The following is a 72,089-nucleotide window of genomic DNA, read 5'->3' on the forward strand; positions in this document are numbered from 1 at the left end:
GAACATAGTCTACACATGGCAGCCATCTGATCATCTTGTCCTTCAGTGGCTGGTGGTGTTCAAAGATGGTGGTGTTCCCATGGTTGTCATGCACACGTCCCTGTACATGTAAATCCTGCTGAGAGGATTTATACTTCTGTCCTTGTGGACTTGGATTGTCCCAGGGTGGCTTTGGACAACTCCACTACCTGGGATGCAGTCTTTCCTTCTTCTTGTCAAGTAGTCATCTTGTCCACTCAACTATTTAAGGGAAAAGCCTTGATGGCCCAGTTGACATGGCCACAGAGGGGTCAACGTGGCCAATAGCTCTGGCAATGTTGGTCTTGTGGGTATTGGCAGGTTCATAAGGTCCGATCAGGTGGTGTCTCTCCTTTCACAACCCTTCCAGATTTATTCTACTTGGATGCTGAGTCACAGCCATTCAGTTAAAAGAGTTGATTGGAATGTTCATCACTTACCCTTTTATACCCACCACACGGTGAAGGATGAACCACTAACAGTTCATCTCATTGGCTATCAATGGCAGCAGTATAAATGAAGTTGCTCTAGAATTTTCCTGCCTCCTGAAAGGTTTCCCTTGTTTCCAGGTCATACACCCTGACCTACCATGGACTCTCCAGAAGGAGAGGAGTCACCTCTTCAACCATTTTCTCACTTGCTCTCTTGGCCTGGCCCCCCCTTAGAATTCAAAGTGAAAATATGGGAAATATACACATCACATATATGCAGTGTTTTCCCCATATATAAGAATAAAACCGCCACACTGCTTTCCAAAGTGGTTGCACAAGTTTGCATTCCCACCAGCAACGGATGAGGGTACCCCTTACTCCATAACCTCTCCAGCAAAGGCTATCATTGGTGTTTTTGATTTTAGCCATTCTGACAGGTGTAAGATGATATCTCAAAGTTGTTTTGATTTGCATTTCCCTGATCACTAAGGAGGTTGGGCATGACCTTAAGTGCCTTTTGGGCATTTGTACTTCTTCTGTTGAGAATTCTCTGTTCAGTTCAGTGCCCCATTTTTTAATTGGCTTAATTAGCATTTTAAAGTCTAGTTTCTGCCCTAACCTACAGCCATACTGATGAATATCTTGCATATCAACATAGAACCTTCATCTGGCGATGGATGGAGATAGAGACAGAGACCCACATTGGAGCACTGGAATGAGCTCCCAAGGTCCCAATGAGGAGCAGAAGGAGGGAGAACATGAGCAAGGAAGTCAGAACCGTGAGGGGTGCACCCACCCACTGAGACAGTGGGGTTGATCTATTAGGGAGCTCACCAAGGCCAGCTGGACTGGGACTGAAAAAGCATGGGATAAAACCAGACTCTCTGAACATGGTGGACAATGAGGGCTGATGAGAAGCCAAGGACAATGGCACCGGGTTTTGATCCTACTTCATGGGAGCCTAGCCAGTTTGGATGCTCACCTTCCTAGACCTGGATGGAGCGGGGAGGACCTTGGACTTTCCACAGGGCAGGGAACCCTGACTGCTCTTTGGACTGGAGAGGGAGGGGGAGAGGAGAGGGGGGAGGGGGAGAGGAGAGGGAGGAGGAGGTGGGAAATGGGAGGCTGGGAGGAGGCAGAAATTTTTTTTCAATAAAAAAAATAAATAAAAATAATAAAAGTATGTATTTTCCAAAAAATGGAATCAAAGAAGTGAATATAAAGCAGACGCAGAAAGACAAGTTTCAAAGGTTGAAGCGTTAATACTCATCTTGAGCATTGAAGGCCCATCTTCAAAGTCACACTGTAACTCAATATGTGTTGTACTGTAACTGCAATATCACAAGAAGTTTTACAAACTTGAGATAAAATAGTGCACGTTATGCCTCACACCTTTGGTGCTTTTCTGTCTTCCTAGCTTTCCCACCTCCAGAGGGTCTTTCCCCACCCATCAGCTGACTGACTTCTGGTAATCCGCACAGGGTATGTACTGACTCCTCACCAGTGCCGAGTGGGTTCTCTGGTCATTGTCTTGTCTCAGCCTTAGAACCCGGGGGTGGGTCGGTCTTAGAGACTAAGCCTTTTAAGTGACCCTGTTTCTCAGCAGCAGCAAAGGCTCTCTGATGACTTGGTCCACTACTGTGTCCTGTCCACATGCTGGGTTACAAAATTTTATGTTTTTCCTCGGCCTTCATGTGGTTCCTTCATGGAAACGGGACAGTGCTGCGTTTTTCATCCGAATGCTAGAGACACATTTAATTGCAGTCCTGTTTCATATCCCCAGACATATGCTGAACACCTAGACATCTGTGGAAAAGGCTATGCGGGGTGCAAGCTCCCCCTTGGAACTGTGGTTCCCAACAATTTTGCATTCTTATTTAGAGCACACACTGCCTTTAGCACTTAGAAAACTCTTTAGTCATTTTCTTTGTATTTATGAAAATATCTCCATGGAGGGAAGAGCTTAGACATGTTCACATCTGCTGTGAAAACCTGTCCCCTGAGCACAAGAGCCCTAACTCTCTTGATCAGAGTGTCTAAGAAGTCTGCAAAAGACTCTTATGATACCCTTTAAGAGAACATTTTCTTATAGAAGCAGTGGCTGGGGAGGGTCATTAGACCCTCACCCATGATTCCAGCCACTCTCTCTGTCCTCATACAGTCTCTCTGTAATTCTGGCAGTTGGCACCAGGTCCTTCGAGGTGCTAGATTATACATGGGGTGAACAGTTACATATATACAGTAAGGGGGAAGTCTTCATCCATGATTTGGGAGAGCATTTTGGTAACACAGCTGCTTTCTAAGTAACCTTGTTAGTAACCCCTCGCCTCTACTCCTGTAAATGAGCCAGATACACTCACTGGTCAGTCAACGTGGACTCTGTAAAATCGTTTCTCTTTTCTTTCATTCCTCCCGTTTGTGGGGTGTGTAGATGCTTGTTCATGTCTCACACAGAAAATTGAACACAACATTCCACGTGTCCTTCATGATCGTCTCCTTTAGTGTTCAAGCTAATGGTTTCTCCAGTCATCTCCTGTAGAGACATCTCTTTTGATGTTTCTTCTCTTTTCACCTTTCCTTCCCCGAGGCACACGGATTAATCATGAGCCAAATACAATATGTTAGTTAGTTTCTATTGGTGGGATAAAGGCCATGAACAAAAATAATTCGAGGAGGAAAAGGTTTGTTTGGCTTACGTATTCCGAGTCACAGTTCATTGGGGAAGTGAAGGCAAGAACTCCTGGTAGGAACCCTAAAGCAGGAACTGAAGCGGAAGTCATATATGAGTGCCGCTTCCTATCTTGTTCCCCATGGGGTGCTCAGCTTGCTTTCTTATACAACCCAAGATGATTAGCCCAGGGGTAGCCCCACCCATAGTGGGCTGGTCCCTCCTACATCCATCATTAATTAAGAAAATATCCTATACAGATATGAAAGCAAGGAAAGAGATATCTTGATTGAGGTAGCCATTATGGGGTTAGCAAGAAACCTGGCTCCAGAAAAATTCTCAGGAATCCACAAGGATGACCACAGCTAAGACCCTAATCAACAGAGGAGAGGGTGCCTGTACTGGCCTTGCCCTGTCGTCAGACTGATGATTATCTTAAACATCACTATAGAACCTTTGTCCTACAACAGATGGAAACAGAGGCAGTGACCCACATCAGAGCACCAGACTGAGCTTCTAGTTGAAGAGTAGAAGGAATGAGAATATGAGCAAAGAGGACAAGACCATGAAGGGTTCATCCACTGAAACAGTCTTCTTGAGCTAATTGAAGCTCACCAACTCCAGCTGGACTGGGAAGGAACAAGCATAGGACCAAACTAGTCCCTCTGGATGTTGTATGGCTGACAGTTGTATGGCTGGGGCAGACTGAGGGGCCACTGGCAATGGCAGTGGGATTTATCTCTAATGCGTGTACTGACTTTTTGGGATCCTCTTCTCTTTGGATGTATACCTTGCTCAGCATAGATGTAGTAGGGAGGACCTTGGACTCTCCACAAAGCAAAGTGCCTTACCCTCTCTTAGGATTAGAGGGGGATGGGGTGGGAGGGTGTGTGGAGGGAATGGGAGGAGGAGATGGAGTGGGAATATGGATTGGTATTTTTTTAAATATTTATTTATTTACTACGTATACAATATTCTGTCATGCCTGCAGGCCAGAAGAGGGCACCAGACCCCATTACAGATGGTTGTGAGCCACCATGTGGTTGCTGGGAATTGAACTCAGGACCTTTGAAAGAGCAAGCAATGCTTTTAACCTCTGAGCCATCTCTCCAGCCCTGGATTGCTATTTTTTTTAAAAAAAAAAATCTAATAATAATAAAAAAGAAAATGCGCTATAAACTTGCCTATAGGCAATCTCAACCAGGTTGGACACTGACCCAATTTTGATTTCCAAAACATTTTATTTTTACAAGATGAAGCAGCAAGGATCCTCTTTAATGCATTTGTACAAAATAACATACAGTTGTATAACCTCAAAGATAAGAAGCCTTGTTTCTCTTCAGAATCATCCGTGGTATACCCCTTTCTTGGCTCCAGGTTCTCAAACATGGCTGGAACTCCCGATCAGAGCTCAGCATGCTCTCTGTGCATTGCCCTCTCTGCTGCCTCCTTGGCCCTGAGTTCAGTCCAAAAAACCACTTCCACGTCTTTCAGTCTGTGGGCTGCCTGGATCGAGGTGCCAAGCTTCATGTAGCCTTCCTTCTGATCATATTCTGGCCAATGGGGCAGCCCTCTTCCATTAGGGTTCCTGTGAACAGAATTTGAAAAAAAAAAAAAAAGAAATTCAACAAAGCAACTGAGCTGTCCCCATGATGCCCCAAGATTGGCGAGGATGCCTTGGTTTCTATCTGCCGAGAGCCTCCCTCCACACCTGTGCCCTTCTCCACCTCCGGGGACAGCTGTGCATGTTTAGAAATTTCCTCCTATTATTTAGAACTTCACTCTCCTCTGAGACCTCATGTATTGAAGGCTGATGCTCCGCTAGTGGTTCTGTACGGCTAATGGAGGAATTAAGAGGTGTCCCTACTTGGAAGAGGCGGGTCCCCGACAGCCTGCTTTGCACCACTTGGGCCTCCACCCCTCCATCTCACTGCTTCCTGACTGCCAAGAAAATGAGGTCTGGTTCCCACTTAATATCCCTTCTCCACCACATTCCTCTTAGTCACAGGCTCAAAGGGAAAATCTCCAAGAGCCCCAATAAAATCTTCATCGGCTAAGTTGACGAACCTCAGGTATTTTGCTTCAGCAATTGAAAGATGACAACACAAAATTATTACTTATGAGTATTACTAAGGAGTGGAGCTTTGTGTGCTTAACTCAACGACGTGGCAGAGCTTTGTGTGCTTAACTCAACGACGTGGCTCTGAAGAATTTTTTCCACTCATTTGTGGAGGAGTTTGGAAATGTTTGGAGTGGGCTGCAGGGAATGCAGACTGCAGTGAGTGAGGCATATGGGGAGTTCCAGCAGGCTCCACTAGGAACAAGAGAAGCGAAGCCCATGATGGCTCAGATGAGAAGGAAGCCTCTAAAGGGGGTCTGGGTTAGAGTCCATTCGTTCTCCAGTTGGGTAACAAATTTGCCTATATTTGTCTGGTCTGATATTTTATGGGGACCTGAGTTTAATGATGATAAAGCATTTATTGGTAATGGAAATTCAAGGGTAGCATAGCATACAGGGTAGTATAGAGGGTTTTTGTTTCATTTTGTTTCATTTTAAATCATATTTACAATGAGATTCAGAAGCAAAAACTATAGCATGAGGATTAAAAAAACTCAATCTTGCCAAAAACTAAAATTAAAACCATGAAAAACAGCCCACTCAGCACCACGACAAAGGATGTGAGTTAGCTTGAGTACAAGGAGAATGTGAACGGTAGAGAGTACTTCATTAGGAGAAGCCATCGTTCACGCCCCAGATCCATACGAAAGCTGCCTAGAGGTTTACATCTCAGGAGTTCGTCCGAGCACGAAGTTCAGAGACTTGAAATAACTGAAAAGCCTCTCTGGTTTCACCCTAGTCCTGACTCTTCAGCCATCTTTGCCCTTGCCTTTCTCTTTGTCATTCATACTTGAGCTCTTTCTTGGCTTCCAGAGCACAACCATCATAGGCAGAAGGCTGTAAAGGTATAAGCTTGTTCCAAGGATGTTGCTTTGAGAAAGTATTGCTAGATGCCCCTGCCTACAGGGTGCCCTGAAGAATAAATGCTCTGGTATTTGTGTCCTTATCCAGACACTCAGAGGCTATAGCAGCTGATGGCTCATAGAGCCGGGTGACATCTGAAGCAGAGGTAAATCTTGGTGCTATCTGTGTGGGTGTGGTTTTGCAGGCATGAAGAATACAAGGGCAATGGGGTCAAGGCTTCTACAAAGATTGCAAATGAAAGAACTGGAGGTCAGTGTGTGTGTGTGTGTGTGTGTGTGTGTGTGTGTGTGTAAGGTTTGAACCCCTGCTGAGGACGATAAAAGCATGAGGCTTCACTCTGAGAGTGATGCTGATGTTGCCATGGAGACTACTAGTTAGAAGTGCCAGAACCCGGACCTCTTCCCTAGGATCTGTTTAAGACATGAGCACAACCCCCACGTGGGAGGCCCTTGGGGCTGAAGGAAGCAAGACTTTGGGGAAAGGACTTCTAGGCCTTTCAGAACCCAAACCAACCAACAGATTTCTGGTTGCTTGACTTGGAGCCTTAGGGATTAAGCCTATTGTGCTTGATCAACAGGTGAAAGTGCACCTGGCGCATGGTGGGAACTCAAGAAGGGAAAAGTAGTTGGAGGAAGTTGATCCTGAGGGACATGCCCCATGAGTTCTGTGACCTACTTTTTTCCTCTCTTTCCTGCCTGACTGCCAGCCAGCGAGATGGAGAAAGGAAGGGATTTAGCTATCACCTTATCCCACCATGTTCCAGACTGACAACCAACCAGAACAAGTAGGTCAAATGACCAACAATTGAACCCTCTGAATCTGTGAGTCAACCTGAATACCACCCCCATTACGCTGAACCATCTCAGAAGTCCCCTCCCAGCTACAAACCTGATTACTCTGTCTTTGTTAAGAGAGTCACAGGGACTGGAGGTTGACCACACAAACACTAGAAAACACTCCTCCCAACCAATATAGCAACATCACACTCAGACCCGTCCCATCTTTGCCACCGGCCTCACCCATTGCGAGCAAAGTTGGCCCAGAATTTCATCACCGTCTTGCTGAGATTGGTCTCCTCTTCTGAGGCGCCATCTGTGGGGAAGAAAGAATAAGCTTCAGCTGCTCACTGAGTGGCTTCTGAGTTTAGCAGCTGCACCACAGAAGTGACGGTATTAGAAATTCAAAGTCTTGACCCTTACCAAGTTAAAAATCTATCCTTTAAGAATAAGATGGTTAAGAGACTTGAACTTAGAGTGGCTCCCAGGTGCCCAAGGCGATGTCCCCAGTTAGTCCCTTGGGAAGCTGAGGATAGGGAACCTGAAATGACCCTATCCTATAGGAATACTGACGAATATCTTGCATATCACCATAAAACCTTCATCTGGTGATAGATGGAGATAGAGACAGAGACCCACACTGGAGCACTGGAATGAGCTCCCAAGGTCCCAATGAGGAGCAGAAGGAGGGAGAACACGAGCAAGGATGTCAGGACCACGAGGGGTGCACTCACCCACTGAGACAGTGGGGTTGATCTATTAGGGAGCTCACCAAGGCCAGCTGGACTGTGACTGAAAAAGCATGGGATAAAACCGGACTCTCTGATCATGGCGAACAATGAGGGCTGATGAGAAGCCAAGGACAATGGCACGGGGTTTTGATCCTACTTCATGTTCTGGCTTGGTGAGAGCCTAGCCGTTTGGATGCTCACCTTCCTAGACATGGACGGAGGGGGGAGGACCTTGGACTTTCCACAGGGCAGGGAACCCTGACTGCTCTTTGGACTGGAGAGGGAGGGGGAGAGGAGAGGGGGGAGGGGGAGAAGGGTGGGAGGAGGGGGAGGGAAATGGGAGGCTGGGAGGAGGCGGAAACTTTTTTTTTCCTTTTCTCAATAAAAAAATAAAAAAAATTAAAAAAAGAATAAGATGGTTAATAATCTACACTTCAAGTTAGTAATCGCTTTCCATACGCTGGCTTCCTTAGTCACCTGTGCTCATATGGCTGATCCAAACACAACTCTGCGCAGGCTATCAAGCCAGGGCCCAAATCCGGGCCTCTGATTGCCAAGGCCACAGGCAGCAGCAAAGAGACATTACCTTTTAAAAACGGAGATCCAAATACTGAGAAGAGTTCATCACCGTGGTCTCCTATCACTGCCTTGGGTCTCATGTTTGATACAAAGCTTGGGCGATACTCAAACTCATACATGTAGGTGGGAGCCCCAGCATCTGCGGAGACATGGATTCGGATAGAGTTCCCTCTGCCCACTATACACTACTGTGTGGAGCTAAGGCTTCAAACTGCATGGAGGTTCCAGTTAGGGGAGAAACATTTCAGGGAAGGGCTTTCTCAGGGCTGCACAACTAGCCGACTTGGAATAAAGGCAGTAAAAGCCGCAGATACACATACAAATGAACAAGGATCTCTTTTATTTCAAGTTTGTGTTTCATACCCCGCTTCCTCCTTGCTCAGAGAGTATTAAGTTCTTAAGATGGCGAGATGGCACCAAAGAGAGGTGAGTTAAGGGAGAAAGAACTTGTCTCCAGCCCACCCTCCTCTCCTCTGCTTTCTTTCTCACCACCAGCATGTCCTGTCCATGTATGAAGATGCCAGTTCTTTTGCTGACAGAACCATGTGGCTGCCAACTATTGCTTCTTATGGTCCATCCCGTTCCATTCTCCCAACCTTGGAAATGCCGCCCTTTGCAGCATTCACAAGGAGGAGGGGAGACAGTCCTACAGCAGAGGCAAAAGTGCCAGGTCCCATAGCAGGAAAGTGGGGAGATTTTGGAGCCTTGACTCTATGTATATAGTGAGAAATTTGAAAAAAAAAAATATGAAAAAAGGAAAAAATGCTTAGCTGTAAGAAAGTGTCTTCTATATCACAGCATAATCCTTTGCATCTCCACACATTTGTGATCATCGTATGTACATTTCATGCACTACTATCATTGTTCACAGATTAAGTTACAGATTCACAAGTTAAAACGTTATTTATATTGTTGTGTGTATGTGTGGTGGTTGTATGTGGGTGTACATGTGCCACCTCGTATGTGAAGGACAGTGGATGATTCTGATTTGAATTAATGGGAGCCGTAGAATTCAAACTCATTTGTGCAACAAATGTTTTGCCCACTGAGTCCCTGCAAAGGCTTAAAGTGATTTACAGCATAGGGCGGACAATAATCTGTCTCATTTCCTCTCACAGAGTTCATCCCTGCGACCACAGGGGCGGTTCACCTGAGCAGTGGAAATCACCGAGGGAAAAGTACGTGACTTTGGTCTGTGCTCCAATCCTGTGAGCAACACAGGGAAACAAATGGGATGTCAGCCAACCTAAGGGTTCCTCATGCCAAGGAAAATCACGAGCAATGCATACAGACAATGCACGGGCTGGGAAAATGTTTGTAAGCTGTACCTGTGATGAGTGTCTATTTAAATGTATACATAAGGGCTGGCAAGAAGGTTCAGCAGTTCAAGCTAGTTGCTGTCAAGCCCCATGACTGTATTCAATCCCTAGAGGCCATATGGGGACAGGGGAACACCCACTCCCACAATTGTCCTCTGACCTCCACAGGCATGCTATGGCATGTGTGCACCTGTACAAGCACACGTAGAAAAAAAAGTGAAGAATGCGTATAAGGAGCTCAAACACTGTCTAGTGACAAACAGACAAACAGATAAATACAAAATAATCAATAAAACAAGAAAGGCGAAGAGGGCCCAGCAGACATTTCTTAAAAGAAGACTTACAGGCTCAGATTGAAGAAGGCGCAGGGAACACGTGACGTTGTCACCTAGACCAGCTCAGGGGTGAGTCAGTGGAACAGCCTAGGCCCTATGAGGTTGAGAAAGCCTGGACCAGTGCTGAGCTACATGGGAACCCAACGCTGCCAGACTCAGAGCTCTTGTCAGCACCCAGAGGACACAGATTGGTTACACAGACCTATGAAGCCTACCAGGTTTCTGTCCTACCTGAGAAAGCTGATATAAAAAACATTCCTATTGGTGGGATGAATCGTTCTCTTCCCCCAGTGAGGGAGAAATCGGTCCAGTCTTCAGGTTATTTGTGCATGGTGTGTGTGCATGTATGTGTGTGTGTGCACGCATGTGTGCACAAAAGCCCAGGTGTGTGGTGTTTGCTTGTTTCTTACCTGACTTTTTTGAGTTGGGTTTGATTAGTTTTATTTCACTTTTTATCCTTGCCGTTTTTTTTTTTTTACATTCATCGTTAAGCACTATGTTATGCCTTCTGTCTCACCAGAATAGGTCTTCTTGCCTGTCCCTCAGTTTATAGCCACAAACCCTCCCATCCTTCACTTCCGTATCCAGTGTAGTCTCCTCCCACCTCCCATATTTCTATCTCGTATACCCCCGCCTGACTCATGTGTCCCTCCCTTTCCCATTCACCATTCCTCCTTTTAGTCAAGAGTTAACAATGGTATCCTTTACATAATTCGCAAGCCACACCTTTCCTCAACCAGTCCCCAGCCCATGGCCTCTGAATCTAAATGGGAATAAAAGAGCTAGGTATTGGGGTCTCCAATAGCTCGGCTAATGTGTGATATTGGAAATGACAATTCAATGCCCCAAGTTAAAGCTCGTGGGAAGCTTCATGGATAATCCAGATCACAAGGAAGACAGAGTATCAGGGTTTGAAGACAAGCTAGAGGAACCGAAACACTCAGTTAAGATCAATAATAAATTTTCAAAAATTCCATAAACAGACCTGGGGCATGGATGGATGGAGATCCTGAGAGTTTGGGGGCTTCAAGAAAAGAGAAGATCTATGAATTATAAAAATAAGGAAAAGATTTCCATGCACAGAGTACAGAAAATATTTTCAATAAAAACATAGAAGGAATATCCGAGGTCTAGAGAAAGAGGTGCCTGTCCATGTACAGGAGTCCTAGAGGACACCAAATTGAGGGAATGCTAAAGGAGCCCTTCACGCCCTATTCTAGTTAAAACACTAAAAAAAAAAAATAAATAAAGGGGAGTGGAAGATGCCAGAGAGAAGCCAGGTAACACATAAAGGGAGGCCAGGGGGGGTCTTATAGCTGATTACTTAACAGAATCTTTTCAATTCAAAAGAGCTTGGAAAGGTGTTTGTCCAGTTCTGAAAGACCAGAATTGCAAATTCAACTATCATCTCTTTTTTTTATGGTAATAAAAATAAGTCTTTTTTTCTTTTTCTTTTTTTTTCTGTTTATTTATTTATTAAAGATTTCTGTCTCTTCCCCGCCACCGCCTCCCATTTCCCTCCCCCTCCCCCAACTAAGTCCCCCTCCCTTGTTAGCCCAAAGAGCTATCAGGGTTCCCTGCCCTGTGGGAAGTCCAAGGACCACCCACCTCCATCCTGGCCTGGGTCTGAAAAAGCCTAGGATAAAACCGGACTCGCTGAACATAGCGAACAATGAGGACTACTGAGAACTCAAGAACAAGGGCAATGGGTTTTTGATCCTACTGCACGTACTGGCTTTGTGGAAGCCTAGGCAGTTTGGATGCTCACCAACTATCATCTCTTAAAGGGGAACCAGAACCTTTCTACTACGAAAGCAGGCTAAAGGAGCAAACAAGCACTGAACTACTTCCGCAAAGGGCCCTTGGAGGAGTACTTAAGACCGAAGAGAACGATAAACACATCGACGAGGCCCCTGGGAAAAAACGATAGCAGCACAGTCAGCAAATGCAGAACAAAGCAGGATCACAGATCCAGCGGTGAGCAGCGATACACACTGTGATAGTAGCACTTTTGCTCCTTGTTATCAAAGCAAAAAGATGGCACTAGCAGATGGTTTAAGAAAGCAAGATCCCCATGGTAGAGGGTAGAAGAGGATGGGAGAGGAAGGGAGGGGAGCAGAGAAAAATGTATAGCTCAATAAAATCAATTTTAAAAAGCAAGATCCACCTTTTTGCTGCCTCCAGGAAAACCCACCTCCTGTCAAGACAGACAGTACTTCCGGGTAAAAGCGTGGGGGAGAAAAACATTTTAAGCAACTGGAACCAGGAAAGCAAAAAGCATAGCTATTCTGCTATCAGACAAAATAGACTTCAAACCGAAGTGAAGCAAAGAGAGAAAAAACAGGTCATACTGATGAGGGACAGTCTACTAGGAGGACGTTTCTGTTCTAAGCATTTGTGTCCAAAACAAGTGCACCCAGTTCCTAAAACAAATTCTATTAGATCTAAGCTAATAGGCAACTTTAATACCCCACTCTCACTGATGGACAGGTCATCTGGAAAAAGGAATATCAGACAGAGACATATTAGAGTCAAATGAAATCAGAAATAGATCAACAAGACACTCAGAGGCATTCTACCCAAACACTTCAGAAAAAAAATTCTTGGCAGTTTGCGGAATTTTTACTAAATAGCATATAGATATGGATGCAAATCAAGTACCCATAAATGTAAGAAAGTTGAAGTAACTTACTGTATATCTCCTAACAGTGGAATAAATCTAGGAATCAAAAGCAAGAAAAACTCCAGAGAATGCACAAACCTGCAGAAGTTAAACCACACACTAATTAATGGTGTTGAAGAACTCCAGGAAAATTTAAAAAAATTCCTAGAACTGAATAAATAGATGAGGCCACAATATACCAGTGCCTGCTGGATAAAATGAAGACAGTCCTAAGAGGAAAGTCCTTAAGCTTTCTCAGTGCCTACATTAAACAATCAGAGGAGGGACTGTCTTGCTGCACACACCTGATGACCTGCGTTCAATCTCTAGACCCCATGTAAGGTGGAAGCAAAGAACTCTTTGTCCTGTGGCCTACATAAGCACATCATGGCTGTGTACCTACACCCACGCTACTAAGTCCTGCCTCTTTCCATTTTGGTCCTTAGCATGATCTGCTATTGTCAACCTCCCAAGATTTCCCAATGACCCCTCTTCCCATAGTGGGATTCTAGTTCCACTTGCCACCATACCTTCAGCAAGAGAGCATCTGCAACAGAAACTGCTGGTGCCTTTTAATGGTTATTCTCAACTGTCACCTCAGTTAAACTAAGATATACCTTGATTTGTCAGGGACATCTTTGGGTTTATTTGTGAAGTCATTTATAGAAACAGTTATATCATGAGGGCTCTGATCTACTAAATGATTTAATCAATTGACCAATTCAAAATTCTAACACAGCCCTGGGAGGTGGCAGAATTATGGAAGGTGGAGCCTGTTTTTGAAAGGCGTTTCCAGGTGACAAGGACCTGGTGGCTATTATATACCTTAGACAATTTCTGTCGCTACTCTACGTGGTTTTATTGCTTCCTTGTCCCTATGATGTCACAAGCTCCTCTATACTCTCCTGACATCACAGACTGAATCCTCAGAGACTCTAAGCCAAAGCAGACCTTTGTTTCTTAGGTGGTGTGTGTCAGGCTCTCTGTTACAGCACTGAGCAAAGTTACTCTGAAAGTTACTTAACTGTAGCCCTTGTTCTAGGGCAGGCCAGCCTGGCAGCCACTGCAGTACCATTAACTCTTGCTCCCCTTTCCCATCCTGGTTGTTAGACACAGCTCTGTTCATGCTCGCAGTAGATAAAGGTGCCACAAGGCTAACAATATCTTAGAGAAGTGTTCAGTTAATTTGATGTGGCTCCTGGTGGGTTAATGCACAGCTCCCTTGACTCTCGGAAAAGAAAGCCCTAAGACGTTCCTTGTTCCCTAAAGTTCCTTGTTCTGCAGTTGTAGCTAAGACAGACACATGCTAGGCAGCTCTCCAGATTAGCGACCATCTTTTCTCTGCGTCACTTTCTTACCTGCCAATGGTGTTTTCTGGGATTCTTTTCTAAGTTAAACTGCATGTGCACCCTTTTCTCATAGATCCTTACTAGTAGAAAAGGCAAAACAACCTTGCAGGTCATATGGTATCAATTTTGCGTCTTGGTCTCAACAGATTTCATTGCTATCTATATCAAGAGGTGGGCAGGCCAGAGACCTAGCAGGTGAACTTATATCCACCCCCCCATCCAACACCTGGAACTCACCTCTGTGGCCACGAGACACCATCACTGATGGGATGTTGAATATCACATCTGCAAATATGTCTAGGAACGTGTTTTTCTTTTTGGCAGGGTCGTCTGTCCGTTCTAAATACTTATCAGTAGCCACTTGAATCAGATTCTCAGGAATTTTCTGAAATGAATCAGAAAGTGACCATCCAACCAGGTGAGAATGAGGACTTCTACAGTCAGTTAAGAAGGCTTCTCTGATTCTAAACTACTTTAATGCTCACCGAACCCTCCTCGTGTTGCTCACAGGAGACTGGAATAAACAAACTATCTAGATTCGCTTTCTCTTTAAAAATGTTGTTGATTAACTTTTTAAAATTATTTTAATTAATTATTCTGTGGGTTCGGGTATCCAAGTCATATATTATTACTGTCCCACTGGCTTTGGCAGAAGAGACCCATGTGCATTAAGAGACCTCATAGATTAAAAACTGTTCTCCAGTGAATGCTCTCTTCAGCTGTCCCTACAGAAAAAAAAGTGTCATCTTTTTTCTTGCTCCTGGTCTTTTAGAGAAAAGTAATTTCTTGGTGTTTTCCCCTATTCTCTGGGGAAAAGGCATTTATATCCTCACAATGAAGTTCAGAATTAACATGTCTTAAAAAATGAAATGAAAAACAATATGGGTCATATGATTTGCTAGTTAGTAATTTTTCTTTAAATTTACAGAGTCTACACTATCAATTAACCTATAAACAACAGCATCCCATGAGTCATAACAAACAAAGAACAAAAATTCTCTTTTTTGGTGTTTTAAAACAGGTTTTCTCTAAATAACAGTTCTGGTTGTCCTAGAAGTTGCTTTGAGACAAGGCTTGAATCGAACTCACAGAGATCTACTTGCCCCTGCCTCCTGAGTGCTGGAATTAAGGGTGCCACATCCAGCGCTAAACCCCTCCAAATTTTTTAACTGACTTGGTGTCCACCTATCTTATTTGTATCCTAAGAACTCCATGAGGAAGTCTTGTGCCTCCAGGCCCGAGCTGCACTGGTCTTTGTTTCTGATGATCTCCATGGTCTTGGTGTTGCTGGCTTTAAATAAATCTTTTCCTCTAAAACTTATTCTGAACTCGATGGGATTTTGATGGGAGAGTCACAAGTATGGGTTCAGCATACTGGGACGGTAAAGTGGAAAAATCAAAACCATAGGAACTTAAACTTGGGTTTTCCACCATCAACTTAGTCTGCTATTAGAGAAGGTCCCCAACCTTCTTTCTTTCTCAACTATTTCCCATGATCCCCTACAGCCTTACAAGTATTGGGTAGAACTGCCACAAGAGGGATTTGGCCGTCTTCTGGTCCAGTTTGTTTTCAGAGAGTTGATGCCCCATAAGCTGTTAAACAGATGATTAAGCATTAATAATCATGGAGAAGTAACAAAAGCAAAAAAAAAAAAAAAAAAAGGCCAATGAAGCAAACCTAAATGGAATAAGGTAGAATATGGGGGGACTTGGCAGACATGGGAGTTTAAGGGTTTGAGGAATAAATTTAACAAAACCCATGGGCACATATGAATGAATACAAGCAACACAGAGAGGGCCCTTGAAGGTGTTGATCACATCAAGATCACATGTTCCTTTAGGCAGTGAGGGAGCATTTACACTGTGGTCATATAGAAATCAAGCGCTCAGGGATGCTGGGCACAGGCCACACACTCCCAGAGTCGGGTGGCAGGGGAAACAACACTTAGCATTATGTCTGTGTGTCTGCATTCCTGTGATGCTCTGTGAAGTCCGCATGAAAGCTGAAGAACTCTGGGATGTGCTTACCACATCCAAGTTTGTACTCAGAGCAATGGTCTGGCTTTAGTGTGTCTTCAAGTACTGAAAGCCACATCCCAGGCTGATACCAGGGCCCTAAAATGTCTGCTTGAGAGAGCTCCGCACTGCCAATAGAAAGTTTGGTGGTGGGCATACAGGAGCCTGAGCCCCTCTTGAGTAGTTTCTTTAGAAAGCCTGCAATCACTGATGGCTCCTCTGCCCCACGTGATGTAAACTGGCACTCTAAAGGGCCTCACCAGGGACTCTCAGTGCAAATTTACTTGGAAAGTTTTAGGTTTCTTTGAAATATAGTTAATCTGGGTGCATAATCCTTGATCAGGGCAGGGAGGAAGATGCTCGATCCCCTCTGGAGTGCATGTAAGCGGTCTATACATTCTCACCATTGGAAGGATCCAGCCAAACTCTTGCTTGTTGGTGCCCACCATGTAGGGGACAGTGTTGAAGCTCTTCTCAGCCAGGATCTCTTCTGGAGTCTTTGGCAGGAACACTCCATCAACCACAGTAGGGAGGAAGGGATAGGTCTAGAGAAGACAGAAGGGTAGCCTCTGCTGTCTTCCTGCCCTGTTACATCCAGTGCCCTCTCTGGCTGTCTAACGGCTTGGCCAGCACAAGGACTCCTGTGTCTATGGCCACAGAAACCCAGTGTCTTAACAGGACTAAGTCTAGGACCTCTAAGGGGCTGGCACTGGCCAGATGATGGTGGTAGAAAGATAAGGAGGCCAATTTTTCATCCCAAGCAGAATATATACTGCACAGAAATGTGTGTCAAAGGTCAGGCTAGATATTGAATCTAAAATACCCATTTATATGCTAGCTTGGGTTAATTATTATAGATAAGATTATAAAGTTGCTGAAAGCATTGAACTAGCAAAGGACGAGGCATTTTTTTCCAAGGGGAGTTTGAGAATTAGTTCCTGGGAGCCTCTGGTCACAATTTTTTATCATTCACCTTTTATGAGTCAGTTTCTATTTAGTGACACCTTATGTAATCTCCTGTCTTATAATTATTAGGTAAAAATTGAATTCAATTATGAAAAAGCACTGTTTGGGGAAAGGCTTAACATGCTTCTGATCCTAGTTCAGGTGAGTATGCATTTGCTTTCTGTCTCACAGTCCTGCTTTCTACTATGCCCTTCTTTTCCTTTCCCATCCTCCCTAATCTGAACCACACCCAAGACCGCTCTCCAGAAGGACGCCCCTTCTCCCCCATCTCCTGAAAGGAATGCAAATCTCTGTTTTCTCTTTTGGATGCACGGTGATGTTGCCTCATTGATACTGAATTCAAGACCAAAAACACAACAAACTAAAGCAGAAGGGAGCTCATCGACCACATGTGTTTTCTCTGGAATGTGCCTCATGTCCACCTGTGCTTGGGGACATGGGGCAGCTCTTCATCAGTATGCTGGAAGAGCAGCTTAATCAGAGAAATTAATATAAACAGCAAATAACCGTCAAGATGTCACATTGCAAACATCATGAAGAGGTCACTTCTGAATATGGGAGAGGAGTCAAGAAGATCGAGTATTGCCTCGATTTGACTTAGATGGGGACCTGGGCATGATGTGACTTGAGCTTCTTGCTGCCCAGAACATGTGGTAAAAAAAGACCCAGCTGTGTCAAAAGGGTTGAATCGGGATTGCAAGTACATTTTAGCATGTGACTTCACGAGCAGAGAATCTATGACCAATGAAGGTAGATTGCCTGTATAAAACCTAAACCAATCCAAACCTCAGTGCTATGGGATACAAAGTCAGTGTTTAGAAGTCATTAGCTCTTTTCTCAAGATGTCTAAACTGAGACCTCATTCACTATTCAAAGAAAAGTATCACAAGTATGGAGCCATAATCAAATAGGCTGACAAAATAGAATCTGTCCTGGGCTTAACTGCTGCTGCCTTAGAAAAGCTGGGCTATGCAGAAGGCTCCGTGGAGAACTGCTCATCTGAAGGAAGATACACTGGGACACACGGAGCTTGTCATTTTCCATCTGAAGCAGGATTGGAACAATGACACTCTATATATAAGTAAAGAAAAGGCAGCATTTCCACAGGGGGAAGGGTTCTGAGCTAAGTCATGATGGTCACAGACGCCTGGGCTTGGAGCCTGCTCTGGGGCAGGGTTAGAGGTCAGAGGGCAGAGAACTTTTTCTCTCTAATATGTGGCCCATCTCTGATATTCAAAAATGTCTTCAGGTACTAGTTCCACGAAGGAAAGGTGTTTGTCTTTACTCAGCATCTGTAATTCAAAACACCAAGATTCTTATCTCTTTTGGGTCTCTAAGCAAAGTCAAGTTTTTATCAGAAGGAAGATGATATATTCTAATATGTGTTCACAGGAATAGGTCTGGTAACCTCATGAGGAATCAGAGTGAATAGAGGCCCTCAGCATCCTCCCCGCAAGCATTCTGGCTTCGTGCAACAGGTTTTGCAGCGGCTCTTCCCCTGTCTGCAACACTGTCTCCAAATTTCCTAACATCTGGCTTTCTTCCTAATCAAGACATTTTGTGTTGTCTGGATATATCAAACTAATAGCTAACTCTGTCCCCATCTCCAAAGTTATCCTCTAACTCTTTGTCTGACTACAATCTGACCCACCCCATATTTTATCTGACCTTCTGTTGTTTTCTCCCAGATCCTGGAATGGAAGAATCAAAAAAAAAGAAGAAGAAGAAGAAGAAGAAGAAGAAGAAGAAGAAGAAGAAGAAGAAGAAGAAGAAGAAGAAGAAGAAGAAGAAGAAGAAGAAGAAGAAGAAGAAGAAGAAGAAGAAGAAGAAGAAGAAGAAGAAGAAGAAGAAGAAGAAGAAGAAGGAAAGAAAGAAAGAAAGAAAAGGCACCGTGCAGCATCTGTGCCACTGCTATGCCCCAGCTGTTAAATCATCTCTTTCCAAAATGGTAAAATTTGGATGGGTGGCAAAGTCTCATTTGATCCTTACAGGGTTTTCAGGAAATCCAGTAGAAAGCCCAGAACAAGACTGTAGAGATCACACAGCTAATATCACTAAATGCCAACCCCTGCTGAGAGGTAGGGAAGAGGGAGGAGAGGGAACACACTGTTGTGGATACTAGATACTAGAAGGAGACTTCACTGGGGGTCAGACCTCTGGTCTTCCTCCCTCCCCTCTCAGGGTACACAAGGAATGACTATAATATAACAATGGAGATTTTGCATTCACAGTTAATTGGAGCCAAACACTGTTAAGACTCAACATTTGTTATTGTAGGGAAGAAAAGTTCCTTACCTCTTTTGGGTTTCCAAGTAAGTCCAGTTTTAAAAGTTTCTATAAAGATAAAGGCAGAAGATGTGTTAAAGGCCTTCCTTGTACAAAAGTTGGTCATTTGGACTGTGCCTCCAAGGTACCAGGATTCTCTCACCCGCAGATCTTCCCTGCCTGTGCTATCTGGGAATGAGCATAGTGTGGAACATGGTGAGGGACATCAGAAGCAAGTGGGAAAAGCCATTGGACCCCAAATCAGGACTGGTGGGGCCCTGGAGAGGATGTCTGCTGCCAGTGCCTGTGTTATTCTTCTCCCTCTTCCCATACTTGTTCCTTCTGGTAACATCGCCTCAAGTTTCCGCAAGAAAACAGTGGGATGATGGGAAAGTCATGGTAGGAAGTGGGTGATCTCAAGAGAGCTGGGGTTGGATGTGAGATGGATGAGAAGGACAGGTTGTTTCTCTCTCCCTCATTTCCCAATTCAAGATTTCAGATATTTGTGTGTAAGACCATGTCCCTGAATGTAGAGCCATTCAAGAATGCCTATAGATAGGGTGGTGTCCATGCAAGAGAGTCCTACACATCCATTGCGACATTTGGGAAAGAGATGGTTCCTAAGCAAATAAAATATAAGGTTAGAGTTTTATTATCTTTCCCTTCACTAAGAGACATAATTATCTGGATAGAAGATAATAAAGAACGGAGAGCTGAGACGTAGAGACAGGCAGATTCTCAGTGATGTCTTTGTAAACTCTGGTACCAGCCATGTCTTAAAGTCTCTATCCAGAACAGCTCAGTTACCTGAAGATTCTGTTACAACCATCCTTCTTTTCTAATCTAGAATCCTTGCACCAGAAAATCCTGATGCCCACAAGCTCGATGGCACTCCTCTAGCCCACTCTTTTCTCTGCTGTGGTCACCAAGATTGTGTGGTCATAATGCCAAGGCAGAGAAGCATAGGAAATAGTTTAACAACCTGTGACTTTGCTTGGCTTGGGCTATGGATGCATGCCTCTTCTAACTCCATGCACATGGCAACCTAGGGTTCTCACTTACAGGTACTTGGTGCGTACACTTCTCATCTAACAACATAACTGCAATTGATTGGCAGCCTAGGACCCCCACCTTCATTAAACTGGCTGCAGACATATACCACTCAAAACAACAGAATGCATCTTTTCTATCCCTAACCACTATAAAATCTGCTCTCTTGTGGACAACTTCTATTCAAGCATATATCTCGATATAGAAAGTAGGGGTTGATTGGGCCTGAATTAGTTTTTGGTGCATATGCAATAAGATGAACTGTGCCCTTTGAGTTAACTTTTAGTAGAAACTTTCTGTGTGTCATCTTATGCTCAAACATTCTGGGCATGAATATAATAAAAGTCACATGCTTCATGGGATGGGACATGCACTGTAACAAATGGCATACATAGTCTAAGCCTACCAATCAAAACGGGGAAGCACCCACACTATGTCTCTTAGCAACTGACCTCTTTCTTTTGGTTCTCATGAAAGAAAGTCCCAAACATCCTGTGGAACCCTTAAGTACACTCACTGATGGGGTTCATTGTCACTCTTGACAATGTATTTCTTTCTGATCTACGTTACTCTTTCACCTTTGAAAAATTCCCTTTCTTGCTACTATGAAATCTGTGAGGGGCCGCATTTCAATTCTTTGAATAAGAGTCTAATAACTTGGACACAGCCATACAGATCTCAACAACTGGTAAGACTACTACGCTGTGGTATCCCCTCCATGGAGAAGTATCTGAGAAGACTGCTACCGTGTATGACATGCCTCTATCAGTGAAGGGAATGCTGTGTATATGTTTGAGCATGTGTGCATATATGCTGGAGCAATGGATAATCACAGGAGCGCTTCCTTAAGATCTCAGATCATCTTGAGGTGTCCTTGAATTTTAGGCCTCCTGGGTTTTCCTAAGTCAACATCTATTTCTGAATAGTTTGGCTCTCTTGTATCACACAGATAATGTTTGAAATATTTTCTTTCTTCTAGTATTAGAATATAGCTATCTAAATTTTTTGAACATCTTTTCTTCTTTTTATGAACTTCATGACCAAAGTAACCAAGGCCATATTTATTCAAACCATGGAGAAACAGGGAAAGACCTGCCAGGGTTTGCCCAGGAGTACCTGGAAGGTCCATTGTCCAGACAGAGAGGCCAAGAGCTCAGGTGATTCCTGTGCTTATTTATATTAGCATTCCCCAACCGGGGTGGTAGTTCTTATGACCTTGCATGCTATTTTTCTCTGGATGTTTGTTCTGCTATGTTTTCTTATGATGGAATATTCCCATGACTGCTCATAAGTCCTCAAATGTCCCTTCTCCAAGAACTATTCCCTATAATTCTATTCAATTATTGTCTCTCTTTACTGTCACTTTGATCTCACTTAGTACATATCTTTGAATTGCTGTGAATAGTTCTGTGTAAGATGGAACAATGTCCCACTTTTGTCTGCGTTATTTCCACATACATTGGATGAATGGATGGATGATGGCTTGGCAGGTGATAGGTAGTTTAATTGGTTGATGTGTAGGCTAGTTGATACAATTAGGACTGGAAAATATTGGGAAAAATATAGATATAAGTTGGCTGAATGGTTCATAGATTATAAAACACTGAAAAGTCAATTAATGAAAAATTAGAAATATATTACTAACTTTTGATTAAAGAATACTAACATATAGGTTGAGCTAAAGGATGAATTGATTGAAAATCGATGAACAAATGGGGAGATAGATGACTATCTTAATATTCTATTGAGGCAGAATAAGAAATTCTAGAAAATTGGGCTAGAAAATTATAAATTAGTTTCTGTATCAAATAATATTGTGATATGACATACTTCCAAAAAACATGCTTAATACTCTAAGCCCCATGAATTCAGGAGGGTGTTTACTTGCAGATCCTAAGATACACCCAAAAGCAAAAATGTTCAAAAAGTGAGCTTCCCCATGCTTGGAGGGCTGTCATACAAATTTTTATCATGCTATTATTGGAATACCTTTAGCATATGAGTTATTTAATAATAAGAAAGGGAAACTGAAACTCACAACTAGGATCTGAGAACAACAGATTTGAAAGGCAAGGAACTGTTCCGTGCAGTTTGTCCAGGACAAGAGGACAGCTGAGCAGATGAAGATTAGAGTCAAGCACATAGAGTGATGGCCACTGGATTGTAGAATGGATATACTTACCATTCTTTGTGAGGTCTCCATGAGTTCTTCCTCTGTCTTCTGGCGCAAACAATGGACCATAACAGCTGATGTGGTCGTTTCACATCCAGAAAGATTAGCAACCAGCTGCCAAAGATCACAGAAATATACACAATCCTCCAGGATTTCAGGGCTTCTGAGGAGATCATTTGTTGTGGAGGTTTCAAATATTGCTTCCTTCTCTTCTCAAATAGTTGGCTGTAGGTATGTCATAGAATCTCTTTTTGCCTCAGTTTTTCCACACGCAGGTGAGGATGATGACTGTGCCTATGTTTAAGGAGATCTGACGTATATGATGTGACGTCCATCCCAAGACTCATGCAGGATCTCAGGGATCCACACAGTATTATTCACACAAAGGGGCCTTGGACCCTGCACAGTGTGGTGCAGACGGGGTCATAGCAGTCTGCCCATTCTCACTTCAGGCATCCACTGAGCATTTAAGATGAACCCCATGGAAAGGAAAATCCCCGAGGACCCCAGAAAAGCAAAGGACACAGATGCTGTTCAGAGTGGTACGTACCTCAGCAATGGGCTTGACATTTTCTGTAAACAGAGCAGCAGTGAGGGCCACACCACTCTGGGAAATGGCCCTGTGGAAGAGGTTCTTGGCCAGAGGAGAAAGCACCTGGAAGGGGAGAGAAGAAGAGGAGGATATATGCTTGCCAAGGTGGTCAGTTACTCTTTAATGTGTCCTCCAGCTGCTCCTCTGCCCTGGCCATTCCTCTGTGGACATGGCAGATGACATGTCTCCTGGTCTGCTTCCCTGACATCTCTTTGGTTTGATATCCCCAAGAGAACATCAGTGGGATGGAAAAGAGACCAGAGTAAGAGACGGAGCAAGAATCACATGGCAGGTGCTCAAAAGAACACCTGGAAAGACGGCTTGTTAACTCTGCCACAGAGCCTGTCCTGTCATTTCTATTTGTCAGAATATATCTTGAGAATAAGATCGTGGAGGCCTGCAAAAAAAATTTTTAAAGTGCTTATTCTTTGTCATAGTAAAACTTGGAAACAACTCAAGATCCTAATATTACAATATTTGGCAGTAAGGATTTATTTTTACCAGGAAATATTATGCAATTATAAAAGATATTACTGAAGAAACATTTTACAGGTAGGGAAATGTTTATGTTGTATTACATATTAAAATTTATTTAGGGTAAAATAATGAAAGACCAAGTGTAGATATATATTTCAAAGGAAAAGAAAAAGGGAGAGCGATTATACATGAAATAGAAAAAAAGAGAGATTATGCATGTATGGAAGAAGTCAGATAGATAATATAGACAGCTAAATAAAATTGTGGGTTAAGATTAGAGAAATAAAAATAAAAATAGTACAGTAATAATCCCTAGGTAGCAGGGAGATCAACAACATTCTTCTTTGCGTTAATCTGTATTCTCTCTTTTCTTTGCTTATGCATCTCCCCTTCCGAGTATGAAAACAATATATGTTTGAAAAATAGAGAAAATACATTAATATTAACTTCCTACTCAGCCCCAAGGCAGTTTCTTACAGCTCACAGAACATTCTGTATATTCTCTAGATATCACTCTGGCTCAGTCTCACACACCAAGGCAATTCACAGCCCCTGTCTGTACCTGTGACCCATGTCTCTGCTCCATCCTTCCCCATTCTACCTAGCCCTCCACTCTCACACCTACTTCCCCAGGACATCCAGGTTCTTCACAGTTGGCTGCCTCCCTCTTGGACATGCAAAGATGTCAGAAGACCTCAAGGGAAGCTCCACACTATTTTTGGACCTTAAGTTTTCTTTGTGAGTAGATCTGGCTGGAAGCCAAATAAGGACACCTGATCTAACTCATGCTGGAACTCACACTCCTATTTGTACTTTTTACCATCATTACATTCCAGAAAAAGTTATATGTGTGAGTATGTAGAAACTGAAAGTTCTTGAGTCCCAGTATATGAAACTAAGCAAGTGTGTGTGTGTGTGTGTGTGTGTGTGTGTGTGTGTGTGTGAGAGAGAGAGAGAGAGAGAGAGAGAGAGAGAGAGAGAGAGACAGGATTCCCCTGTGTATGCTGTGTATACCATTGGTTAATAAAGAAACTTCCTTGAGCTTATAGCAGAGAAGGGCACAGCTAGGTAGGGAAAACTAAACTGAGTGCTGGGAGAAAGAAGGTGGAGTCAGAGAGAAGCCATGTAGTCCCACTGGAAACAGACCCCAGAACTTTACCCAGTAAGCCACAGCCTCGTGTGATACACAGATTAATAGAAATGGGTTAAATTAAGATGTAAGACTTCACTAATAAGAAGCTAGAGCTAATGGGCCAAGCAGTGATTTAATTAATACAGTTTCTGTGTGGTTATTTTGAGAGTCTGGGTGGCCAGGAAACAAACAAGTGGTCTCCAACAATGTGTGTGTGTGCATGTGCGTGTGTGTGTGTGTGTGCATGCGTGCGTGTGTGTATGTGTGTGTGTAGAAACTGAAAGTTCTTGAGTCTATGCTTGAGCTTCCCCAGGTAAAGGGCCATTGGACCTTAGGTCTCTGCCATCTGATGATGTGTTGTGAGTACATTTTGTAAGCCAAGATGCTCATGCCTGGATTGGACAGTGAATGGTTTTCAGGAGGTGCAGACACATAAACCCAGGGACACTTACAAGAGCAGAGACACAGAAACCTCCTGCTGACCCTCCAAAGATGGTTACAGAGCCTGGGTTGCCTCCAAAGTTGGCAATGTTGTCCTGGACCCAGCGCAGTGCAGCCACCTGGTCCAAGTGACCCCAGTTGCCCTTGCTGTGTTCATCTCCTGTGCTGCAAGAGAACAGATTAGTGTTTAGGCAGAGATGTCATGGCAAAGCCTCGCAAGGATCTCAAAACCTCAAACGGGCTGGGGACTGCACACTTCAGTCCTGACACAGAAGTCTAACTGGATCTCACTTGTCAACACCGCTCTATGTGGGGTTCTACGCTTGTCTTCCAGCAGCTCTGTACCAAGGGACCAGCGTGCATCCAGCACTGCTCTGAGCTAGAGCACAGCTGGGAAGAAACCTCAAATCTCTGAGTACTTTCAGCTCACACTGCAGGCCACGAACCGGTAGCTGAAGAGAGAATGATTCCACAGAGAAAAAAGAAAATCAGGCAAACACCATGGCAGATGTGGCCTGAGAAGTTCATGTTTTATTTCTTTTCACTGGGAAAGGCCTCTTTGAGACACTGGGTTGGGTGGAGACCTGAATAAAATGAGGACAGAAGCCTTGGGACTATCCAAGGAGTGGAGTTAGACTTAGAAGAAGCAGCAGGAGCAAAGATTCCAGGGTGGGGGACAATAGTGTAGACACGGCTGCTGTGAGCCTTGGAAAGTGCCTTTGTGTCATTGTAAGGGACATGGACACACTGCTAAGAGACAGCACAGGCCTTCCTGTCTCAGAGAACACTCCAAGCAAAACGACTGTCATATTAAAATGTCAGGTATATAATAATAAATTATTCTAATAATTATCCCTGCCACAGAAGCAGAGCTTTGATTAGATTGCAACAGAGGGTTGCAATGGGCTGCAGAGACCCAGAACTTTGGTTAAAGTTGTGGCAGAGGGTCGCAGTCACTGTACAGACTCAGAACTTTGATTACAGTTGCAGGAGAGGGTCACGGTGGCTGCAGAGACCCAGAGCTCTGATTAGAGCAGCAGCAGAGGTTGCAGTCTCTGCACAGACCCAGAGTTTGATTAGAGTGGCAGCAGAGGTTGCAGTCACTGCACAGACCCAGAGCTCTGGTTAGAGCGGCAGCAGAGGTCACAGTGGTTGCTGTGGCCTGGAGAAGAGCCGTTCGCCAGTTCACTGCTAGGATTTTGGTCTCTACTGTAATATGGAATTATTTATCTGTGAAAGAACATGTGATTGATAAGATCAAAGACAAGGTGATTATGTCACATAGGGCACAACTTTAAGAGGGATCTGTAGAGAACTCATGGGATCTAGTTTATCAAAGGAACTTTGTGATAAAAATAGCAAGATCTGGACTGGAGCAATGGCTCAGTGCATAACAGCAATCGCTACTTCTGTCAAGTATCCAGTGTCAATTCCCAGCACACAGTGGCATCTCATAATCAACCATAACTCCAGTTCCAGGGATCTGAAGCCCTCTTCTGGCCTCTGTAGGCATAGCTTACTTGGTTTACAAACATACATGTAGGCAAAACATGCATATGCGTGAAATAAAAATGAACACATCTTTAAATTTTTTTTTAAATAACCAGATCTCCCCTACCCCTAGCTTTCCACCTCGCCATGTGGTCTTTTCATGAACATTCTGTTCTTCTACAATGTTTTATTTTTCATCTAAGGGCCATCAACAGTAGGTTGGTTGATGAAGCTAGCCAATCTCCCACTTTCAGCCCCTCAAAGTTTGTGTTAAATAAAACTTTTCCGTAATTAACTCGCTTTGAGTATTTTGTGTTATTAACAGGAAATAGTCAATGGAATGGCTAATGTGTAGACTAGAAAGTACAGTATCTTACCTGAAGAATCCCCAAATGCCAAGGCGATACTGAATGGAAACCACCACCACATTTTCGTGGGCAGAGAGGGCCAGTCCGTCATAGGTGGATGCTCCACCCACTACCAGTGTGCCTCCATGGATCCACACCATCACCTAGACAAGAGCATAACCAAGTTTGCAGTCCATAGCTTCAGTGCAGAGAGCCCGCTTTCAGTGCTGCTGGGGAGTCGGGTCATAGGTAGCAGACTTGGGAACACAGTGAGTATTGTTTGGTTTGGTCATCAGCCTCTGTTTTGCTCGCTATGGCTGTCATGAGAATGGCAGCAATGCCCAGCAAGGCTATAACATGTATCTCTCTATTTCAAACTCTCTCAGCTCCTGCCCAGAAGGTAGTGTAACTCAGTACTCCCTGTATTTCTCATTTCTCAAATGCTCCCAAGAGTCTCCAACTGAGAGCATCATTATGGGAACAGTTCAAAGGTAAATATTGATTCCCTCACCCCCAGTGAGGTCTCATCGCTCTGTGCCTCAGTGAAGATGAAAGTGTCAGCTTTTATATTTCTGCTTCATCTCATCCCAGGTAACTCCTCGGTGCTGTAGTAGACTTTCCCACAGGTAAGTGATTTTTCTGATGAGACACATACTATCCTGATGGCGCTCCTTCCTAATGTGCCTCTTTATGCACACCCAAATCCCCCTGCCAATCCCATCTCATACTTGCTTTCTCTAGAAAGCCTTCTTTAGCATTATCTCTGTGCCGACTATATACCAGCCCCTCTAATAGACTTGAAGTTAAGAGGAGGTATAATTCATATTTTTTTTTATTTAAAGAATACATCAGTAAGGGAAGAAATGAGAGCATGAAAATAATATCCAGATAATAGTAATGAAAACCAAAATTAGCACACAGATCCAGAATTGTCCTACACACTAGAAATAACCTACCCACACGGCAGGGAAAGTATTTTCCTATGTGACAGCTAAGAAGTGTTCCTCTTTGCCGAGAGATCACAGAAAACAGAGGTAGAGGCAAAGCTTCCACCTGGCCCCAACCCCTGGATGCCGAGTTGCCCGGCCCCTGCTCATGGCTGCAGTGCAGTGAGCTCACGGTGAGCCAGGCCCCAGACTGTCCCGCAGGGCTGCCTAGTGTGTCAGCACGGCTGCGAGCACTCAGGAGATGCAGCTTTTGAGTCATCCAGCTCTCACAGGACAGTTCCCACGTGAGGAAACAGGCTGAGGTTAGAAACAGCTCTGCTCTCTCATCCTCTGAGAAGCACAGACCCTGTGGCTCTAAAACCCATGTCCGCAGCTGGAGGATCTCCCAGGATATCTTCTGTCATGGTGCCCTCAAGCCTGTCTCCTCCCCTGGGCATCCCTGCCACCTCAGGAGAGGCTGAGTCAATGCCATCTAAGAGTGAAGGCTGAGCCAAAGGACGGTGGACAATGATGTGCTGAAGAGGGTATGATGTCACCGCAGACACGAGGGCAAGGTCCTGAAACACAGGGCTTGAGTTTCTCCTTTCTCTAACCCCATGTCCGACCATCGTGTTTGGGGCTACTCAGTGCACTGTAGAAGATAGGGATGTGTGAGGCTAAGGTTTATTCTCGTCTCCCCATGACTGCTGAGCACATGTAGTACTTAATTTTAACACATAAATCTACAAATTATCCCCCATGCCAGGGCTCCACACCAAAGGGCTTCTGGGAAATTTGTTGGTTGTTGCCCTTTTACAACCAAAGGGCCACCTTCCTTTCCATCTCCAGACATCAGATGCCCACCCACCCCCAACCCTGTGATCTGCGCCTGGCAGCCTATCCCATCTCTGGCACTGTGTTTCCATGTGAAATGACCCACTTGGTCATCAGACCATGCCAAAGATGGCTAGACAAGGAAATGAGCTACACAGGTTCTGCCTATGCGAGAGAAAGGGCTGATGGGATTGGCTCAGTGGTCTCATTTCTCATTCCCTCATGGGACAGTGAAAGCCATTACCTGGCGACGGAAGTTTTTACATTTGTCACACACGGCCTGAGAATAAATGTGACACATGCCCTCCCTCCCAGACCCTGTCTAGAAGCACAGGTATGATGTGCAGATCACACATGGCCCGAGAATAAAGGTGATACTCCCTTCTCTCCCACAGCCTCAGTTTCTCTAACCACAGAGAGATTTAGGTTGCTGAATTTCCTCTGAGAGTCCTTTTCAATTTCCCCTTTTAAAGAATGATCTCTTAGTCTTTCTGGGGATCAGAGTCTAACCTAATAATGAAAACAAACATTCTTTTCCTTCTATTTGTGTGAGAAAACTTGGAAATTGAAGATGTACATTCCAAATGTACCGTGATCTCCACTGAAATCTAATGTCACTGGTAAAATCCGAGGTCACACTGTGGAAAAGAAAACTGTGGTTCTGGAATCAGCCCTGGCCTGTGAACCACTGCTATAGGCTGCCGTCGTCCCTTTCTGGTTGCCTAGAAGAGCTGGAAGCTGGAACTCAGCTCTCTGGTCCAGCGGTCCCCACACTTACTGGCAGCTGGCTGTTCTTTGTCAAGTCGGCAGGAGTGTATATATTCAGATAGAGACAGTCTTCAGAAAACTGTAGAGGGATGTTCTCCTTTCTGTTGGTGAAAAGTTCTGAGAGCGCCTGTCCTCCAACTGCATCTTGGGAGCACCTGGGAGGGGAGAGAGAATATCTAAGGTTCCACTAGATTGAAGTTTGGACATATTACCCCAGAGTTGACCTGGTACTTGGAATTTTGAGCATATAACTGAAGTTATTCACATGGGACTGGAGTCATTGTCAGGGGTAAGAGAGTCTTTAATAGGTTCCTGGTGGGTCTTCTGAGATGCTAGATTCTCCCAAGACTGCAGAAGCAGCACTTTGTATCTCTCCCTTCCTGGAGCCTTTGAGGTGGACCATGGAGACACTCAGATGCTGACTGCCCTAGACTGTGGAGTTCCCCGCACTGTCTGGACAAGGCTTGCTCACTGGGTTGTGAGATGCCAATGTAGGTAAACATACTCTTTCTTTGTAATCTTTCATGAAACAGGAAAATGACCTGCAGTGACAGACAGCCTGTTACAAGTCAGGAAAGCTATCTTTGGGGGACACCACAGGAAGACATCCTTCTGGTTCTGTCTCTACTGCAGATATACTGGGCAATCTTGGCTAAATTGTTTGCTCTGGCTTTAGCCTGCATGGCCAGGTGAAGCGAGTGCTGTCTCTAAGCACCTCACCATCTGGCCTGCTAAAGGTTCTTTCATCTTCCTTTCCCGGCAATAACCATCGTGGGCTGCCCTGATCAAGGGTCCCACAGTCCAGTGTAGAGTAGAGTTGGTAGCAATAATTGAGTTCTGTGGAGTTCTAGGCCCTGAAAAACATCGCCTTGAGCAGGAAGTCATTCAAGACGCTCATCAGCCCCAAGTGTCCACTATCCTGTTTCCCAGATGGTGTCAGGCTTCCGGTTTGTTAAATAGAAACTGGAGGTGCTTTGATTTAGAAATTTTACTTCTTGAACTTATTCCCAATTCCCATGATTGTGTGCAATGATTTGGTCACCGCAAACATGTCACAGTGTTGTTAAACTGTCAAGAACATTAAAAGAACTTAACCCAAATAAAATATTAGGGGTATAAAGTCTAGTTTAATATCTAGTTAATATATCCTCTAAACATTGATTGCTACATTTATAGTGCAGAATAATGTCGATGTTATAAATGTTATCCAAATTTCCTGTCTTTTTAATCCCTGTATAAAGAAGGACAAACACAAACAAAAGACTGGAAATACAACCTCAAACGCTAGCAGTAATTCTGTGTAGCTGACTTGTACATGATATTTAACTTTCTTTACATTTATTTCTTTGTTCGCCCCTGACTTCAGTTTTCAGTATTTATGTCTTATATTTGCAATCAGAATGGAAAAAATAGCAAATAATATTTTTAGAAGAAATGAATACAATGATAAGGAGGCAGCCAGGAGTGGAATCTTGGAAAACCTCAAAACTAACTCGCTGAGGGCACAAATACTGTCTGCACTGACATATTTAGGAAGCTGTCTGGACTCCGTGGGCTTCTCCACTTGGTTCCTACATTGACTGAGGAACACTAACTACTGCACAGCTCTGACTAGGTGGCTGTGCAGACTTGGGTGTGAGAACTTGCCGTCACCCTCACTCTTCACCCATACAGCCCCGCCCACCCACTCTCAAGCAACACCAAGGGTCTAGACAGGAGAATAAGGTACCTTACTTCATCCCCTCTACTTTGAAAGAAGCCTACCCCAGTGGCTTACATAGGAGGGTAGGAGGTGGTGTTCTTCACAAAGCTCCAGGGCTCTGCAGGCTGTGGTGGAGCAAACCTCAGGGAGCCAAGAGGAGGCTTGGCAAAGGGGACTCCCAGGAAGATGGCCACAGGCTGTGCAAATCCTTTTAAACTGACGTACTTCCCCAGGACTTTGCCATGAACAGTGTTCACCACAGGTGGTGAGGACGGGTGCCCTGTTGGACAAAAGAAAATGGGAACACATTGGTAAGGAAAAGGCAGACCTGCATTCCTGGTGAGTTTGTCACTTTAGGACTGATGGCATTGATAAAATCATCTGAACCCTTCTGGAACACACCTTTAATCCTAGCACTTGAGAGGCAGGACAGATAGATCTCTGTGAATTCAAGGCCAGCATGGTCTACAGAGAGAGGGAGTTTCAGGACAGCCAGAGCTACACTAAGAAACCAAGTCTTAAAAAAAATCATCCAGCCGAAGTCACTGCAGAAGGAGAGAAAGAGAGGGCATGAATATGAGCTTTGGCTTCCACTAGAAACATCCACCTATTGGGGTCCTGGTGCAGAGCTGCAGACTGGGTGCGATGATGGACTACGGTGGTCCCTGCCCGCAGGAGGGCTCACCTGGTAGGAGGGCAGCAGACACTGTACTTACTGCTGAGTGCATGAGGTTGTGTCCTGAGATGGCAGAGGAAGTGAGGCCTCCTGATTGGTGATGGGAGAGCTGTGACTTAGAGCGTGGGGATGAGTGAAAAGGGGAAGGGGGTGGGGGTGGGGCTGATAGAACAGGAAGGAGAAGGGTGGGTTTTCTATGCCTGCCCTCAGGAGGGGCCCATGGGAGAGAAAGATAACCAGAGAAAGTGTCTGCCGGGGAAGGCCCTGAATGACCAGAAAATGGGTTTTAATTAGAGGACAAATAAACAGCAGAAATAGTTCTGCGGTAAAGCAGACAATAAGCTTCTAGAATATTCTTTTTATGGTTCTGAGCACACTCTTCCAGAGGGGAGGGACTGGACATCAAACCATCTCTCCCACTGTCTCTTTTCTTGTAGAAGAGACAGTTTCGACAGCTTCCTCACCTCTCCTATTTCTACCCATTGTGGGACCTGAACAAACCAGGCTGGTCTTTTCTTACACGACTGGTGAACTTACAGACACTTGATCATGGCCACTCTGATTCTTCTCTCATCTAACCTCAAGGTTTTCAGTTTGTCAGAACAACCCGTATTGGACAGGCCCTCTTCTTTTATTCTTAATCTGTTTTCCTTTGAATAGATATGTCCAAACAGCCTCTACCTTAGAATATTCTGGAAGGCCATGGAGAATGGGCGAGAGGCTGACAAGCATCTCCAGCAGTTCAAAGAGGTGAAGGAGGGTAGAGTCTGAACAGAAAGAGCCTGGGGCCCGTGTTAGCTTGGCAATGTCCTTCTACCCTGAAGTGGTTAGAAACAGATCAGCCAGGGTCAAATGCCTCGTGTCAAGTGGAAACACAACAACGACACCAACATCATGCAGTTATGTATTTAAAAATTATGTGCTATACAACATGTATGTATATCATGTATGTATGTAATACAACATGCATTACTGAACACTTGCTGTGTGCCGAGCACCGTCAGTCTCCTTACACAGTTCCTCAAAGAAGCCTTGCCAGCTGCCTACTCAACACGTGAGCAGGGAAGATTTCAACATGTACCCATCACCTAAAGATGACAATGGGATAGTTTTGCAGGGTAGCCAGCAGCGAGGGAAGGTTCCACTTGGAATTTCTGTCTGTTCTTACTCTGCCCTGCCTTTTGGTTCAAACCTTGCACTGTTACACAGACAGAAGAAGATATGAATCTAGACAGAGCTTTCAGGGTTCTGACAGCCGAGCACTGGGCTAGACTCCAGAGTCAAAAATAGACTTGGGCATTTGCAACATTAGGGAGTTGCATTCCCAGGTTGCCTCAATCTTTCCTCCATGTAGGGACACAGGCATATGCCAAGGCCCCTCATTCACCTCAGTACTGACGGTGGATTTTACTTTCTATATCTGTTGCTTTGGTGCATGAGGCTCTGCATATCCTGAGGGACCTGTGACCCCCAGGGTCTAAGTAATACTGGTCCCACCCCAGTTTCATCCTTTATCTAAGTGTCTTGCCTAGGTCACCCCACCTGTCCTGGTCTCCAAGATCTAAACACCAAAAACCTGAGGACAGTCATATAATTCCCAGACCCCTGAAGAGCTCCAGGTCGCCATCTCTAGGCCAGCTAACTCCTCCTCTCTTCTTTCCAAGTGAAACTATAGTGATTGTCCTTGCTCTTGTCCCTCCACTGCCCTGGTTCTGACTGACCCACTGTTTCCTCTTCTATACCATCCCTGTGATCTGTCCCTGTCTCTTGGGAGCTTGAGGGACAAAATCTTCATTTCAATAGTCTGATGTAATCGAGGCAAAATTTCTGCTAATGCATTAAGTTTTTACTCAATCTTTTTGCATATCTCTTGACCTAACCTCTTGCCTATCTCTAGAACTAGGGCATCCTAAATGATGTAGAAACAACCACAAACAACCTCCTATTTTGTCCTCAGTGAAGAGGAGGCCCTGGCATCTCTACTGTAGAGGGGGGTCATCTGGACACTGCACCATCTAGGCACCTCCAAGTTAAGGACATAGACTTGGAGTTGGATATAGACATGGAGTTGTTGACTGAGACTCAGTCTTGTGTCTAGCTCCTGTATTTATATTTCCAACATTTTGCTCAGCCTCTCTATGACCTGCATGCAGACTGACTGAGAACCCCAGGGAAACAGACTAACCTTTCTCCAACCTTCCTGTGCCAGCTGCCTGCAGCTGGATAGTCAGTAGCTGTCCTCCCCCAGGTCTCTGAGTGACTAAGGTTCTTTGGACTTCACAGCACCACTTCAGGAAAGCAAAAAAAATCACCACGCAACCAGGACTATTTTGTCCTTGCCCTGCAAACGTCATCGTGCCCAGAACAAAGACTGAGAATGTACACCCAGACATTGTAATCTGGAAGAACTTACCCCAAGCTGTGCAAGCAGCAAGAGAAAGCCAGGCCAGAGGGTAGAGCCACATTGTGGACGGACAGGACCCCGCAGGTCTGTGAGGTATCTGCTGCTCTAGCAATGCTTCTACTGTGGACCCTGGGACCTGCCTCCTTAAGTTTTCATCAACCAGGCCAGTTATGTAACCTAAGATGACACAATAGCTCTCCTCTTCCAAAGAGCTCCCTGGGTGTCAGTTGGGACCTCCAAGCCACACCCACTAGGAGTTTAACCTCTTTTATCTGGTCCATATCCAATACTCAGATTGCAAACAGCCGGACTCCAACCCAACTGCTTCTTATGTACGTGGTTCTCCCTCAATGTTCTCGCTCTCACCTCAATGAGCCTTGGACTCCTAAAACACAGCAGCAGGCATGTGCCTGCAGGTAGGGGGATGTTTTGGTCTGAGGTCCTTATACGAAGCAAAAAAATTGTTAGAACATCCTGACACTACTCAGCTGGGAAGTGAGGACACATTGCTCAGTCTCCCTGGACTGGCATTTCCTAGAATCCATGCTCTCAAGTTTGGAAGGAATCTCACCCTCCAACAACCTTCAGTATCTTTGCAGGATTCGCGCCAAGTGACCTGGCCCACCACATGGCACCTTCAGGGTCAAGGAAATCTACCCTTGGGAACAAGGCCCTTTGAACACAATGTTCATACAGTGAATGAGCTCCATTGATCACAATCCTTGCCTCTAAGAGTCTATGTATATATGGTTTCTTCAAACATTTGCCAAGTTGCTTGGCCTCTCCTTTCATAGGAATGCACAGCAGCAGGTGGTGGTAGTTGGTGCATCTCTAGAGTTGCTGGCTCTGGCCTGTTTCAAGAACGTCCATCGCTTTTCATGCTTTCATGTCTGGGTATGTCTTTTCATCTTATTGTTGTGTATTTGGTGTATTTTACTTAGCCATTTATTTTTAAGTCTTTGAGATACATCGCTAGGTTGTTTGTGTTTCCATTTTCATTTGATTTTAAGAATCTTTAATTCCTTAAAAATTAGAAAATTTCAACTGATTCATTTTGGAAAAAAGTTTATGAACTGATAAAATAATAGATACTCTATAGATCCGTGGGGGACTATCCTGTAAATTTAAATCCATTGACGCATATCTATGTCTTTCTAAAATGCAAGTGGTCATGACAGAACTCCTTTGTTGTGAGTCCCGTAAGTCGTGTTTCCATTTTCATTTCACTTAAGGAATTTTGTAATCTGCTCCCTCTTCCCTCTGTTTCTTTAATGAATCATTGTCCATTGCAAATTATATTGTGCAGTCCTCATTATTCATACTTGTCTGATTTCTTTACAGTTTCATTCTCTATGCTCTGACACAGTGAAAGAAGTTATTGCAACTTCCATATTCATATTTGTACATGTTTTATGGCTTGCTAAGACTTTATTGTCTAAAATGGGACCTGTTTGGAAATCATTCCATAAGATGATGAAATGATTGTGGATTTTGCATCTGTTATGAAATATTCTGTAAATTTCTGTGGGGTTTGTATGATGTGCTGGGTAATTTAATTCTAATATTTATTGCCTTTTTTATTTTGATGATCTCCCTATTGGTGAGAGGAGGGTATTGAAATCACCTATTGTGTTTGTGCTGGATATTACTGCTATTGTGTTGGTTCCCTAACATTTTATGAATTTGCAATCATTGTATTTTGGAATGGGTTTGTGTATTTACCAACATGTCTTTTCTGACTCGTTTTGTTATAAAGTCTGTTGAGTCAGGTATGATTATAGCTTCTCTTGCTTGCTTTCAGATTCGATTTGTTTGGATGTCCTTTCCCCTCTGTTTGTGGAAGTTTTTCATGGTGAGGTGAGTTTCTTGCAAGTAACAAATGGTGAGTGCACCTTTAGCAATCTAATCAGCTAATCTGTGTCTTTTATTGGAGAAATTAAACTGTTTACATTCTTTGGTTTTTAGCAGTCCGCACTAGTTCTGCTGTCTATTGTTCTCTTCTAGTTGTTTTGAATGGGTTATGCCTGCCTCTTTCTCTTCTGGTTTCCAGAGCTTTGGCTACTTACTGATTTAACAATGCTCGGTTTTTCATGATCTTTATTTGCTTATTTTCTCTGTCCTTGTGACTTAGTCTTTCTTCTCTTGCCATGGCTGGTTTTTATCTTCTCTAATGCTAGCTCTTTTCTTAGAGGCAAAACATTTCAGTCAATGAACAAAATAGCCCTACCTGCAGAAGTATCCAAAACTATCCTATGTGAAGAAGTCTCCAAATGAGCCTAATGACAGAAGTATCCAAAAATGACTCGATGTGCAGAAGTATCTAACTAGAGAATGTATAAGCTCAAAGCAATATTAGGCTTGCTGTAGAGTTACAATAGAAGAAAGAAGTTATAAATCTATAATTGTTACATATGAAAAATCATAGTAGAATTAAACTAAATTAGAAAGATGAAAAGTGTTATATGACACAAATTAGCAAAAGAGAAACAAGAACACACACACACACACCGGGTGGAAGGAGAGATGCTGGATAGCAGGTAGACAGAAGCCAGTTGATATATGCATGCAGAAATTAATAAAATAATTGTGGGAATACGACAGAAATACAAGTCACAATGTCCTCCTTGGATTTATCTGCACTTTTCCTTATCTCTAAGGTAGAAAAATCCCTCTAAACATTCAGCTGCTGAACCAACACATTTGAAAATATGGTGATGAGGTGACACTCTGACCAATTTCAGGGAGTTGGAAGACCACTCGTGACGCTTAGAAGTTTCCATAGATTCCCTCGGTGCCTTCTGCTTCTCATCTCCACACCAAGAAGACTCCCCAGGCCATCAGAACATGTCTGTGAACTACATTCTCTGTCCTGCCTCTCCCTGTGGCAATGTCTGTCCATCCTTCCTCCCAGCCATCTCTCCTTTCCCACCTGGGCCCTCAGTCCCAGATACTGCTGACCTTCTTATTGATTTTTCAGAGCCATGAAACCATCTCAGAAGACCCCCTGACAGCTCCCAGTGCTCCAGTTCCCTCCGTGAAGGTCTAGCCTGGAGCCAAACAGTGAACCTACTCTGCCGCATGCACACCCTTCCCCTTACCGCCTGCGGTTTATTCCCAACACTCCTTGCCAGCACTGGATTCTACCCTAGTGTGAAAGAGAAAGAGAATCCAATTAAGTGAGAAGAGAGATAATACACAGCAGGAACTTTTTATGGTGCGACATAAAGTACCTCCCAGGGGCCAAGGAGGGTTTGGCTTTAGTGTTCCACTGTCTAATGCTGAGAAATAAAAGAATCAACCTGAATCCAGATACTGAAAGCTAAGTTCCCACGGCTATCCTGACTGATCTCCAAGGGACCTTAGCAGCTGCTATCACGCCTGGATAAGGCCTGGTGCCGGAACACTTAGAAGAACAGAGACACTTTCACCTCCTGCTGACTCTCCAAAGACTGTCCCAGAGCCTGGGTCTCCTCCAAAGATGACAATGTTGTCCTGGACCCAGTGTAGTGCAGCCACCTGGTCCAAATGACCCCAGTTCCCCAGGCTGTGTTTATCTCCTGTGCTGCAAGGAAACAGGGTGAAGGTAGATACATCCTGGCTGAACTCTCAGAGCGAGGGAGAGGCGGGGGCTCTTAAAGAGTGAAACAAGCTGAGTCCTGAATTCCCGACACATGTCTTCACCACCTCACATCTCTCTAGAAATGTTCTGTCCGGGACTCTCCGCTCATCTTCCAGAAACTGTGTAGCCTAAGAGTTAGAGAGGAAACACGACAGACAAACCCTTCAACTTCTGAGTGTATTCAGTTCACACTGCAGAACACAGGAAACAGGAGCAAAGAAATTTTAGTATCAAGTGATGAAAGGGATTTGAAGACTAAACCAGCTTACAAAAGATGTAGGCATGGGGACTGCAGGTGATATTTTCCTATTGCAGGACCAAGAGAGGCGTCTTGGAAAAAAGGGCGCATGAATAAGTACCTAAACAAAATGAGCATGGAAGTTTATGAATATCATAAAATATTATTCCTGTTAAAAGAAGCAGCAGGTGTAAAGACCTCTGGGAACAGAAGTGTGAGGGTAGCTAGTAGCAGACACAGGCAGAGCAGGTGCTGTGAGCCTTGGTAAGTTCTTTATCGTTAAAAGTGAGTGGGAGCTGTCTGCAGAAACAAGATATGATTCAGCCTGTGTCTCTCACAGCGCTCTGGCTGCTCTGTAGAAAATAAGTGTCTTAAAAGTAACAGGTTTATTAAAACAAAGCAGAACAGTGGCTATAACAATAATCCAGTCCAAACTGTAAGACTCTGGTTAGAGTGGAGCAGGGAGCAGATGAGAAGGGGACAGAGTTTATTTGGAAGGTGGAGTCAAAAGGACTGGCAGGTTGATTATATAGATGTTGATTGTAACAACAACAACAAAAAAATAGGCGTCTCAAACCATCCCACGGCTTTTATGTTGAGCGAACGAGGTGGAATGGGCAGCACCTGCTCAGCAGTTGCAGGAAAAGGAGGGAGGTTTTGTTCTGTTCTCTCTGCCTGAAATAGCAGAAGCTTGGCATGACTCAATCTACCTCTGAGAGCATGGTCACCACTCACCTAAACAGGCTTTGAAACTGTTACGTAAGTTTAGGACAGTAGAGAGAACAACGCACAAATCTGCCCAGAAGCAAGTGTAGCGAGTGGAGAATTAATTGACAGGTGAGGTCCATTACTGAAGGGCCAGGATGCATTGTGAAGGAGCCTAGCAGAGGCCTCTAAGATGCAAGCCATTACTGGAGCAGGGTCCTGGCATCTTTGACCTGGAAGATGTTACAGTTTGGATGTGCACATGTGAAAGGATTATGGAGCAACAGATCCTGTAAAATGTGAGGTCCTGGGAAATGTCCTTAAGACACTGGGTCCTCTGCCCTTGCGGGTGTTGAGCTCACTGGGCTAAGGTTAGTTCCCTAGTGAGCCAGTTATGAAAACAGCAAGATTTCCCAACTCCCCCCTCGAGCTTGGTGTCTCATCATGCAATCTCTTCTGCTTGTTGCAGATTCCACGTTTGTCCCTCTGCCATGCTGATCTCACTAAGGGCCCTCACCAGACCACAAACAGAAGAAAGAAATGTATCCTGCTTGCTAGCCTCTTAAATCCTAAACTCAATAAATATTTTTCTTATAAATATCACAAAATCTGGTGTTCTGATATAGAATCAGAAAACAGACTATTGTGGGGCTAGTGTGTTAAAAAAAAAAAAAGTTCAAAACTACCTGAAGAATCCCCAGATGCTCAGACGGTATTGAAGGACCACCACGACCACGTTTTTCATGGGTAGACAGGCCAGTCCATCATAGCTGGATGCTCCACCCAACACTAGTCCACCTCCATGAATCCACACCATCACCTGGAAAGGACACAGCAACCCAGGTTATCTGAATCCTCCACAGCAGTTGTCTCGTTTGGTTGCCTATATATAGGCACAGAAGCACCTAGCAAGGCTGTAGTAGGCAGCCTTTCCTCGCCAGTTCCCTCAGCCGGGGTGAGTCATCTTGCTCATCACTTTTCACCTATCTTCCAGCACTCATGGGCCCTGTCTTCACAGGGCTCCTTAAACTGAAATCATCACCATGGAAACATCCAAGGCCAGTGGTGTCATGCTCACGCAATACTCCATCCTTTTCCTGTCAGTGTTTATGTGAACGGCTCATGTTTAGCTTTCTCAGACTCGATGTCTGACTGTGCCTATGGTGACACCGAGTGCCACAATAGGATGAACGAGTGACAGTCCCACCCTGTGCCTCTACCTTAGACCCAATAAAAGGTCTCTCTCCTTTCTCCTCTTCCCTTCCTCCTGACTTCCTCCCCTACCCCATCGTCTTCTTAATTTCCTTCTCCTCCTTCTCTTCCTCCCCCTTTCTGAGATAAGTGTATGAATGTTTTAAAGGACAATGTAACCATGGATGGCCTGGTGCTTGTTTGTAAAGTAGAAAAAGTAGAAAACTAGGACCAAACCCAACATCCAAGCACATTTTCAGCTAATACATTAGTTTGTGTTTTAGGGGAAACATCTACCTTCATTTCTCAACCAATTCTTGTGATCCCTCAAACTCTTACAAGAATGGAGGGAAGTGGCCATCTTCTGGTCCATTTGTGTCCCCCCCAACACAGAAAACCCATAAACTGTTAAAAGTATTTAACATGCCCTGCCCAGTACCATCAGGACCAGGAAGGTGATGGGCACCCAAAAGCCTGCCTGGGGCCACCTGCCCTGGGTGAGCAGAAGAAACCACAGGAGCCATCACTGTGAGCAAACACGTGGTGGGGGATGGGAGAGAGGGGCAGAGTGGTTCAGGTGCTGTGGAGGAGAAGACAGGGAGGAACAAGTGCTGTAGGAATCTAGCAGAGCCACTGTATCTAGGTGGAACACCGGAGTGAACAGCTGGTTTCTAGAAGCACTTTGAAGAGTCATTGTGGAAAACAGTGACTGTTCCCTATGATTTGTAGATTTATTGTTTTCTGAGCAAGCGTTACAACCTTTGCATGACTTTGGTCCCAAGATGACTTTGGTCACACCTGAAGCTCTTGGATTATTGTGCACTGCAAATGGCACACAGTAAGGAAAAAAGAAGCAGGGGTGTGTGGTGCTTTCCTTCAGAGAGACATACGAATTAGCATAGGGAGCTTGGTATAATTGACCTGGAAAGCAACTTGGTGTAACAATCAATAAATACACCTTTGTATGGCTGTTCTAGGTTCAGTTCATCAGAGGCCTGATTATCACTGGCGGCTATGGTGTTATCCAGGACTGGGCTACAGGTCCATGCCTCTGCTGTAGCTGCAGGCTGTGTTGATGTCTGTGACTTCTGTTACCCTCAAGGGCTGTGAAGATGTCAGGGGTCTGGGCCTCCAGATGTGGCCGTGTGGTAATTAAGGTTCATGCCACCACAGGGGCTGTGCCAATCTGAGTGGGCTGTGTTGCTACCCAGAGCAATGGTTTTGTCTGTGTCTGATCTGCTGTGGAGGGCCATGTTTGGGTCTGTGGCCCCACTATAACTAGGGTCTGTGTTGATGTCCACGGCTCCTGTTACCACTCAAGGCTGTGCACATGCCCGGGGTCTGGGCTGGCAGCTGAGGCCATGTTTGTGCCTGAGGGTCATACTGCCACCAGGGCCATCATACAGATTGGGGTGACCTGTGCTGCCACCCAGAGCCATGTGGATCTCCAAGTTTGAGCTGTGGCCAGGGGAATGTCTGGATCCATGGTCCTACATAGCCAGGGTCTGAGGAGAGTTGTCCCCTCCACCAGAGAGCTGACCTCGCCACACAGGCCCTGGGATAGTGACCCCCATAAGTCTCCATGACTTGACTTGATATGCAGGATATTCTAGAGGAGTTTCAGTGAGGATCCAGTATTGATGGTGTATCAGACCAGAGGCCTTGAACCTGACCAACAGCACATTACACAATGAACACTCACAAGAGAAGCTGTTTGGACAAACGTGTCTACTGCATGACACACAGCAGCTCCCAGTGCCGCTAAGATGAATGAAGAGGAAACGGAGAGGTGGGAAAGATGAAGGCATGAAGTGGGGTTTTAGTGGTTTTAAAGTTAATATTCTTAATTTTATTCCTTATTGCTATTTTATTTTTAATATTTCCCTTTGGAGGATCACTACAAGGGTGAAGAGCAGATCTGGAGAGGCTGGAAAATGTGTGTGATTATGGCGCATGAGATGAAATTCCCAAAGAATCAATAAAATTATGTTAAAAATCATTAAATATCTGTGAATTATGCTGAGATATCAAGAAGAAACAAATAGCCAGGCAACCAAATCAGTGCAGAAGGAAATTTCTTTCTATCTATCAGGTGTGAGACTGAATGTTTGAAAAAAAAAAAACAGTCAATAAAATGGATGTGCTTAGATCTAGAAACTTAGGTGGTAAAGAGTCCAGTTCAACCTGCCACTGTAGGAGGGCACCTGAGATTCACCAAGAGGAGTGGGAGCCACTCATCCGAGCAGGATACATGCTGGCCACACAGTGAAGACACCTGTGCCCTCGGGGGTGAGCTCTGAGCATGAGGATTTCCCACACAGTGGTATAAATGTTTCCCCGAGTAGAGGAAGTGACCATTGAGTATTGCTCACCGCTATGATACTCTGGAGGCAGAGGTTCCCCGCTGACTTCTTCACCTCATGATCCCACCCACACCCTCGGAGCTGCAATCCTGCAGTTTCCTTAGGACAAGTCAGGCTATTGCCCCTTCCTGCCTCTTCCTGCCTCTTCTCTCGTCTTCCCTTCGGAGGAGAGTGGAGCAGAGCAGTCAGTGGCTTTTCCCAGAGCAGAGCAAAGGCTCTCACTGGAGCAGAATTGTTAATGCTTTCCTCCCAGGCTGGAACAAAGCTCTAACACTTCCGCTGGGAAAGCTGTCCCTTCAGAGTTGCCCTTAATCCCGCAGCTCCTCTATGTCCGCAGAGCTCTCAGGACCCCATTCCCAACCCTTTGCTGTGGGTGAGACCCCTCCTCCTGGAGCTCAGTTTTTGTCCTCACCTTCCAGTCTCTACAAAAGCTCTGATACCAGGCCCCGAGTATCTCCACTGGCTTAGCCAGGTTAAGCGCCTGACCCTAGGAGAGTGTGGGGACAACCTACTGAAAGACTTGGTCATTCCTGAGTACTACACCCACAACTACAGTCTGCAGTGACATTTTCCTTCTCTCTCATCCATGAGACTGATTCTTCCATACCCCCTCTTTTCCCCTTGGATGCTTCTTAGAAAACCTGTAGCCTCTACACCTGGCACCTGACCTGAAGGGTCCTAAATTTATTTACTTTTGTAATCAAATTTGGCTTCAATAACCATTAGATAATCAATTCAAAGGGCCACGTAATAGCACCTTAGATCCTAATATTATGGGACCTTTACAAATACTGTGAGTGATCTGTGCAAATGGAAAGAAATTCCCCATTTCTAATTTCTCATCCCTCAGCTCCAAGTGCTGTTTGTTTTTGTCTAGTCTCCGCACCAAACACCATGTAAATGTCGGGTCTTTCAATTAAACAAGGACAGATCTGTAAGTTTGTTGCTAAGTGGGTTCAGGAGCCAGACACAGCAGGAACTGAAGGAAGCAAAGGGGGAGGCCAGTTGTATCAGGCACACACCCTATACTAGCTCTTCACAGTCTGGCGCATCTCTCAGCTCTCTCCCCAAGTGTCCACTGTCTACAGCCAGAGCTGAACTCCTCCTAGCTGTGAGGCCCAAACCAGATGATTCTCCCTCTCTTTTCAACCACACTCACAAGCCTCCCCCTCATGCACCGCAACCCACAGTCTCTTCTCTTTTTCTCCAGCCTCTCTGGTTTCCCTTTCTCCCTTCTCAGTTACAGGCTGCCCATCCAGTCAGTGCTGAGGTGGTCCCTGACAGCCCATCCTTGCTAGGGATCAGTTTGTAACTTGCCTCCTCGCTGGTCTTCAAAGGGTGGCACTTCAAACAGTAAATTATGAAAAAACCCAAGAGGTTATCCAGGACAAACATGAAAATCCAGTGCAATTCCTAGACTGCCTTACAAAAGCGCTCTTACACTATGCCAAACCTGGATCCTTAGACTCCATACAGAAAACAACTCCTTGTGACCTACTTATCCCAGAGTTTCCCAAATATTAGGTCCAAACTTAAACATCTATGGAAAGGACCGCTGACTCCACAGATAGAAGTCTGATCTGTGGCCTTCAAGATGTACCACCGAGGAGATAAAAAAAAAAAAAAGCCCCAAAACAAAAATACCTGTTAGTGAAACCCTTTTAAGAATGAATCTTCTGAGACCTTTTCTTTCCCCTTTCCCTTGGAACTACCTGATCTATCTCTCCTAACACCCTCCTGGGCCTATCTGTCGACATGTTCCTGGCCTCCCAGGAGCTGCCTACTAAGTCCTGCAGCTTCTTTTAGCCCTCGGGATCTCTGTGACCTAGTCCTTCCTGTCTCTCAGCTGCACCTGGAAGTCTCAGAGACTCTCTGTGTCCTCCTGGGCTTCTCTCTTGCCTCTCAGTTGCCACTTGGACCTAACAGAAACTGCCTCCAGCAGAGTTCATTTTGTGATTCTTCCTCTCTTCCTCCATTGATTTGGGTTTATTAAAGCCTCACTCTCTTACTACAAACAGAAGAGAGAGGTGGTCTTTGTCTCTTCCTTGGGGAGGAATATTGCTTCTATGCTAAGCAGTAAGGTGTAGTAAAAGACTAGATCTGGCAACTCCAGCTGGATCTTCAAAAACATAAGAAACAGCTTGATACCTCTAGTCTGTGGCGCATTGACAGTCCAATATGGAATTGGAAAGACCCCAGCTTAGCTGCTGTAATGCCATTGTGCAAGGCTTTCACACAAACAACTGTAAGTTCAAGGTAAAGTCGGTACTCCTAGGTGGCTAAAACAGGATATCTGTGGTCAGACACCATGCCTAGGAGGGGAATGAACAGTTCTGGGAAAAACTACATGTACCCTAGATAGGACCAAGTCAGCTACTATCATATCTTCATGTCCCCGAGGAACTTGTCCCATAAATGAACCCATTGCCCCATTCGAACTGACCAATGAGATCCCTGTAACCATGCATTGCTTCTGTATGCCTGTTTTTGCCACCCTTTTCCTATAAAAAGACCTTCTCCCAGCCTGCAGATGCTCAAGTCCTCCGAAAGGACTTTGCCACCCACCGGTACCTGTGCCCACCCAATAAACCTCTTGCTAATTGCAGCCAGTGGTCTCGACTGTTCCTTGGGTTAGGGGTCTCCTCCTGAGGGAAGGACCACTCTGAGGGTCTTTCAGGTACTACCCTCATTAAACCCCTTTCTCCTCCCTTTCTTAATCACACTGGTTGCACTGTGCCTTATAAACTTCTTGTCTAGATTCCTTCAACAACAGATTCAAAAATTTACTCATCAGACTTTTAATCAGTTGCTATTACAGGATTACTGGCTCCTAGCTACAGAGCCAGAGACCAGCGACTCCCAAATATACCATGATGGTGAAGATCAAATTTGCCCAAAAGGGCTTTGCCGCCCTGATTCAACACTAAGTAGTCTAACAATGACATTGCTCCTCTTTCCCACGACATAATTGTTTATCAATAATAAACAACCAAAAGGGGGGAATGTGAGCCCCTCAAGTCACATGACCTCCAACTGCCAGGTTCCACCCACAGGACACTCTAACTGCCTTAACTGTTGAACCTAGTCCCCACGACACAGAGTAAGAAACCCAATCTCTGAACATGAAATCCCACCAATCTCCACCCTGGAAAGCTCTACCCTCTCCCCAGGAAACTCTGTATAAGCCCCGTGTCCTGTTCAGATTGCTGCTGTTTCTCAATTTCAAGCCTTGGCAGTCGGCCTTCTGGTTTTTCCTATTCCAAAAAATGTCTTGTGTGAGGTCTGTTGTGTGATGTTACTTTGAATAATTCATTGGCTTCTGACTGCCAGGAAACCTTTCCATCCAAGCTTTAATGCTTACAGTGAGGGCAGGCTTTGAAGTTTCCTATGCCCAGGATACTGCCCAGTGTCTCAGTTGACTCCCTGTTACCTGCAAGATGTCCAACTCTCAGCTGCGTCTCCAGCACCACGTCTGCCTACACGCTACCATGCTCCCTGCCGTGATGATAATGGACTGAAGCCCTGAAACTGTGAGTTGCTGTTTTTCAGCAGCAGAAATTTTAGCTAAGACGAATGTCTTTTAGAAACTGTCATTTGTGTATGGATCATCGCTGTCTCCTCTTTATCCAGAGGCAAACATTTGCCCCCAGGGACAAATACCTCTTCTCCCTCTCTTTTGACCACCTCTTCCTCTCTCCCTTATTCCCTTCCCTTTCTCCCTTGTCTTTTATCTCCTACCTTCAGTACCGTGAACTCTGGTCAGTATGTGAATAATCTAGTTAGACACCAGCTCAGCTTCTGCATGTTTAGTGACAGAAGTGTGACCTCCAGAAACAAGACATTAACATCAGGTTGTGTGAGCAACAAGAGCCTTGGCAATAGCCTATTCTATTGGGCGGTGTCCATGAGTCCCTTTTATAATAACTCAACAGGCTGTAACCTGTTCCTGGAACTGGAGGTTTAATTTGGTGGCACAAGATGCCTACTTGAAGCCTTCTCTCCCCTGTTAATTTTTGTCTCCATGTGGGTTCCTTTCACATATGTATAGGAAGCTCCTAAGGTAGTCAGTTCCCATAGAGTTGTTCAAAGGAACTTTTTATTTTCCATTTCTGATATTTCTTTTCTTTTTAAATTGATTTTTATTGAGCTCTATTTTTTTTCTGCTTCTCTCTGCCTCTCCCCTCCCTTCTTCAACCCTCACCAAAGGACCTTTAGTGTTGGTTGTGCCTCTCCATTTTCCCTCCTTTACCTTTCTGTCCCACCCCCCTTTCTTTAAACCATCCATTTCTAGTTTTCCTTTATAGCTTCATAACACTATTTCCTTTCCTTGAGAGATACTCTGCTCCCTTTTGGTCCCTTAGTAGGTACCAAACCTCTGTGGTTATTCAGATTGTAGTTCCCATATCAGAACCTTAAAAGGGAACATCCTTAAAAGAGAAAACATACCATCTTTGTCCACATGTGCTGAGCGCTGTAGGCTTTTGTGACTGGAGTCTGACATGGGCATGCGCAGAGCACACAGGGTGCAGTCACTGAGAACCATGTGTGCTCACAGCACATCACTATGCCCATGGAACTGGGCTGCTAAGGATGAAGCAGAGTTCAGCTCACACTGAACCAAGGAGCTGCCCTGGTAGGATGTTCATTTGGATCAGTGAGGAGACTTAACCAGTCTTTTGATTATTTACTGTTGGGCTTGGGAGGATGAAGGTGCAGGTGGCTAAAGGGGAAGGCAGGGAGGGCCAGGAGGGCCTGTGGAGCCTTGAGGCTCAACATGCAAGAGGACCTTGATTACGATGCCCATACTATTAGAGCCCCTCAGTGGGCTCACTGGAACAGCTGCCTGTGGCCCACATGCTTGGGTGCTTGTATCATAAAAGTCAGGAATTTCCCCTCTTCACAGGGCGGCCAGTGTGGGCGATGTGGCTTCTGTTGCGAGACTCATCAACTTCAATCAATATTGAACTAATATGACAGGAGTGCCAGGTAATGGGGCCTGGGGAGGGGAGAGGGGTGGGATGGCCAGGAGGGGCAGGAGGGGCAGGAGGGGCAGAAACTCTTGGGGACAGCCAGGGTCTGCCAGGGAGAAACACACCCTTTCAGAGCTGCCTGAGGGAAGGCAGAGGTCATGCTTAAGGCTCTAAGGTGCCCTAACCTGAAGAATCACCCTGTGGTCTCTACACCTTAGCTTTTGAGACATTCTCTCACCCAAATCCCCACTGGGTTTGACTGATTATCTTGGAGTATACTGATTCACCTAGACTTGCAGGCAAGCAAGCTTTGGGGACCCTCCTGTATCCACATCTCCAAGTTTGTCAGGGTGCTGGGGGCTCTGAACTCGGGTCTCAGGCTTGCAGGGCGAGTGCTTTACCAACTGAGTGTTAACAGTCACTGCAGCCCTCTTTCCTAGTCCTTGTTTCTTATTTCTCACTAGATTATAGGCAGGAAGCAATGGCCCTCAACAGTAGATTCTCCATAGTTCACATGCTCCTTGATCATGTCTGTAGTTGTGAGGTTATTTAGTCTACAGTTATTCAGTTTTCCAAGTTAGAGCATCATCCAAATAACAGAACAGTAAATAATTGTTTCAAAGTATTCTTTTGCTTAATAAATGTATTCTTTAAAAACGTTGCTACCGGGGGCTGGAGAGATGGCTCAGTGGTTAAGAGCATTGCCTGCTCTTCCAAAGGTTCTGAGTTCAATTCCTGGCAACCACATGGTGGCTCACAACCATCTGTAATGAGGTCTGGTGCCCTCTTCTGGTCTGCAGACATGCACACAGATAGAATATTGTATACATAATAAATAAATAAATAAATAAATAAATAAATAAATATTTGGGAAAAAAAACGTTGCTACCATCTGGTGTCTGTATTAACATGGACACTCTATTGTCTGAGGACTATGATGTGTCCCTGTTGGCAGCAAATACAGAAACATTACTTCTGGACATTGAGAAATGAAAAAAAATCAAAGTATTGATGACTGAGAATTTAGATTTTTGTTTGTTGTTATTGCTGTTCTAAATTTGATTACATTTCATAGTCTTAAGAGCTGATGTTTACATAGATATGAGTGACTTGTAGATTTGTCATGGGCCTGTGGATTGGGTCATATTTCATTTGATGTAACCTCTTATTTTGTATGGTAGCAAAGTAAAAATCATTGCCAATTATAGTTATAAAATATCATGAATTATAAGTGGCAGATGTCGTGATGCTAAAGTGTGAAATAAAGAGTAAGGTAGGTGCAGTGGAACTGCCTGCATTCCTACCTACTGGGAAGATTAGCAAGTTCAAGGCCAGTTTAGGGAATATAGTTTTAAAATATTGTAAAGTTATTTGAATAAAATATTTTGTGTCGAGGGCTGGAGAGTTGGCTCAGAGGTTAAGAGCATTGCCTGCTCTTCCAAAGGTCCTGAGTTCAATTCCCAGCAACCACATAGTGGCTCACAACCATCTGTAATGAGGTCTGGTGCCCTCTTCTGGCCTGCAGGCGTACACACAGACAGAATATTGTATACATAATAAAATAAATAAATGAATATTTAAAACAATATTTTGTGTTATAGTAGGTATAATTCTGTTATTTCTCTTCACTGAAATACTGTGTTGTTACCATTCGGAAGGCTGATCATAACTGTATCCAGCAAACACTGAGCTGTCAGGTGCTGGAAGCGTTTGTACGTGCTCTTGAGGATGCGAGTTGAAGCATCACAGCAGCAGTGTGAGACAGCTGCAGTGTTGAATCCCCATGGATTTATGGAGCTCAGAGGAAGTCTTGAAAGACCCCAGCTTAGCTGCTGTAATGCCATTTTGCAAAGCTTTCACACAAACAAGTATAAGTTCAAGGTATAGTCAGTACTCCTAGGCTGCCAAACAGGATATCAGACACCAGGCCTAGGAGGGGAACAGACAGTTCTGGGAAAAACTACATGTGCCCTAGATAGGACCAAGTCAGCTACTATCATATCTTCATGTCCCCGAGGAACTTGTCCCCTAAATGAACCCATCGCCTCATTCGAACTGACCAATGAGATCCCTGTAACCATGCATTGCTTCTGTATGCCTGCTTTTGCCACCCTTTTCCTGTAAAAAGACCTTCTCCCAGCCTGCAGGTGCGCAAGTCCTCCGAAAGGACTTTGCCGCCCACAGGTACCTGTGCCCACCCAATAAACCTCTTGCTAATTGCAGCCAGTGGTCTCGACTGTTCCTTGGGTTGGGGTCTCCTCCTGAGGGAAGGACCACTCTGAGGGTCTTTCAGTCTAAGTAGTAACTACTAACAGTGATTGGGATAGGATTCAAATCCAAGCTGAGTTCATTCTAAGAGGTGTTCTCCTGTAATCCAGAGAGGCTGCTCTGAGGAAGGATGAAGCTTGTGATATCCTTTGAATGGGGACAGCCATGCACTATGTCTAGCACAGAAATGAACACCTGAGTAGAGAAATAAGTAAATACGAAAATTTTAGTTTCTTCTCTTACATCAGAAGGAAATGCACTTTGCCATCTAGTATTTACACTTTACTGTGCCTTTACATAGTAATCTGTGATTACCTAAAATGCCCTCTCAATTTGTAGGACGGCACTGCATTACGCCTGTGCCCACAACCACCCAGCTGTGCTGATATTGTCATTATCCAACTTTGCAGGCATTAGTATCCAGGATGTGGAGGCTGCACACCCTTGATTAAGGAAGCCATCGGACAACAGTTTTGGCATGAAATGAATTCGATCTTATCCTTGTTTGGGTTTTGTTGTTATAAAAGGACTGGCAAAACCCAGCTCAGGAAAGAAGATAAACGTCTTCGGCCTACAATTTCACGTGACAGTCCCTCACGAAGGGATGCCAGGGCAGGAGCTCAATCAGGACCAGAGGTAGAAAATGAAGCAGAGGTTATGGGAGAATGCTGCTTTTCCATGGCTTTTTCCAAGGCTTGCTTAGATTTCCTATACTACCCAGGACCACCTGCCCAGTCATGCCACCTCCCCTAGGAAGCTGTGCCCTCCCATATCAACCTCAATCAAGAAAATGCTCTACAGGCTTCCTAGAGTCCAGTCTGTTGGAGGCACTTCTTCAAGTGAGGATCCTTCTTTCCCGGTGTCTTCAGCCTCTGTCAAGGTATCAAAACATGCAAATAAATGAGCATCCTCCCCACTAAAACAATGGCCAAACAATGCTGGTGAAATGCTTTAATACCTAGGTGTGGTGGCACACCCCTGAAATTCTACTACATGGGAATGTTTTGGTGGGGAGGTTATGAATTTAGGCAAGCCTGGGCTACTTAAGAGGACCCTGTCTCAAAAAGAGAGGGATAATGCGCATAGCCTAAACAATTGGTCTGGTCCAAGAATAACTATTCAATGCAATTGTCGGGATGCTTATTCAAGTTCTCGAATTCAGCATCTCTTTCTTTATGCAATACCCACAGGCTACCCAGCGGGAAAACGGGGAATGTGTTTCCGTCTTACTGATACAGGGGGCTGGGCCCCATGCAGTAGATTTCAGTGGGGATACAGCCCTGCACCATGCCGTTTCCGGAGATAGCACAAGAATTGCCTGCGACCTGCTTGAATACAATGCAAATATTGAAGCCACAAAAGAGGTAAAAATCATTCAAGTTCATTCGCAATGGACTTCCAGCAACGACACTCAGATCACTCTCCACGTTCTGAAGCTCAGGCAGTCTCACTGAATCTGTTCAGCATCAAATATTTTTCCAAATCTGTTTTTCATAGTTTTTAGAGGTAACTTAAAGGAACTCAGCACAGCACATTTTGTTTCAGATGTGGGCTTTACTTTCAAAATGAGCAAGAAAAGGATTTGGGCTCACACATACTTCACATGCTCACAAGCAATAAAAAAAAAATAATTTTAACTTAAATGTCTGTAGAAAAAAATTCTGTGCAATTAAGAAGCTACTGATGTGGTTTGTCTTTCAGAGATGAGGCTAAAGTGGAAAGGTCACAGGCACACAGGCAAATGGGAAAATTTGATCATTGAAGAAAACATACTAAAAAGACATTTTTTAATTTACATTTTCAAATTTTCTGTGTACATAGTGAAGGGGCCAAAATGTGACTCTATCATAGACAAGGAGCAACTTCATTGTAATTAATGACCTAAGTCTGAACCCAGGGAGTTCCCCAGTCAGGTTTAGCCAATCAGCTAAACAGTTCCAAACCTGTCCTTAAAAGGCTGGGAGACTCAGAGTTGCTGGATCTGGCTGCCACTGACCATGTGACAGAAAAATCCCACAATGGATAAAAATGTTACTGGCCCTGTCCTATCAACTGCTCCCTGACTGCCCAATTATAACAAAGATACTTAGAATTCCCTAAATCCCCCATTAAAAGGGCCTGCATGTTCTTGTCCCTGGTCCTCATTAGCATTTTATATGGGTGATGGACTGTTGCATCCTGGCTATTTCTGAAGAACAAGCATGCTTTGCGTTACATACCATTAGAGTCTGGGGTCTACCTCAGCATTTTTTGGAGCACTACAGTAGGAAATGATGTTTGGTTTGGGAGATAATTTTTAGTTTAGGGAAAAAATAGTTTTGAAAACCAGATGGAGAAACTGCTCCAGAGATGCCACTTGAGTTCAGTCATTCAACAGAGGCACACCAAACCTAACTCCACGTTTTAGTGTTGGGCCAATGGAGGCACATGTCTGTGGAGCTAAGAAGCCTGGAACCAGTGAGTGTCTGTGGAAAGTTCTGGAGATGAGTGGCCAATGTTGGATAGGGGAAGGTGTGTCAAAGGGAATAGAACCCCTGTGTATGTGAATCTGCAGCAAGGGCTGAAGGGAAATCTATTCTTTTGTGACTCTTTTTGTTTACAAAATCTGTGATAAATTTCCAGTAGAGAAGCATGTCAATTTACAAAATTAAATTTTTTTCTTTACAGTCTGGGTTGACATTATATAAACTTGACTTAAATGAAAACCAACACGAGACAGCAGAGTTTTTAATACAGGACGTTGTGGATGAACATTTGGTGCTTTAGCCAAATAGGTACTGTCAAATTTTTACAATCTTAGTGCTGTTCTTGAGGGTGAGATTGCTTAAGTAATGAACACTAAAATCGTAGGAGGAATATGGCTTCAACTCAGAGCTCATACTGAGAAAGCCTAGCCCACAGGGAATGTGTGCTGGAAAAGAGACTGTTCCAACATAGACAAAAGAACAGTGTGTAGCAGGGCTCAGCTTCCCATTTAAAAGCAGCAGTTTATCACTCCTAATCTGATTGATTGGCAATGTTCTATAAGTTAAGTCAACTTCACATTAATGTTGTGCTTTGCAAAGTCTCAGCTTTCTTTTCAACAGTGAAATTTATAATAATTTTAGTGTTTTTTTTCTGTTTCTTACATATTTTTCAACGTTCTATGTTGAACATAAGCAGTTTTTTAAAAACATGTTGTCTCTTAGATCACTCACTCTGCTTTAAGTGATTTTTGAACAATCAAATACATTAGGTTGTCCATCATGACAATGAAATGATATTACCAGATGTTATTTTTTTTTTCCTGTTCTGTCTGAAATGTTTTGACATTGTGTTGGTCAGATGTGAATCTGTGCACCCAAAGTCCTGAAACAGCTAATCTGGTCAGGGACAGCTGTCCATGATGTGTACAAAGAACTAAGACTCCATTAAGAAAATGCCTCCTCCATAAGATCCAGTTGTAAGGCATTTTCTTAATTAGTGATTGAAGGAAGCAAGCAGGAAGCAGCTCCCCTCCGTGGCCTCTGTATCAACTCCTGCCTCCAGGTTCCTTCCCTGTTTGGTTTCCTGCCCTGACGTCCACTAATGATGGACTACGATGTGGACACATAAACCAAATGAATCCTCTAACCCCAAGTTGATTTGGGTCATGGAGTTTCTTCACAGCAAGAGCAGCTCTACATAGGACACTTGGTATTCCAGATGAGTTCAGCTTTCAAAAGCAAATGATTCTTATCTTTTTGTCCATTCATGATAGGTTTAAAGTCAGATGAATTAGAAAGTAAAGCCTGTGTGTGTATACTTTATTTTTATTGAAAATACACTTTTGTGTATACCATATATTCTAAACATGGTCTAGCACCCCTCACCTTCACGTACTTGTTTTTGTGGCAGGGGACATGCATCCATGATATTCCCATCCGAGACACAGAACAACCCTGTGTGATGGCTTTGCCTTCCATCTTATTTGAGGCAAGTTATCTCTTTTATTTGGCACTTGACCACTTACTCCAGGTGAGCAGGCTGGGAAACCTCTTTGGGATTTTATTATCTCCACCTCCCATGAACTATAAAAGTGCTAGGATTATATACACATTACACAGTGTCTGACTTTTTCCTGAGTTCCAGGTTTTCAAATTCTGGGCTTGTGTGACAAGTATGTATCCCTCCTGAGCCTTCTATCTGGCCCTAAAACACACAATTTTTAAAAGAAAAAATTGAGCCAAAATGAAATTAGTTTTATGAGCATATTGCTGTTAATTATGGAACTAAAGCTTTGTGTGAAGAGCCCATTCAATTAGACTTGTAATCTAGTTTGAGGGCCTGTGGTTCCCTCTGATGAGAACCAGTTAATGTCATTTATTCCTCCTTTAATATGAGACAAACTGAAATTTGTAAAGCTGACACCTTTGAAGCATACAGAGAAAGCATGCTTGTGACTTTGACACGGTATAGCACAGTCTTAGGAAATCACGACTAGGAACATGTCTCAGGTTAAAGTACTTATCACACAAGCCCATGAATTCAGAGTTCAACTCCTCAGAACACAGAAAGGGCCTCATGTGCTGTGTGCGTCTTTAATGTAGGGAACCTCGAGGGACATGGGAGATGGCGACAGGAGACTGTCTAGAATGTTAGACTTTAGTTATCCCGGCTTTTACAGCTGTAATGACAAGAAACTCTGCCTCAAAACTAAGTTAGGAGGCAAGGACTCACAGTCAAGGATGTCCTCTGACCTAAAAGCATGCACTGGATCAACAGACAAATGTGAACAGGAATGCATATCAAATATGGAGATAAAAAAATAGTTTAGATCCTTGATCTAATAAGACTGGGGATCGTTATCTGCTAAAAAGACATTGAACACAGTGGTAAAGGTTGAAGGTTTTCCTACAGTTTGCTGGAGATCACTTCAGCAGCAGTGCTAATTTGGACAAGGTTCACACAGCAGGTGAAACGTTCCCAGGACAAGTTTCCAGACCGTGATGACAGCCAAAGCAGAAACTAGGAACATAAAGATGCTGGTCCAGAGCATACTGTCAATAGTCCCTGAAGTACAGCAGTCTTAGCTGTGACCTGGGAAGAATAAAGCTGACAAAGGCGCATTGCTTTCCTTGAGTTTTGAAGCCGGTTGTAAGTTATAAAGACTCAGAATTACACAGAAAGGCTTACTGAACAAAGAAACACCCTGGCTGTGGTTTCAACATTCACACATGAATAAACTGTTAAAACTATTTGAAGGGCCATAAATGTCATGACTTCTGAAAATGCATGCAAAGGGATGCTTAGAGGCAAAAAAGAAAAGTCCTTCATATCTGACCACTGAGAGCACAGCACTCAACGTACGCGACAGAGATGGGACTGTGGGGCCATGGGGCCGTGGGCAGATGAATGGAACAGGAACCCTGACTCCACGAGCCTATGAATACAAGGGCACTGGAGCGTTCAAAGCAAATCATATGGGCAAAGCACTAGGATCATTTGTGTGAGTGTGTGTGTGTGTACTTTGATTACAAAGTGAATTATTTTTTCTTCTCAATGAAAGGTGGAAAGCAGTCATTAATCATCATCAATTGTTGAAGACTGAATTTAGAGTTATTTGGCCGGGCCTCTTTCCCATGGCTTTAATCCCAGGACTTGGGAGGCAGGAGACAGAGAACGCTTTCATTTCAAGAGGAACATGATGCATACAGTGGGCTTAAAGTCATTTGGACTACGTAATGAGATCCAGTTTCAAAAAAAACGTATTTGCAAAGTTAAATATCTAATGTAAGATAAATGGGGAATTAAAAGTAAAGAATTTAGAGAACATGCTAAGTGTTTCTAGATGAATAGTTAAATGATGATCACTTTTAAACATATGTTGCAGAGAAGGAACAGCTGCAAAAGAGTCATAACAGACAAAGAAAAAGCATGCCAACTTCAGCAAAGGTAAGAATGACTCTATCTGCTCCTACCTTTCCTAAAGAAAATAAGGAAAAGCTTCAATCCCCAAAAAGGAGTTAAGGAAATCAAGTATAAATTATTTCTAAGCACTTTCAACTGTGACAAAATATTGTCAAAACATTGCTTATTTCGTTTAAATGCTGATATTGGTACTACCTTTGAATAAAAAAGAAAACATGTTTACACCACAAGTGTCCTCCATAGTAACATTGCAGCAAATAAGATTGTTAGAAATACAAATTCTCCTTGAGTGTTTACGACAAATACCTTGTATTTTGTACTGCATATGGTTACACATCTCAGTGCCACTAAAATGTAATTGTGTCACAAACTCCAAAAATCAATCACTTTTATTAATTAATTTCTTACCTTATGAGGTAATAAAGTCATCTGACCTCTTAAATGTCTGTGCAATTTCTCATGTGGACAGTTTTGTCATACTGTATAACAATTTTCTTTAGAAATCTCCCATTTTAGGGTGAAAGTTTTGTTCCATAGTGAATGTATTAATTTTAGGAAGTCTTATCAATCTTGAGATGTTTTTCCTTTTTTTCTCTTCCTTCCTACCTTCCTTCCTTCCTCTTATCCTTCCTTCCTTCCTTCCTCTTATCCTTCCTTCCTTCCTCCCTTTCTTCTCTTCTTCCCTTTGTTCTTGGTTTTTGGTTTTCTGAAGGGATACAGGTTGAACACAATGCTTTGGGAGCATTCTAAGCAAACACCCTACCCATTATCTCTACCTTTAGTACTTTTCCCTTTAGTTTTTGTTAATAGAACAGAGTAAGGGGGTACATCATTTCCATGCTGCAAAGCAGGATTCAACAAGAAAAATTGGAACAAAAAGAGTTTTAAGAATGACATCATTCTGTATTTCAAAGAATTAGCTTCTTCCCCATTGAGTCTGGAGAGACTCCGTGGCAGTGGCAGGAACACCACAGAGTTTTTGAATTCAGCAACTGTCATCACAATGTCTCTTATACCTAACTTTCCAATGGCAACCACACTAGGTAGTGAATCAAAAATCTTCTTCCCTCAAGAGGTGAGATGAAGAGAGTCGATATTACTGCAATGGAGACAACTTTGTGTCCCTTTATTATGAAGTTTGTTGTTCTTGGTATTTGTGGTGGTGAGAACCGACTGATGGGTCCTGCATGACAAGCGGAGGCTTTACCACTGAGCCACAATCACAGCCAACTAGGTGGTAGGTCAAAAGCCTTCCTGAGTCATGGGGAATGCTAGGAAGGCACTAAGTTTCCCTGACTCTAAAAAGACAAATAAAATGAGTGAAAGTTTCAAGTTTTTCTGTTTGTTTATGTTTATTTTCTGTGTGTAGATTTAGTCTCGCCCTTTAACTCCTGTAAACCTGGCTGGCCTTGAGCTCCCATAGAGCCATTTGTATCTGTTCCCAAGTGCTGGGATGAAAGGTCTGACCACCACAATAAATCCAGAAACTGTTTCTAGTGTCATTAGCCCAAAGTCAAACAAGAACCACAGAAGCTATTTGGTGACACAGTCAATTGGTGCTTCTACTGGTAAGGATGCTGCTCTCCATCTGTCTGAGAGAGATCATTTAGGATCATCACAACTGTGTATGGGTGCGGGGTTACTTTTAGGTATTATCCTTGATAAATTTAAGTCTTCTTTGATTTGAAATATACAGAAAATGGATGAATTCTACATGAAGAACCTGCATACAAAAGAGTATTAGTATTAGCCAAGATTGGTCTTAAAATTGATACTACACATCTACTCATTTTATATGTTATATTTCTCTAGCATTGTAATAAAATGCCTTTTGATTTTTTTAGAAGTACTTTACAGTACTGCCCCAATGCCTTCTTGCAGGTAAGGTTTATGAATACATTAATACTAAGGAAATTCAAAGATAACAAACGAATTTTTGTTTGTATTCTCAGATAGATACCGTTTTAAACAATCAATGTTTTCTTTTTTTAGAGTTCCCACAGTATTATCAATGTATTTTTAGACTGAAAAATTGTTTGTAGATCATGGACATGAGGTTTATACTCAACCATCATTTCCCCAGGAACAATTCTGCTCTGAAACATGAGCCTGCTGATGTTAACCACACACAGTACGTCCATCTGACACTTCTTGCCTTTTCAAAACCTTTCTGAAGTCAGCTAGTGAACTAGAACTTCACTCATGAATGGACTACTAAGGAACAGCTTGAGCATATCCCAGGCCACAGTAGCTTGTAAGAGTGCTAGCAGAACCGGGAATCTAGTCTGTGGTTCACAAACAAATCTCATGGGAGATAACATCACATTCAGGTAGAACTCACAAAATAACATGCAGAGAGGGGTTCTGTGGTGATCTTGGAGCAGAGGATGACATGACAAGTGGAATCAGGGTACTAATTACATTGAGTACAAGAGTGACCTTCAGTTACTACAGTTAAAAATGCGTGCTGGGGAGGAACCAATGTCTTTCTTTGTGTGCATGTGTTTGTGTGTGTGTGTGTGCATCTCTTTCTATGCTTTGGATGGACTAATTTTTGTGGACTAAATTCTTTCCTTTCTTTCACATGGGAAAAGCTTTTAAAAAGTGTCACCAAAGCTAATCAACTGATTGAAGGACAAGTTAATGCTTGACTGTAAATCTCTAATGTAAGTTAGGAAATCAAACAACAAATAATAAAAAGTGTTTGGTAAATGTTTTACATGTATATTAATATATTACTTTTAGAAATATGACATAGTGCAGTAAGATGACCCAGACCACTGAAATCCATACTGAAGAACTCTTCCCCGATAGTGGAGGTAAGGGTAATGGTCGATACTTTGCTGCTTCATCCTAAATTACAATAACAGCTTGCTTCTTTCAAAAAAGGAACAAAGGAAATAATATAGAAATGTAATTCTCTCTTGGTTTGATTTGCTCTTAATGACCTTGTATTCAGAATTATTTAAGAAACAGTTTCTGAGAAATCTCCAGTCTCAAACTATACCCTCTGAAACATGTTTGTTTATTTAACATGAGCCTCTGATGAACACGGTATCTTTGTATAAATAAAATGTCCTCTAACTAGTCCACAGTATGTGTCCTCTATAGTCACGGAACAGCAAGTTTGCTTGTTACAAAATGGAATTTTTATAATAAACACATTGTGTTTATGTTACACATTATTATATACATCAACATCAATAAGGTGATCATGTTAAAATAAACCCAAAAATATAGTACTTAATTACTTTAAGTTTTTTGGGAACTAAATGTAACTAAGTTTTTCTGGGATTCTTCCTTTCTGTAATTTCTCAGTTTAGTCATCTTAGGCAATTCACCTATGGTTTTATGTTTATCTTTAATTATGCCAATTAATCTGCATATATCTTGACAAAATTCTTGACATAAGAAATAATAGGCTTGCTCAATTGTTAAAAAAAAAAAAATTGATGTTGAGTCCTGTAGGCACTGCTGGGGATTGAACACTGCCATTAAAGCACTCTAGGCTAGCGCTCACTCTATTGGCTATACCGCCAGCAATATTTTTGTTGGTTTCATTTGTTATTTTAGGATATGGTGATACTCGGTTAACATGCGAATAGACATACTTTCCAGAACAATTTTCCTCAGTAGGAGAGGGCTGAGAAAAGAGCATCATTCTGCAGTGGACGGCACTGACTGGTCCATTGAGTCTGGATAAGATTCTCAGGGAGGGAGGAACACTGCAGAGTTTGGGCTTTGAGCAGCCATCGCCCCAGTGTCTTTCATACCGACCTCACCTATGGAGGGCACAGCATCAAGTGAATAGGAGTACATGGAGTGTAGAGGAATCTGAAAGACCCTCTTCCTATAGGAGATGGGGTGAGAAGAGTCAGTATTATTGTAGTGTGGGTGACTGTTCTTTACATTATTTCTGTTGCAAGGAGGGTGCTTGTTCACCCCAGCTGCCTGGCTAGCTTAGCCCCGAAAGACCCACACAGGAATGGTATTAATTAAATCACTGATGGCCGGTTAGCTCCAGCTTCTTATTGACTAACTCTGACATCTTGGTGTAATGCATTTCTGATCATCTGTGTATTGCCATGTGGCAGTGGCATACCAGGTAAATTTTCCAGTATTTTATTATTTACTGTACAGGTAACAAATCTTTCAACAGAGTTTCTCTAAGGACCAAACTCACCCATCACTGCATGTGTCTATTCTAAAGGCTCTCTGAAAACCCTGAAGTTCCTGCATCTACAACAGAGGACAAGGGCAGCACCTCTGCTATTAAGGTAAAATTCTCCTTTGTGAAAGTCATTTTTTTAATGAATTTTGTTACAATGCAGCAGTGGTTTACCTATCACAGTTTATATAGGAATTGGGTCAGAGAAAAGTGTTTAGTATTTGTGAACCATCCTTTTTATATAAGTTCCCGTGAGCAGTAAGTCCTTGCAGATATCAGTGGCCCAATTCGAGAATGAGCTGGAAACACAGGGAGCAGAAGATTGAGTGTAGTTCTCATATAATAGAAGGGACCTGATGCTTGACCAAGTATGGTTTGCAGAAATAAATAAACTTTAGACTGATTTTAAAAATAACTCCGTAAATACACCTTAATACATTTTAAAGGGTCCAGTTATTTCCGTGGTCCAGGCATCACCCAGGTGCCTGAAGGAAAACTTCAGCATAATTGCAGGTTTTTTCTTCTTTTGGATATTACTATTTCAGGATCACATATAAGAGCATCACCTCTGTCTGCCTCTTTGCTTCTGTATTAACACTAGCAAGAAATTGTGGAAATGTAGCTATTTGTAATCTGTTCAAATAAGTTTTTATTGTGAAGCGATTACACCATGTTTTCTATTTGGTTCCACTAGGAGGCTACTGAAAACTCTCCCTCCAGTTACACAGTATTTCCCCCCAATTAGCCAACAGTTGTGGATATTAAGATTCAATTACCATATAGTAACACTTTGATTTCTGGATATTTGTTCTGTATTTGACAATAATATACACTCTGATTCTTTGTGTCCCGTTCACACCTCTACAATATTTTAGGGTTGTAATTAGATATTAATCTATTCATAGTAAAGCGACCTCATTACCATGAGCTGCTGGAGGTTAGGAAACCTGTTTTTAACCTGGAGCCCTAGAGTAAGGGTTGGTGTGAATCAGAGGTTGAATATTAATGACTTTTGGATGTGACTCAGTGGACAAATGGGTTTCTATAAAGCACTTTCACAGAGACTATGATATGGAGGACGCTAGTAACTGAGAGTTTATTTATTAATGGAAAATAATATTCATTTTACCTCCCAACCATAGAAGAGAAACACTGATGAAAGGGGGCCCATAAAATTAAAAATCATTTCATATAATATTTTGGAATTTTAGTTTAGTCTCAATCATAGGGAAAAGCCAAATTTATCAGTTCATGATTTTCTCAATCTAGATAGCAAAAATATTTTTTTACTTCTTGATGATATCATAGTAATGTGTAAATAGGTAAGTATATTAGAAGATATTTCACTTTTAAGTAAGAGTTTCTACTTTTCATGTTTCAACACTCTGTGCCTGGTAAGGAATGAAGTAGTTTTGAAATTGTGCACTTCAAAACAAAAGAGTTCATTTCATAATCAAACCAGGAAAGTTAATCCTCTGTCTTTTCATTGCAGAACATGTAGAAACAATTTTTATACTCTAACAAAATCTCTGCAATAAAGAAGAGGGACCAAGCAGTTATTAGGAAATCGGTGATGAACCTAAGTTCTCTGGGAGAGGCAATGCCTGAATACTCTGGAAAAAAAATCATGCTTCATGGTAATTCCTTCTACTTTGAAAAGTAACATATTTGCTTGTGAGGGGAGTGATGGCTTTGTGTTTCTATGTCTGTATAGTTGCAAACAGTGTCAGAGAAGAGGAAGCCAGCCTCAAACATATCCTCCACCTCCTTCACACCCTCACTCCTGGGAATAGCCAGGCTAGCTAGTCACTTTCGAAGGCAGTAGTTCCAAACTTCCTTATGCTGTGACCATTTAATACAGTTCCTCATGTTGTGGACACCCTAACCAGAAAATTATTTTCGCTGCTGTTTCATAACTGTAATTTTCATAATGTAATAAATTGTAAATTTAATATCCATATTTTCAGAAGGCCTTAGATTGCCAATGTGTGGGTGCTGGAATCATGCCCAAATCTCTGCAAGAGCAACAAGTGTTATAAACTACGGAGCCATCTTTCCTGTTCCCAGAATGAATATGTTAGATACATGAATAATTAGAGTATATCATCATTGGAAATGAGTAGTCACTCTCAGGAAGTGTGCTAACTTTCTACCCCTAGGCCACATCAGTCTACCAGTTTGACACATTGAAATCCAGAGAACACAAAGACAGGAAAAACAGCAATAAGAGGCTGGGCATGTTGGTGCACACCTTTAATCCCTGCACTCCTGAAGAAGAGGCTGGCTGTTCTCTGTCAGTTCAAGGACACCCTGGTCTCTATTCATCTGATGGACGGAGGGAAGCACAGAACACGTGCACCATAGCAGACGTGTGGAGGTCACAGGATAATTTATGGGAGTCAGTTCTCTCCTCTCACCATTGCAGTCGCAGGGATCAAATCCAAGTTGTCAGTGATGCTGGCAAGTGCCTTTATTCATTGCCGTCACATGGGACCTCGGATTTACACTTTGATGGAAATTTTTTTGGCATTAACCCACACACACACACACACACACCTACACACCACCACCACCAAGCAAGAGAAAGAGGGAGACAGAGAGAGAAGGGAGATCACGTTTTCAATATTTTGTTACCATTTAGAAGATTATTTAGCCTTTGGGATATGGTATAGCTGGCAAAAGGTTGTCTGTGGTGGGCCTTACTGGTCATCACTACTTCTGGAACAAGTTCTGAGTTGTCTGCTTCCCTGTCTATGAGCGAGTGAGAAGCAATAGACCACTGGCACAGACAAAGCCTCCCTCATTGTTTTCCCTACTGTAAGTGCTGCAGGGAAGGTCAGTCAGTTACAGCAGTAAAGGCAAACAGGAGTTCCTTGTAGCCCTGAGCCTTCCTTTCTTCCTCAAATAATCTCTGCTAAGTATTTTATCACAGCAACTATAAAAGTATTAGCCCTCTTTTGTGTTTTTATTTATTTATTTTACTTCTTTTTTCTTTTCTTTTTTAAGACACACTTTTTTATTTTACATACCAATCCCAGTTCCCTCTCCCTCATTTCCTCCTGCTCCCCCTACCTTGCCCCTCTCCTCCACATCCATTCCTCAGAGAGGGTGAGGACTCCCATGGGGAGTCAACATAATCCGTCATATCCCTTGAGGTGGGACCAATGCTGTTTGCCCAGTATGAAGGCTGAGCAAAGTATCCCTCCACAGGGAATGGTCTCCAAACAGCCAGTTCACACACTAGGGATGAATAAATCCTGGTCTCACTGCCAGTGGCCCCGCAAAGCTGCCCAAGCCATTTGACTGTTACCCACATTGAGAGGGCCTAGTTTGGTCCTACACAGGTTTCTCAATTGTCATTCAAGAGCCAGTGAGCTCCCATGACCTTGGGTCAGCTGTGGGTTTCTCTAAAATCAACCACATACTCAGTATAAAACAAATCTCAACAGATAATAAAATTGAAATAACCCCATGTCTTATTGGGTCAGTTATGGGTTAAAGTTAGAATTCAACAACACCAGTAGCAGAGATCCCACAAACTCATGGAAACTGAACAATTCTCAACAGAAATAAAGGAAGACTTCCTAGAATTCAATGAAAATAAAGGCACAAAATACCCAATCTTTTGTGATACTTTGAAAGCGGTTCTAACAGGACAGTTCATAGCACTAAGTGCCTACATAAAGACCCTGGAGAAATCTCACACTAGTGACTGAACAGCACACTAGAAAGCTCTAGAACAAAATATGCAAACTCACCCAGGAGGAGTAGATGGCAGGAAATAATCAAATTGAGGACTGAAATCAATAAAATAGAAACAAGGAAAATAATACAAAGAGTCAATGAGACAAGGAGTGGTTTTTTGAGAATTTCAACAAGATTAAGAAACCCTTATCCAAAGTACCAAAAAGAAAGAGAGAATATCCAAATTAAAAAATCAGAAATGAGAAGAGGGACCTACATAAGACACTGAGGAAATTCAGAGAATCATCAGTTTGTACTTTCACACCCTACTTACACCAAATGCCAATCTCCATTACAGATGGCTAACAGCTAGCTAATTACCTTGAAGCATCTAAGTTCAACATTAGGAGACGGGGTAGATTCAACATAATTATTACACCTAATGAAACCATCGGTAACTGTAATTAATGTCAGGACCAAACTCAAATGTTCTTTTAAATCTAATCTAATTTGGTTTCTAAATTAATATTAGCTATTAAATATGATCAAATTGAGTAATTGGTCAAGGGAGAGCCTAGTATGGAGATAGATCTCAAGAGATTTAATAAACAGACAGTCACTTGCCAGACATCTTCCAAGATTTCAGTGAAAATAATTAGCATATAAATTAAAATGATTGATACAGATATAATTTCTAGACTAAAGTAGAATTTTTAGGCTGATACAGAAAGTAAGTGGTAATGTGATGAGTGTGGTGACCATGGATGTTCCCACTGGCACGAAGGGACCAACATCTTGGATATGCAAAGGATTAGAATATAAAACACAGTATCACTAACAGAAATGAGATATTAGCAGATTCTTGAGGCAGATAAAGCAAAAGGCAGTGATTTCTATCCTTCAAAGATGTGACTGAAATAAAACTAGAGATCACTTTTATGATGTTAGATTTGCATAAAACTCTATTAACACATGAGTTTTTCAGAATCCATTATCTGGTAATGACTATAAAATCAGTATAATGACTATAAAAATCACAAACCTGAGCTAGATAATGGTGCGGGACAATGGTCTGTATTCTGTCAATTATATTTTAAATAAATACTGATTGACCAGTAGCCAGGCAGGAAGTAGAGGCAGGGCAAGGAGAACAGGAGAATTCTGGGAAGTGGACACTTCCGTAGTCCTGTCCCAGCCACAGAAGAAGCAAGATGTGACTGCCCAGCCAAATAAGGTATTGAGCCATGTGGCTAAGGCAGATAAGAATAATGGGCTAATATAAGTTGTAAGAGTTAATAAGAAGCCTGAGACCTGGGCCAAACAGTTTATAACTAATGTAGACATCTGTGTGGTTTCTTTGGGACTTAACAAATGCAGGAACGGGGCAGGACAGAAAACTCATTCAACAAGGTAATGTCAGTTCCCCAGGCTAACAGAATAGTAATTAGAAGTTTACATGATAAGGTACAGCCAGACATACTGTATACAGGCCCCAAAGGCACAAAGATGATGGTTAGCTTAGGAGAAAGAAAAGGCTCACATTGCAATGAGTTTTCTCCATTGTCTTTCCGAACTGCTAAAAACCAATCTCTATCTCTGTCTCTCTCTTCTCTCCTGCACACACACACACACACACACACACACACACACCTTTTCATTAAAAAGATAAAACACAGACACAGAGAGAGAGAGAGAGACAGAGAGACAGAGAGACAGAGAGACACACACACACAGGCCAGCAGAACAGAGCAGTTACCTTGCAATCCTAATGACCTGAATTCTATCCCAGAGAACACAACAAACAGCAAGTGTGTCACATATGTAATCCCAACATCCCTAAATCCAGAATGGAGGCTGAGAGCAGAGCAGCCCTGAAACCTACAAACCAGCCAGACTGGAACACACAGAGCAGCAGAAACAGTGAGAGACCCTGTCTCACCCAGTGGAAGTAGAGAGCCACCTCCTGAAGGTTATCCTCTGCCACACACAGACACACACATACACAGACACACACAGAGACACACACACAATGCACACACAGACACACAATGCACACAAACAGACACACACACAATGCACACACACAGACACACATACTCTAGCATAGCACAAACAACATAGAAATGCGCACACATAAGCAGACAAACTCCAATAATAACGTGCTGTTTGAGGTTTCTGTCCTGCCCGTTAAGTCCCAAAGAAATCCCACAGATATCTTCATTAATCATAAACTGATTGGCCCATTAGCCCAGGCTTCTTATTAACTCTTATAAATTACATTAGCTCATTATTCTTATCTGTGTTAGCCACATGGCTCAGTACCTTTTTCAGTGGTGTAGTCACATCTTGCTTCTTCTGTGTCTGGACAGGACTGCAGAGGGAGCTTCCCTCTTCCAAGAATTCTCCTGTTCTCATTGACCCGCCTCTACTTCCTTTCTGGTTGTCCCATCTATACTTCCTGCCTGGCTACTGGCCAATCAGCATTTATTTAAAACATAATTGACAGAATGTAGACAATTGTCCCACACCAATAATTTTTAGAATGATATGAAATTATGAATGCTGATAAATAAATGGTGTCTATATATTAATTGGTGCTCCTGTTGTATAACTAACTGTTCAAAATATATCTTCAGGGTCTTCTCACTCATCTTCAGTGTTTCTATTTTCTATGTGGCATGTTTCCTGGAAAACTATACTTGTCCCATGTGTCCCTTTTATTCCCTTTTTATAAGTGGCTTAAGCATACTTAGTAAATGAAGAAATTAGTGAAACATACGGCATGTGACAATGTGTCTAACCCTCACAAATATCTCGTGCTCTGATGTGTTCAAGTTCATCATTCTCAAGGAAACCAGTGAACTGACCATTTTCACATGATGCGCTTGAGCAGTTTGGACACACATGTAGGATGTCTACTTCCTCATCTGTTTTCCTTTACAAACATTGCTTCTTAAGCTATTTTGTTTAATCATCTCCACGTTACATTGTTTGATCATGTTGGGTAAGCTTTGGAATGTTTGAGTTTTTCACATAAGTAGCACAAAGTCTCCTCAAACCTGGTACAGAAAGGTAAACCTAGACTGCTCAGTTAGGAGGCTCCCTGAGGTGTCATGAATGACAATGACCTAAAGTCATTATTGTAACTGGAATAAAAGTTGATGAGGCTCCCTTCCTGACAAACAGCATCTAATGCATTTTCAAAGCTGACACTTCCTAAATGTATCTCATTAAATCAGCTGGTGTTCCATGTATCGTATCTAAGCAAACATTATAGAATTGTCTCAACTCTTTTGGCATAATCCACTATTGAACACCCCTTCAGCACATCAAGTGAGGCCTTCAGGCTTTGTCCATGTTACTCAGACTGTGATTGGATGCTGGTTATATTATTTTCTATTGCTGTAATAAAACACTATGCCCAAGGCAACTTCTAGAAGGAAGGGTTTGTTCAGAGTGGGGCCTATGGTTCCAATGGATACACACAATTCCATCACCATCATGGTTCAGGCAGGCAGTCATGGTGCTGTAGCCCCAGCTGAGAGCTACATTTAACTCATACAAGAAACTGAGAGCTCACTGGAAATGGCACCAGACTTCTGAAACCTCAAGCCACACAACTCCTACAACAAAACCACACCTCCTAACCCTCCCCAAGTAGTTCCACTACCTGGAGACCAAGCATTTAAATATATAAACCCATGAGTTTGTTCTCATTTACCTGCCACAGATATGCTGGAACAGGTGATTAGCAAACATCCATCAGCCACAGAGATGCTGGAACAGACCATTACATCCATCAGCCATGTATAAGAACAGTCACTGCTAGGGAGTAAGAATTTGGAAGGCATCTCCCAGAATCCTTACTTCAGCTCCACAATTCCCCTCTGCTGTGGGTAGTGGCACACTTTATTCATACATTTCAAAAGTCACCCTCACTGTTCTGTTATCCCAGGAACCTAATGGGCAATTGTGAAAGCCATGGGAAAGCATTAGTGGGGTGCAGAAGAGAGAGGTTCTTTTGTTCCCAAAGCCCCTGATTGTCGCATTCAACTAATCTGCCTGGAATGTAAAGTCCCGGTCATAAAGACAGGATAGAACACATTGTATTCTTTTCTCTTTACATCTTACATTATTATAGAGAGGATGACAATGTCAGGTAGCAAAGAGCAGTCAAAGAGAAGGCATAAGGCTGAGCAGGTCCCCTTTTAAAATTCTCAAACTCAGGGCTTTGACTCAAACAGAAAGGAAGCAGAACAGGATATCATTGGTTAGAGTGATAAAATTACCCTGGACGAACAAATATTTGGGGACTTTATCTCAAGACCCTGACATTAACAGATAAGTTCTAAAATGAATAAAAATCAGCGAAATTTTTTAATGAAAACTAACATCTCAAAACTTTCTTAAAGGCTGAAGAAAAGACGGCAGAATGTTTTCTTCATGCACCTGATAAGCAGGGCATTGTTTCCCAGCCTACTGCTACACTGACTTGACATCATCTTCATGTGTGGTGACAGAGGTGACACTCTTCAGGCATCCGAGAAAATTACAATTCACAACACCACTCTGGATCACACACGTTCTTTAGGTACTTACACTGGGCATGCAAGGGGGAGACCACATGCTGACCCTGAGTCTGCTCCTGGTAACCACAATGGTGACACCATGAACCTTCTGCACAATGCTAACCCTGTTTTTGAAACTTGCCTAGAAGAGAACACAAGTGTGGGAGATTCACTATTGATTATGAATCTGCTCTTGTTTGTGTCCCAGGTGCCGCTTTGGATCCTCCTCAGAATGCTAATATAAGTTTTCATGATGCAAATCCATCTGACTACACCTGCTATACAATGAATACAAGTTTTTTCCACTTTGGGCAGAAACCATGCCAATGGTACTGCTAAAGTCTTCAATATGGTTTCTGAAATTCTTGGCATTGGTGACGATATTTGTATTTAATGTAATTTGGCAAGTGCTGTACAGTTAAAAGTACCATGAGCTTAAGAAGGTAAGTTAGATTATAGCAATGGTTTAAAATAGATGAAGATTCTTGTACTAGAAATCCAATTCTCTTTGGCACTAATACGTATGATAAATAAACTTTGTGCTGTGTACAGGACCCTTTAGGCATTACCTAAAACTAGAAAAAATGCTTATGTTTTCCAATCATATTGAAAATACATCACATAAAAGTAACAAAATCAGTTTAGTCCAACCAAACCCATCAAGTAAAGTTGGTAGGTTCACAGTTGTCTCCTATGCTGGAATGAGGGAATAATTTTCACTCCTAATATACAACTTATGTTTTCTAAATGGTTAAGCAGAGAAGTGTAACTGTTAAGTATTAATTTCTATTTTCCTGTGTCCATACACTGTGACTTATATGGGTAGCATCATTTTTTAAACAATCCCCCCCCCAAAGAAGCAACATCTGAGAATAAAACCAATGTAATAAGAAATAAGATACCACTTCTCAAAGACAAAGATATTCATTGTGACATGACACTACATAAGATTCTACTGATGATGCCTCTGTTACTGCTCATCCTGACGATGCCCCCAATGATGCCTTGATACTACTGATGATTCTTGCTTTTCTGTTTAGTTGCTGCTGAAGCACCTATGAGGAACTACTCCCATGAAGTGACAATATCAGGAATATTTTACAAAATATAGGAATTTTAATGTTAATTATTTCTCTGAAAGTTGACACAGAATACATTGAATTCTGTGTGTAAGTGTATAATAGTTTTCTCTAAAATGTGTTATGAAGGTGTTTTGAACTATTTCTTGGTATTGTACACACTGATGACATGACCTTTTGGTGACATGTTTAAAGAGTGGTATTAAGGAGAAATAAAAGCACTTCCACTGGGCGTCATTTCCAGGAATGAATTTTCTACACGTTCCCTGTCTTCCTTTCTCTGTCTGTTGCATGAATCTGAATCTGCGCCTTTCTGAAGAAGTCTGTCTGTCTGTGTCTGTTCCCTATATCTGTCTTTCCCTACATCTGTCCCTGTGTGTGAATGTGTATATCAGCCCCTTTTTTTGTTCTCTCTTTTATTGAATTTCACTCTAAGAATCACGTGGTGGAAGGAGTGGAATATTTTATAGAAATCATTCATGGAATCTTTTTTTTTATTATGTGTACAGCATTCCTTCCATGTGTGCCCACAAGCCAGAAGGGGGCGCCAGGTGTCATTACAGATGGCTGTGAGCCACCATGTGGTTGCTGGGAATTGAACTCAGAACCTCTGGAAGAGCAGTCAGTGCTCTTAACCACTGAGCCATCTCTCCAGCCCCATTCATGGAATCTTATAAGAGATTAAGATAATGACTGCAACTGACCCCCAACTCACCCAGACAACAACAACAACAAAAAAAAAAAACATTACAAACACCATGTTTGCCCAGTAATGTTTCTGTGTTCAACTGTTTTCGTGGATATTCATTTAAGAGTGTTTTTCAACATTTATGTTTGCCATTTTATACCAATGATACATATTTGTTCTGGACCAGGGAGCACAGAAGAGAACATAATTTAAGATTACAGTTAAGTATTAGTTTAGTTTGTAAAAGGTGGCTATGTAGGAAGATCAATCATAGTAGTGATAATTGTTACATTGTTCTCTTTAAAGTGAGCTAAACCAATCAGTTTGAGTACACAGTAAGATAGCAGCAGCCTTATGTCTTAGTGACATAGAGGTATGTTATGAATTCTGGCTGTGATGTACAGCAAAGGTTTCAGTCTCTAGAATCAGAGAAATGTCTGTACATCACCCTGGCCTCAGTCACTGGGCTTTGAACCAGGTTTACAGAACCACCCAAGAGTTTCCTACTGTGTGGTTGACCTAAAATGAAATCACAACATTCATTGTTCCTATAATAGTCCACACACAATCACACAGATGTAATGTGAGGTCCTGCTCATTGGTGTTTCTTCCTTCCTGTTACCTCTCAGCTGGCAGGTCCCAAAGAAAATCACACGGAGAGTCTACATTAGGTTATCAACTGATTGGCCCATTAGCTCAGGCCTCTTGTTAACTCTTGTAGCTTATGTTATTCTTAAAAAAACGATGAGAGAGAGGCTACAAACGGTCCCCAGGCGGGCTGGCGGAGGGAGCCCGCCATGAGGGCGGCTACAGGAGGGCACGCTTCCTTGGCCCACGGTGGCGGCAGGGAACAGACACGTAAACACAGGAAATAGCCATAAGTATTTATTAAGGAAGGGGGAGAAAGAAAGACAGAGAAAAGAGATAAAAGGAGAGAGGAGAGATAAAAGAAGAGACAGAGAAAACGCGTGCGCACGCTAAGGAAGCAGAAAGAGAGAGAGAGTTCCCAAGATGGCGATGGGCGGGTCAGAGGTTATGGGAGTGGGCGTGGCTAGGGCAGGGACCCAAGAATAACAGCTTATATTAACTCATTGTTCTTATCTGCGTTAGCCAAATGGCTCAGTATCTTCTTCTATGTTCTGGGCAGAGTCTACAGATGGGTAAAATCATTGCCAACTTTCCTCATCCAGTAGCTTGCATAGAAGCTTCTAGTGCTGCAAAAGCTAGCCAGCATGGATACACCTCTCCTGGTATAGAGAGCTTGCCTAAGACAGGGATTAAGGCCTCCCAAAGACGGGTAAGAGTCTCTATCTGGGGGAGTTCTAAGACAGGGGCTCTCATGGTTTTAAAATAAAAAGGGGGAAATTGTTGGGTCCCTAGAGGACAGGCCTTCGCACCCCCACTTGATCTGTTTTGCACTCTTGAGGTTGGTTGAAAACAGGAACAAAAACAGGAACAATCTGTTGTTTTCAGCAATGTTTGTAAGGATGTTTACCCCTAAACCATTGAGTTACTGGGGATGAGCTTCCTGCTTTTTCTGGTTTGGCCTCCCCTGCTGAGGGTTATATATACTGTGTGGGAAAGTGGAATAAAGACTTGTCTGCAGAACCTGAAGTCGTGTTGTATGTTAATCCCTACATCCCTCGCTCAGAAGAATGACATTGCCCTGCTGGCGCGGCAGATATGGAAATAACAATGTTGTCACCTAATTATCTATTAAGAATAACAGACAAGAAATGCTATTTTTTATTTATAAACTAGGCAGCGTGAGCCACACTAGACGAGGTAGGTATAATGTCACACGTGATGCTGCACACCTGTAATCTCAGTACCTGGGAGGTGAAGGAAGGAAGGTCAGGAGTTGAGAGTGATCCTGAGCTACAGAAAGTTCCAGACCTGCCAGTCTCCAAGACCAATGGGAGGAGAAAGAAAAGAAGGAAGAGGAGAAAGGAAGGGAAATGATGAAAAGAAAAAAACGGGTCTGATAAAACCACCTCAGAATCCACCCTAGGGTCTGAAGCAGTGTGTCTCTTCCTGGTCAACCCTGGAGGGAGCAAAGCAATGTAGATGTTTGGAGCTGGGGTTTCCCAGCCTTCAATGTCCCCCAAATGTTTCTGTCTTTCAGAAAGACATTATCTGCTCAAAACCATCGCCAGAACTCTTTCTCAATGTATTTGTAGTCAGGAAAGTTTGTCAGAAATATGGGCCCATTGCAGTGACTGCAATTACTCTCACAAAAATGACAAGAGAAATGTATGCACACATGCACAACATTGTTTTTCTTGATATTAAAGGTCACCCTGTGAAGCTGGTGTTCTGGGTTCTGAGGTCCCTTGAAATATCTTGACAAGAAAGAAAAGAATAAAACTTCCAGTATAGATAATTTGATGACTTGAAGTTTTCTTTTCTTTTCTTTTTTGTTTGTTTGTTCTGCTTAGTCCATCATGGAGTGAATTCTCAGTGGTGAGCATTCTGCCCCCATCTACTTTGTGAGGCACCTGCAAGTACCATCGCTCATCAAAGGAGATGGACCCTTCTTCTAGTCTCA

General features: G+C 43.1%; 1 protein-coding gene across 1 annotated transcript; it reads right to left on the bottom strand.

Annotated features, from left to right (window-relative positions):
- Positions 1 to 4,344: 4,344 nt before the first annotated feature.
- Positions 4,345 to 34,238, bottom strand: LOC126487805 (carboxylesterase 1D-like). Its single transcript, XM_050120826.1, has 14 exons — positions 34,121 to 34,238; positions 31,107 to 31,311; positions 29,340 to 29,484; positions 26,832 to 26,965; positions 24,975 to 25,128; positions 22,872 to 22,976; positions 22,331 to 22,435; positions 19,129 to 19,167; positions 16,272 to 16,412; positions 15,364 to 15,444; positions 14,089 to 14,236; positions 8,194 to 8,325; positions 7,120 to 7,192; positions 4,345 to 4,705 (listed from the first exon to the last, which is right to left on the bottom strand). The coding sequence occupies exons 1-14, from the start codon at positions 34,170 to 34,172 to the stop codon at positions 4,522 to 4,524; spliced, it is 1,698 nt and encodes a 565-aa protein (XP_049976783.1). The 5' UTR covers positions 34,173 to 34,238; the 3' UTR covers positions 4,345 to 4,521.
- Positions 34,239 to 72,089: the final 37,851 nt, after the last annotated feature.

Source organism: Alexandromys fortis, unplaced genomic scaffold, assembly GCF_014885135.2.
Source record: "Alexandromys fortis isolate MF-2015 unplaced genomic scaffold, M_Fortis_MF-2015_v1.1 scaffold_186, whole genome shotgun sequence".
Taxonomy (NCBI): Eukaryota; Metazoa; Chordata; class Mammalia; order Rodentia; family Cricetidae; genus Alexandromys; species Alexandromys fortis.

Coding starts and splice junctions, on each gene's coding strand:
- LOC126487805 (XM_050120826.1), bottom strand. CDS start 34,172: ATGTGGCTCTACCCTCTGGCCTGGCTTTCTCTTGCTGCTTGCACAGCT. Junction 26,966..29,339: donor CAAAGAACAGCCAGCTGCCA/GTAAGTGTGGGG, acceptor GCTCTTGTCTAG/GTGATGGTGTGGATCCATGG. Junction 7,193..8,193: donor TGGATCTCCGTTTTTAAAAG/GTAATGTCTCTT, acceptor TCTTCCCCACAG/ATGGCGCCTCAGAAGAGGAG.